This window comes from Manis pentadactyla, chromosome 9, assembly GCF_030020395.1.
Source record: "Manis pentadactyla isolate mManPen7 chromosome 9, mManPen7.hap1, whole genome shotgun sequence".
NCBI classification, from domain to species: domain Eukaryota; kingdom Metazoa; phylum Chordata; class Mammalia; order Pholidota; family Manidae; genus Manis; species Manis pentadactyla.
Genome location: NC_080027.1, coordinates 21143991 through 21216079, shown reverse-complemented (window position 1 = coordinate 21216079; position 72089 = coordinate 21143991). Strand labels below are relative to the sequence as shown.

The following is a 72089-nucleotide window of genomic DNA, read 5'->3' as shown; positions in this document are numbered from 1 at the left end:
ATGGGACAGCTACTCTGGAAAAGGAGCTGGTAGCTTATTATAAAGCCAGTTATACATTTATTTTATATATATATATATATATATATATATATATATATATATATATATATACCTAGCAGTCCCAATCCTGGATATTTATGATAGAGAAAGGACAACTTGTGTTTTGCACAACAATCTATAAACAAATATACAAATATTCAGGGCAGTTTTGTTTTAAACAGCCTCAAAGTGGAAACAACCCAAATATCCTTCATGTAGGGAATGGATGAACAAACTCCAGTGCATTATACATTGGAATACTACTCAGCAATATAAATAAACAATCTATATTAGTGGACATAACAATGAAGGGTAAATACCAAATTCTTTATGCCAAGTGAAAGAAGTCAGACTGAAGAGGCCTTGCTGTATGATTCTATTTATATAACATTCTGGAAGAGGCAAAACTATACAGGCAGAGGACATGTTTCCTGGTGATAAAGTTGCTGGGATATGCTAAATGCAAAAAGGAAATGGCTGAGAATTTTGGAAAGCCATGGAACTGTTCTGTATCTTGATGGTGTTTGTGATTACACAGCTCTATGGATTTCTCAAATCTCATAGAGCCTGCATTAAAAGAGGGAATTTCACCCTGTAAGTTTAAAATGTACTGTATGTAGATTAGCAATACATTTTAAAACACCATCAATGAAGGCATCACTGTGATAATTCTCTATGGCCATTCCCAGGATCCAGTATAAAGAGTATGATTTATCCTCATTTAATAACCAATCTCCTGGCAACTCCATGTAAGAAACTCTTTTACAAAGGGCAGCCTGCATATTTAAAAATAATCTCAGTGAGACATTAGAAGGAGGTCTCTGTTGCTCTCCAGGACTGTCTGATTTGTCGTGGACATTCTCACAAAGTGGTCAGAGCCCATAGGAAGGGATGCACAGACAACGGTGGATGATGGAACAAAATACATGTGGTTTGTTATGTCACAAATGTGACCAAGATATTTGCACAATACTGTCAAAATTGTCTTATATTTCAGATACAACAAACTGAAGTCTGTCAAAGATGATTCATTCTTCTCTATGAGGCTGTTTATAAATGGTCAGCAGACTTTATTTTAATGGTGAAATATTGGTTATAAGAATGTATGACTGTATGAATGTTCAAGGAAAGCTAGATTGAAACATAACCATGAATCAGCATTGATAATGGAACTGTTAATCATAAGCTCTTGAAATAGTTTTCTGTACCTTGGGATACAATCTCAAATCATGGTGAAGGGGGTCAAATTCTTTAAAGCCAGCTTATAAAGAATATCTGAAAAGTCTGAAGATTTAACAATGCTTAATTCCAAAATCATACAAGGGTAACAACAAAGTTGATGACAAAGTGAAATATTTTTAAAATGGAGGATTTGTGAAGAAACTGCTTTCAAATCATCACATTTCTAGAGTACAATGTAATTATGAGGAATACACAACAGAACCATGCACATCTTGTCTTTGAATTATCAATGGGTCATTCTAAGACCTTACTTTCTATGTCCTCCTTGCTACCTGGAATGTATTAAATTCTTGCAAAGTGCTGATGAAATGCATTTGCATCCATAACTGTCCAGATCTGCAGTTCATACATCAGATAAAGTTGTGTTAAATTCATGAAAACCAAACCAGTCTTTGAACATCCAAAGTGTGTCTTCCTTGACAATCGATTTAATGTGGACCTCTTCCAGGGAAGCAGAGAGAAAGGAATCTAAAAAGAAATGTGAACAGATTTGTCACAACTTTAATTCTTATTACTAAAATTTACTGCACCTTTGGAAAGGAGTGATACTTTGAGACAGTCAGCTATGTATAGAAGGTGTTAGGAATTGCAATTCAGAAAACAAGACCACCTACTATTTTACAGCTTCAAGTCACTGTGTTAAAATGTTTTATGTATCTTCCAAGGAAAATATTTCTCAAATGTCATAAAATTCTTTGATTAAATAAGCTTTTGTGAATTATAATCACTACTGCATTCTTAAGGGTAATTATTGGTCTTTAATTCAAGAAATGAATGGACCCCTCAATGGCAGTCATGGATGAGTAAAATAATTATTAATCTCAGATGACCATTTTTGTAAACTATGTTGTAAATTTCTTGGCATCCATTGTATTAGCTGGTAATGAATATCACATAAATAATCATATGTCCAGAAATTGATTGCTCTGGATGTCTTACTGTCAATCAATAGGTTGGGAAGATAAGTGCAGAGACATAAAAGAAAAAAATGCAAAGGTCTCAAGGATTTAATAAAAGTATAAAGGAAGTCATAATCCTACACTTGTTAATTGGTCCTGAGTTCATAATAATATAAATGTCAATTAAAAATTTATTTAAATATTAAAGAAGATTAATTCTGTCTTATAGTCCCTGTTAGATGATGAAAGATTTGAATAGCATGGTTTTGAAAAACAAAACATGATACATTAGTGAAAGGAAAATAATTCTAATGTGTAAACAAGTATGTTTTTCTTCACTAGGTAATTGGTATTATGGATACAGCTTTCTTCAAAAATAGCACTATAATGATTATCTCCATAAATCTGAGTATAAAGTAAAACAGAGCTAGTGATTTCGTTAAGTATTATACCTAAATACAGCCAACACTTCAATTTTTGACATTTTAAGCTTTTCTAAATGCTTCTCCATGTTAGATGGATATCTGAGCCTTATAATAATCTTGAGAGTTCAAAGGAAAGGTGTGTTCTCACTATCTTACTAATTGTGAGCTGTTAAAGACAAGACAACAGGTCTAAAACAGAGTTGTTTGCACTAATTGCCTCCTCAATGAACTCAAGCTTAATTTACTTACAGTGTGGCCTTCTCAGATACGGAATCTTAAGCCAGTCAGGAATCATCTGACTAGCATCACTCAGGCAATCTGCCTGATTAACTCCTGCCATTCCCTATACAGGAACTTTGCAATCCAGCTCTTGCCTGGTATAAACTGCCCAAACCTTGGCTATTACAACTTCTTTGTTCCTCTCCCTTGTGTCTATAAAATCTCTTGCCTTGTACAGCTCTTTGGTGCTCCTGTCTTTGCATGTTATCCAATTCATGACTTGCTGAATCAAACCAGTAAGATCTTAAATATTCATGCCGCTGAATTTTTGTTCTTTAAGACAATATAGTGAAAAAAGCAGCTAAATGACTTGCTCAAGATGCTAGTAAGAGAAGAGTAAGATCAATTACCTGAACTCTGGGGACAGCACCGTTCCCATGACACTGTGATTCCTACTTTACTAAATTTCAGAAACAAAAACTACCACCACTTTTATCTCCACCAAATCATCTTTATCATCACTGTCATTTCACCATGATCTTCACTATAGACCATGTATAAAATTCTTATAACATATAAACATTAAATGAGAAGGGATATCTTTATAGATAGATGTAAACATTTATTATTTTATTTATAAATTATTTAGTCTAATTTAATCCATGGAAAATATGCATATTTAAGTAAATAAATAATATTTATATATAGATATAAATATATAAGCAATATTTATATCTAATGTAATATTTATATAAAATATATAACTAATAAAAGTTATGAAATGTGTATTATATAAAAAAGAAATGTTTTTATATTTATGAATATGAAATATGACTTTAAAAATAAAAATCATAAAATAATATTTGTATATATTTATGTCTATCAATATACAAATACGCATGTTCCATACATTTAAATAAATGTTTATAAACATGTATGTATGCATTTTTTCCATGAATTAAATACATAAATAAATAAATGTAGTATGTAATGTTGGATGATTGAGGATATAAATAATTGATGAAGTAAAATATAGCCATCTATAGAATAGGAGGTAACATTGTCTTACATGCATGTGTATTAATTCTGAGTAAAATTAGAGATGGCAGAACTCAACTGCTGGCAGAAGTACTCAGAGATGGATGCACTAAATAATCTCTTACTGTGGGTGGCAGACTTGAGAATCTGGTACCGGGAGGGTAGGCATTAATGGTTCTGTTGATGCTGCTCACTTTCCTTGATAAAATCAGTTCAAAAGTCTAATAATTCCAAACACTAGGAAGGCTTCCAGGCATGAGAGAGCAGGCACACTAATGCAATGCAGCTGTGTGGACTTTGGGTGGTCCTGAAAACAGCCCCTAACACCTTTCTTCACTGTTAATATCATGGACATTTTCTTTTAAAATTAATTAATTGGCATAGGAGTAGCTGTTTGGAGTGCAGTTATAAAAAGAAGAAATAACTCAAAGCAAGCTACTCTGGGGCCGCAGTTGCCAAGTGGAATATAGAAATATGTGCCAAGTAAACTGGCTGAGACAGGTAAGCGTGTCCTGTTATATCATGTGCTCTGGCAGGAAGCTATTAGGAAGAGAACTAAGTGCATGAGAACTTTACTTTGGTATTATGATCATAATCCACATGGGTTCACCTTGAGTTAAATAAATATGCTCCCAATGTTTCTTGAAGCTCAAAAATCTCTGGGTTTTGCTAGGAGTCTGACATCATACATAGGAATATTTGGCTGCTCATTAATTTTAGTCAGCCACCCAATGAGGTTTTGTTATTTGATTGCTATTGGCTAGTCTCCATGCTATAGAATCAAAGGATCCTAATAAATACAAGTGTGCAAAGTTAGCAAACTATTTAGGGAAATATACTTAACCCTTAAACGACTCTGGTTTGAACTTCATGGATAATATGTGAATTTTTTTCAATAAATATATTGGAAAAATTTTGGAGATTTGTGACAATTTGAGCAAACTCCCAGATGAACTGTTCTTTAGAAATATCAAAAACAATCACGAAATGATTATGTGCAATACCATATTATGAATAACTACCATGTTATATGCCACAAAATTTTTTAAATGATTTTATCATTAGTCAATACTCTACCATAGAGTAATCATATTGCTGCTTCTCTTTTACCAGTGCATGAATCATTATACCTGTAAATAAATATGTGCTTCTTTTTCACATTACCTTCTCATTTTTGATGTCTAGTGTTACTGATACATATAACATCTTCAGTGTTTTGTATCACATAAGACAATACTGAAGTAAGTACTGTCTATTCATCTTGTAAACAGAAGATGTAAATTTACGTTATTGATAAATGCAGTCTAGTACTGAAAATGCATTTTTTCTTCCTTATGTTTTTCTTAATAATATTTTCTTTTCTCTAGCTTATGTTGTTGTAAGAATACAGTTTCTAATGCATATAATACACTAGTTTGTGTGAGTCAATTGCTTATGTTTATCATCAGTAAGGCTTCCCATCAAGAGTAGACTATTAGAGGTTAAGTTTTGAGGAATCAAACTTATACATAGACTTTCAACTGCTTGGGGGTCAGGGCCTCTAATTCCCCTGTTGTTCAAGAGCTAATGGAGTCTTGTATACTTTCCAGTATATTTAAACTGAAAGTCTTCACACCCTGGATTCTATTTTTAGTTTTTATATGGAATATGGGAGGCATACTACTATTTCATTCATGAGGCATACTACTATTTTATTTTTTAGACACGGAGCACTGAAGATAGATTAATTTGCCTAGGACATATCCAATCACAGTACTAGCAGGTAGGTATTTAAAAGTATCTACAAGTATATCATAAGCAATAAGTGGGTAACTTCTTCAAGGAGAATGTAGAGATTTGAAAAGTTTCTCTGATAAACTTGTTACAAGCAGTTAAAACATTTACAATGAAAGTCATCGCACTATTTTTTAAGTATTAATTTTCTCAGTGCAGCAATCACATCCTTGTTCCTAAGGGTGTATATCACGGGGCTAAATATTGGAGTCACTATGGTGTAGAAAAGAGAGAGCTGTTTGTCAATTCCTGCAGAATGATTGGTTTGGGGCCTTATATAGGTAATAATGGCAGATCCAAAGAACAAAAGCACAACCAGCAGGTGGGAAGAACACGTGGAGAAAGCCTTGGCCCGTCCTCGGGCTGTGGGCAACTGCAGAATGGTGGAAATGATTTTGCTGTAAGAGGCGAGTATCAACACGAAAGGGGCTGCGACAAACAGTATGGCTACTGCATAGACCGAAATCTCATGTACTGAAGTGTCTCCACACGCTAGCTTGAGAATGGGACGGACGTCACAGAAGAAGTGGTTAATCTGGTTAGAATTACAGAAACGCAGAGAGAAAATCTGGCAGGTCTGTCCTATCTGCACTGGGATTCCACCGATCCAGGAGCCAACAGCCATTCGGACACAGACGTTGCGGCTCATGACTAGGGGATAGTTCAGAGGGCGACAGATGGCCACGTAGCGGTCATAGGCCATCACGGTCAGCAGGAAACACTCCGTGGCTGCCAGCAGCAGGAAGAAGCACATTTGGGCCGCACAGGCCAGCACAGAAATGCTTCTATCCTGGGTCCAGAGATTCAGCAGGATCTTAGGGAGAGTGACGGACACATAACCGATTTCCAAGAAGGAAAGATTTGCCAGGAAAAAATACATGGGTTTCTGTAGTGCAGGGTCAAGTCTGGTTATTATTATTATAAGGCTATTTCCAATTAGGATAATAATATAAATGATGGAGAACAGCCCAAATAGTAGGCCTTGGAGGTTTGGAAGGTCAGAAAATCCCAGGAGTACAAATTGCATCACTGTAGAAACATTGTCCCCATCTTTCATCCCTGCAGAGCTCATCTGTGGGAATGACGCGATCAGAAGCACAAGTTCATTCACCTTCTGTGGTTTTGGTTTTCTGATGCACAAGCAGGATGCCTTGCCATTCTTCCAACTATCTATGAAAACAAAACTTATAACTTCCAGGTGTTCTAAAGTATAGTGAAATGTTTTTTTTATTACTATTAAAGGTATCTAAATGGAAACAATGTTCATAGCATTTTTTTTTTCTGCTGTGGATTATCATATTTCTTTGCTTCTGAAGATAAGATAGATGATTGTAATTTTGCTACTCATCTGGACACTCAAAAATGCAAAATCTGAATTTATGTTCAATTATAACAATGATTCCATTCTTTCAGCTGCCATGTTTTTCTCTTCACCTCTCAATTCTGTGTTCTATTATTACCAATTCAAAATTAACTTCATTGCACAAGTAAATATTTTGTAAGCCACCTCAAATTGCTTTAGGGGTGGATGTTTTTCTGTTGTATTCCCAAAGTATTATTTAACTTTCACCTTCTGCATACTTAGGCTATCTCACTATAAAACAAAATTGATGAGCTGACTACTATGTATTATGGGATGTTATTTAATGTTTAAAATCGTGTATTACAATGTAAGATCTATGGAATCAGCAGACATAATTTATCAAATTTTGTATTGGAGAGAAAAGAAACTCTAAGATGGACTTCCAGTCCAGAAAAGTTCGAGGCTAGGGGCAGGCTCATCTAGCATTCATGATCAGGGAAGCAATTCTAACTCGACTGTGCCCCTGTCACTCACTAATCATATGCAAGAGACATCAACCCAAGTCATCTCTGAGAGGTTAAATCACCCACATCCTCACTAATTGCTATAAGTCTACTGACCCAGTCAATCCATTCAGACTTTCCCTTGTATACATGGGTGTGTGTGCTTACTCTCATGAGTGTGTTGGGGTATGATGCTCATGATTCTTATATTCTTTTCTTATTGCTGTAACTAGATTATAAGCTTCTTCTGATATTCTGTACATCTTTCCATGAAATGCATAGTGTATTTGTTCCTCAAAGTGCAATTTTCTAACTTCTTGAAAAAACAAGTTAATCAAATTGGTTGTTTCTCTGGAATAGTCCCCAAGGTGTAGGTACGTGTTCCTACCAAAATGCAGGCCTCCCCCACAACCTGGTGTAGATTAAGCATGTCTTCTCAGGGCATGTGTGTGTGTGTGTGTGTGTGTGTGTGTGTGTGTGTGTGTGTGTAGGAATTATGCTCTTTACATTCACTCTTGGAGAAGTAGCAATGAGTTCATTATCTCAGTATGTTGCAGATAACTTTCCTATTATATGTTAACTCATTTGAAAGCTAGTAGAGACTAACTCACTGTAAAGAAGAGACACATCAAAACCATATCCTAAGGGTGTTAAGTGTGGCCAGTGGTCAAAAGTTCAGCTACAAAATTGCAGTCACAAATGGGGCAGGAGAAGGTGTCCATGCAAAAGTTGGACATTCAGAGGATTTTAGGTGACTGAGAAAAGGAAAGTTACATAATATCTTATTTTACCATTGGCAGTATTCCAGGCTACATGGTAAAGTACTCGTTTTCATTATTATGCAATTCTCCCAATGAAAATTTAACTATCGGGAATGTAAAAATTCTTTAGCTGAGACTCTAAGATGGTCCAAAAATAGAAACTGGTAGGTGACATAACTAAGATGTCATTTCATGTGTATATGACTACACAACCCTGCCTTTTTTCAATATACCATCCTACACACTTTTTAAATACATTTTATTCACTTATTTTATTCAATGTAGGGTCTAATGATTGGACAATTACTAAAATTGTGTGTTGAGCGAATCACCACATCTTTCCAGACTAGCAAGCATCATGCAGCCACATCTGGTGCGCTAACCATTGCCCTCAGAACTGCTATCCTTTCTCTTCTCTTTATTGCATCTGCCCTTTGTTAAGCTCGTCTATCATCCTCTGATACACTCTCTGCTCTGCTTATTCCTTAAAGGGCAAGTGGGGTAGCACACTCGAAAAGAAAACTGAAATCAAGCTGTCACAAAGTTAAGAAGAATAAAAAGCAAGAACAACAGAATTTGCAATCATGAATACAATGTTCAAAAGAAACTGAAGTCTTTTTCTTTGGATGTAACATTTTTTTTTTCAAATGGAGCAACACATTTTTTACTATTAAGTAGAATTATCAATATAAAACCATTTGTAAAGAAATATTATAATTATTCAAATTCGATCCAAACTGTACTTCCATACATCTCATCAAAAAAAAAAAAAAAAAAAACTTCAAATTCCGCCGCCTGGCTGCTGCTCTCAATGATGCCTGGAAAGCTTGAAGTGCTTCCGCTTCTACCACATAGGAAGAAAACCGTTATATAACTCAGCTAAGTGCAGCCATCATTGTTTTCATTCAAATATTTCGTGTTTCTTTTTCCGGTCTTCCCACTGAAACAATGATTTTCTTTATATGGAGTTTGGGATACCACTTCCACCATCTATTTTCCGGGTGTATACAGTGCTGTGTTCAAAGGGAGTTTATAAAATCAAATCGAAGACAGGACGTCATAATCAGAAATCTGTGATGCATTCAGAAGCCTTTAGAAGTCTTTTTTTCTTCAGAAGTCTCTAAAGATATAAACGGACACCTGCCAATATATCTAGAATTTTCAGATTCATTTACCATGGGACTTTCTCTTAAGAAACAAGGAATCCCTTTGGTATCAGTGGTATGCAAACCCATTTCAGTGAAGCCGCCTCGCTACGTTGCTCCTTAGTTATACATAAATTACTGAGATATGGTCCCTAGAATGAACACATGCAAACTACTTAAACTTATGCTTAACACATAGTAATAACTTAGGAAATATTAGCACTTAAGAGGATGATAATGTTGGCAGTGGTGATGATGATGATGTCAGCAGTCTGTGGTGCATTGTTCCCTTATATTACAAAGTGCTCTACACTTTGATACACTTTGATGTTATAGTGGGAGTCAGAAGAGTAAAAAGGCTGTCTGCATCAGTCAACCCCTTGAAATTAAACAATGGCAATAATAACAACAAAGGATTCCTTTTTAAATTTTCTGTGAATGAGTATTCCTTGTTGCTAAATAAATGCACAATATACATGTAAAACTAAATTTTGTGTTGGACAAAATAATTCATGCTTACCTGTTTGGATTAAGGTCAAATATACTGCCAACCTGTATTGATTGAGTTAAAAGACAGAAAAAAATGACAACTTCTTTTCTTTTTTGGTGGTTATGTACTTTACCTTTATTTGAAACAGAGGTCATTCACCTTGTAAGACATGTTCTCTTGTCATCACAAACAGTGCTGTTTAAATAGAAAACATGCTTTACCTTCGGGAGTCACTCCTTTCCCCTGTCCCTTTCCAATGGAACTAAACCATTCTTCCTGCCACTCAAGGTGTTTGGTACAATGAAAAATATTCTGGCCACTCCATTCCTCTAAATTCCCTACCTGTCTTACTTTTTGTGATTATTAAAAAATATAAGGATTGTGAAACCAGAAACTTATAACTACATATTACTGAAGATTAAGTAAGATGTTCTCATAAAGATGCAATTGAACAGTGTCTTAAAGAGAAGTTTCTTTCTCAGTCAGTAAAAAGTCTGAAGGAGAGTTTAGGGCTTTGGGGGCAGTTACGTCATCTCTGATAGATAACTTCCACCTTCACGTCCATGTTTACCAGGCAGAATTCAGCATCTCCTGGGCTATAGAAAGGGGAAGAGGAAGGAGCGGAGCACTCACTGATTCCTTTTTAGAAGCACAAACTGGAAACTTCATGCATAACCCCTCATGTCAAATTCAGTCACCAGCCCGCCCCAAGCTGGAAGAGAAGCTAGGAAATGTATCTAGTGGTTCAGCCATGTGACCAGCTACAACGCCCTGTATCTGTCATTATCTCCCCTCAACTGTCAAAACCTAGAATCCAAGTAGCTCCTGTGTTGTTTTCCAGCCAAGGATGTCCTCAGGGTCACTGTGGCTCCTTTCAGGGTTATGAGTGTGATTTAATAGAATAAGTTTCTGTGACAGTCCCTACAAACAAACAAACATAAACGCACCTTCACACAATTTAACAGATGAGAATATTAGGTCTAACTACAGGAAGCAGGAATACGTTTACACTTGTATAAAAATTGATGAGTTGGGAGACCAAAAAACAGATACTGGAAACATCATGGCCCATGCATTGCAAGGTCTCACTATTCAAGGTTTATATATTTATTCACCATATTTGTATTATATTATATTGTGATTTATTTTATTTTAATTCTGGTCATTAAACCATAATAGCATAATCTCCTTTTGCTTTAGTTTGCATTTTAATAATGGTTAATGACAGCAAGCATCTTTCATGATTATTTGACTTTTATATAACTCTATTGAAAAATATTCATGCAGGTTTTCCTACATATGTTGATTAAGTTGTTTCTCACCTTTCAACTGAGTTTGGGGATTTCTTTGTATTTTATATAAATTTTCATTTTTGGATATGTGATACCAAACTCTTTCACCAGTTCACTTGTATTTTAATTATCTGAGCAATGCCAATCTTGGAGCAAAATAATTTCATTTTGATGAAATCCTACTTATAAATATTTTCTTTTAAAGATTGTGGTTTGGTAACACATTTAAGGTCTCTAGCTTAATGCCAGGTCACAAAGATTTTCTTTTATGATTTCTTCTAATAATTCTATGATTTAGGATTTTACCTTTAAATCAATGACACTTTTGAGTTACATTTTGTATAAGGGATGACTTTTAGATTTAGATATTTTAGATGGCTGGTCATTTGTTACAGTGCCATTTGTTAAAAAGAACACCTTTTCTCCAAAAAAAGCATCTGCACCTTTGTTAAAACTCAATTGCCCAGGCTTCTATATAGTAACTCAAATTCACAAAAATCAAAAGAGAGCATTGGTAAAAGTAATTACATAGATAATTATGCTGCAGTACAAATATGTGCTTTTCTATTTTCCTACTTAAAAGTTTTAAAGCAGTAGGCAAACATTTAAAATAGTAGCTTAAAATAATGATTAAAAACTGCATTTATTGTATGTCATGAATGTTCTTAAAGAAAAAAATGTTTCTAAGGGACGGCACGAACAACTTTTGCCAACCAATTCGGCAACTTAGACAACTGGAGACACTTCTAGAAAGGCACAACACCATAAACCATACACAAACACAAGTATATCTCCAAAAACAATAATAATTAAAATCATTGGATTAGTAATTAAAAAATCTCTATACATTAGATAGCTACTCTTGCACATTTTATCAAATATATAAAAATATGATAATAATAATAACAATCCTTCACAAACTCTTCCAAAATAAGGAAAAGGAAGTAACAAATGTCAAATCATTTTATGGGCAAATCTTATCTACTAGCAAAACCAGACAAAAACTAATAAGAATAGAAAACTCCTATGCCTCAACACCAAACAGACAAATAACTCAATTAAAAAATGGATGGAGGACCCAGACAAACATTTCTCCAAATGAGGCATACAGATGGCCAACAGATACATGAAAAGATACTCAGCATCATTAATCATCATGAAAATAAAAACCAAAACCACAATGAGATATCATGCCACACCAGTTAGAATGGCTACTATCCAAAAGACAAGAAATAACAAGTGTTGGCAAGGATATGGAGAAACGGGAACCCTCCTACATTGTATTATTTACAGTAGGCATAATTAGAAACACCTCAAATGCCAATTAACTGATGGATAGAAATACAAAATGTTGTATATGTATATGGACATATTACAATGTAACGTTTAAAATATTATGATATGATTAGAGTCACTGCTGAGTGTCCAAATGCCAGCAGCAGAGACAAACACTGACACTCATGATACACGAATAAATGCACACACACACACACACACACACACACACACACACACACTCACACACTGAAAGATTTCCTTTTAAAAATTGGCTATGAGATTGTAGTGGCTGGTAAATTTAAGGTCTGTGGAAATGGTCAGACTTTAAAAACTGTCAGGAATAAGCTGTCTTGAGGCAGAATTTCTTCCTAGGGAATCCTTATTTTGCTCACAAGGTCTTCTAACAGATTGGATGAAACCCACATTATCAAGGATGAGCTTCCTTACTTAAGTTGATTGACTTTAAATGTTAACCACATCTTCAAAATACCTTCAGAACAATGCCTAGCCTGTTGCTTGGCTGAAATCTGGACACTAGATCCCGGGCATGCTGGCATAAGATACCACTGTCAGAGTCCATCTCCTGTCAAGTTGACAATGATATAAATCTCCACAACCCAGATTTACTTTCCAAATGCAGACAATAACAGAGACTTCATAAAACAAAGACTTAAATTTTAAAAAGTGGAATTATTTCCACTTAACATGATACAGGTGTTCTACATGTAACTGAAAACATGTTTACTCTGTTGCCAGAGAAAGAAAAACCATGTGTTCACTGTAGTTCTTGGTGTTTTGATCTGTTCATGAATAAATGAAGAACTACTCATAACTATTATGGTTCTTGTATCTGCAACTAGTCATCCCAGGCTTCTGGTGAGCCTTTGGACTCAGGATAGAAGCATTTCTTTTTTGGGCCGCACCACTTCAATGTGCTTCTTCCTTGTTCAGGGAACACAGGTGTTTCTTCTGGCTTTGATGGCCTGTGACCACCACGTGTCCGCCGGCACCTCTGCAAAATCCCCTAGTCAGGAACCACAAGGTGTGAGTCCATTTAGCTGCTGGTGCCTGGCTCAGGGGACTTCCTGTCCAGACAGGGCAGACTCATCAGGCGATTTTGCTGCCCTTTGGTGCTTCCAACCAAATCAACCACTTCTCCTGTGACAGCCCCAGTGATCAAGCTGGCCCGTGTTTGTGTAGGTGCTGTATTCTCTGTCATGTTTCCTTTCCTACTGATACTGTCCTTATGTCAAGATCCTTTCCATCATCCTGAAGTTGCCCTTAGCCATAGGTCTGTCCAAAGCCTTCACCACCTGTTCTTCCCATCTCATTATTCTTTGTCTCTGTTATGATCACGTATTTAAGGCCCAAGTCTATCCATTCTGCAGGAACTGACAAAATGACCTCTCTTTTCTAAGCTGTAAGGACTCTAATGTTTAAACTCATGACATACAGCCTTAGAGACAAGGATATGATTGTGGTACTAAGAAAATTATTAGTAAAACAGTGTCAAGATCTTAAAGGTCACTTTTAACACATCTGTGTCATAACCACCTGTAACTTTGAGGGAAATACATTTTCCCAACCTGGGGCAAAATATCTTTGAAACCAAAATTAGTCAAAGGGAGAAATAAAGTGGGAGAAAGCCCTTTCTTGCTTACTAGCAGTCCTCTGCTTCAGCTCGCCCTTGTGTCTCATGACAAGGCATCAGAAAAGGGACCCCACCCAACCTCTGTGGTCCACATATGCCCTCACTCCTCCTTGGAATTACCTACAGATATGCAGATGGACTTCTTCTCTCTACCCCTTGGAAACTCCTATTGGTACAGGGATGCACTAAGGCCAGGCAAGACATTCTGGAAGTATTGCAATTTTACCCACATCACCACAAAAATATACTGCATTCCTTTCTTACCCATGATGGGCTGTGTAATCATTCATGTTTATTATGTAAATGTTTTCAAGGATAGTGCATTTTGGTTATTGGTCTGAAGTCACTCAGTGATTGCTTCTTTAACAAGAAAATCAATTTTTTTTTTTAGATAGCTAATATTTATTGAAAACTGATTTTTTTTTTGTAGATAATTATTTTTTATTGAAGGGTAGTTGACACACAGTATTACATTGGTTTAAGGTGTACAACACAGTGATTCAACATTTTTATGCATGGTAATTCTAGCTACCAGCTATCACCATACAAAGTTGTTACAATATTTTGACTATATTCCTTATGCTATACATTACATCCTGGTTACTTACTTATTTTACAATTGGAAGTCTGTATTTTTGTTTTGAGAGGGCATCTCTCATATTTATTGATCAAATGGTTGTTAACAACAATAAATTCTGTATAGGGAAGTCAATGCTCAATGCACAATCATTAATCCACCCCAAGCCTAATTTTCGTCAGTCTCCAATCTTCTGAAGAATAACGAACAAATTCTTACATGTAGAACAAATTCTTACATAGTGAATAAGTTACATGGTGAACAGTACAAGGGCAGTCATCACAGAAACTTTCGGTTTTGCTCATGCATTATGAGCTATAAACAATCAGTTCAAATATGAATATTCATTTGATTTTTTATACTTGATTTATATGTGGATACCACATTTCTCTATTATTATTATTTTTAAGAAAATGCTGAAGTGGTAGGTAGATACAAGATAAAGGTACAAAACATAGTTTAGTGTTGTAAGAGAGCAAATGTAGATGATCAGGTGTGTGCCTGTAGACTATGTGTTAATCCAAGCTAGACAAGGGCAATAAAACATCGACGGATGCAGAAGATTTCTCTCAGAACAGGGGGGGTGAGGTTCTAAGCCTCACCTCTGTTGATCCCTAATTTCTCACCTGATGGCCCCCCTGCGACTGTGCCTGTCTTAGGTTGTTCCTCCTTTGAGGGATCTAACCCGTCTCTGGCTAACCAGTCATCTTCCGGGGCCATACAGGGAAATGTAAAGTTGGTAAGTGAGAGAGAAGCCTTATTGCTTGAAAAGGTTAGTTTTTTATTTCTTTGCATATTTATGCCCTGTGGCTTCTATGCCCAGCATTTGTCTTGAGGTATCTTTACTACTTGGAAGAATTATGATACTCGGTAAATTCGATATGAGGCACGAATTCGATTTAAGGGTTGTAATTAGGAAGGAAGAAGAAAAGCTATAGAAGTAGAAGGTGGAAGAAAACATGGGAAGATTGATTATTTCTTTGACATATCTTCTTGTAGAGTAACTTAAGCATGTATAGGTTTTAAGCTACTACTCAAATTGCACCCACACATTACCTAATAGGAGTATAGTTACATAACCAAAGCATATCTGTAATTACCAGCCATCTCCAGCGAAACCAAGAAAACCAGTTAGGCACCTTAGGCATTTGTGAAAACTTATCTATGATATGGTGGATATTGTCCAACTGAACTTGAAGAGTCTGAGAGAAATCAGACAAATTAAAACAACAACCCATTCCTGGGGACTGTTCACATCCCATATGTTCTTTTAACAGTAGATAGTCTGTAGTTGTAAGATTTTGGAGCGCTACAATTTGCACTTCTCCTAATTCTTGGTTGAGTTCCAACAGCATAGATCCAGTCAAACTTTTTGTTTTACTGTATTCATAGGCCAGCTTAGATATCGCCTTCTTCATTTCCATGGCAAGTCCAGGATCTGGTGGGATGAGTGCATCAACAGCTGTAGCAGTGCGTGGATCTTTGTTGGGGTTTTTTGATGATCATCTTCTGGTATGAGTCTTCCAGAGAGTGCTGATGTTGGAAGTTCTTCTTCATATCGTATCTTAGTTCATTTTCTGGGTAGCCAAATTAGGATCTGATCCTCTGTATAAATACAAACAGACACTTTGCCCGCACTTTGTTATGCCCTTTATACCATCGTGTAGAACTCATTGGAGGTTACCACACAGGAACGGCTTTTTTTTTCTTTTTTTCTTTTTTTTGTTATCATTAATCTACACATACATGATGAATATTATGTTTATTGGCTTTCCCCTATACCAGGTCCCCGATATAAACACCTTTACAGTCACTGCCCATCAACATAGCAAAATGTTGTAGAATCACTACTTGTCTTCTCTGTGTTGTACAGCCCTCCCATTTCTCCCACCACCCCCATGCATGCTAATCTTAATACCCCCCTTCTTCTTACCCATCTTTATCCCTCCCTACCCACCAATCCTCCCCAGTCCCTTTACCTTTGGTACCTGTTAGTCCATTCTTGAGTTCTGTGATTCTGTTGCTGTTTGTTCCTTCAGATTTTCCTTTGTTCTTATATTCCACAGATGAGTGAAATCATTTGGTATTTCTCTTTCTCCACTTGGCTTATTTCACTGAGCATAATACCCTCCAGCTCGATCCATGTTGCTGCAAATGGTAGGATTTGCCCTTTTCTTATGGCTGAGTAGTATTCCATTGTGTATATGTCCTACATCTTCTTTATCCATTCATCTATCGATGGACATTTAGGTTGCTACCAATTCTTGGCAATTGTAAATAGTGCTGCGATAAACATAGGGGTTCACTGATCTTTCTCAAACTTGATTGCTGCATTCTTAGGGTAAATTCCTAGGAGTGCAATTCCTGGGTCAAATGGTAAGTCTGTTTTGAGCATTTTGATGTACCTCCATACTGCTTTCCACAATGGTTGAACAAGTTTACATTCCCACCAGCAGTGTAGGAGGGTTCCCCTTTCTCCACAGCCTCGCCAACATTTGTTGTTGTTTGTCTTTTGGATGGCTGCCATCCTTACTGGTGTGAGGTGATACCTCATTGTAGTTTTAATTTGCATTTCTCTGATAATTAGCGATGTGGAGCATCTTTTCATGTGTCTGTTGGCCATCTGTATTTCTTTTTTGGAGAACTGTCTGTTCAGTTCCTCTGCCCATTTTTTGATTGGGTTATTTGGTTTTTGTTTGTTGAGGCGTGTGAGCTCTTTATATATTCTGGGCGCCAAGCCTTTATCGGATGTGTCATTTTCAAATTTATTCTCCCATACTGTAGGGTTCCTTTTGGTTCTATTGATGGTGTCTTTTGCTGTACAGAAGCTTTTCAGCTTAATATAGTCCCACTTACTCATTTTTGCTGTTGTTTTCCTTGCCCGGGGAGATATGTTCAAGAAGAGGTCACTCATGTTTATGTCTAAGAGGTTTGTGCCTATGTTTTCTTCCAAGAGTTTAATGGTTTCATGACTTACATTCAGGTCTTTGATCCATTTTGTGTTTACTTTTGTATATGGGGTTAGACAATGGTCCAGTTTCAATCTCCTACATGTAGCTGTCCAGTTTTGCCAGCACCATCTGTTGAAGAGACTGTCATTTCGCCATTGTATGTCCATGGCTCCTTTATCAAATATTAATTGACCATATATGTCTGGGTTAATGTCTGGATTCTCTAGTCTGTTCCATTGGTCTGTGGCTCTGTTCTTGTGCCAGTACCAAATTGTCTTGACTACTCTGGCTTTATAGTAGAGCTTGAAGTTGGGGAGTGAGATCCCCCCAACTTTATTCTTCTTTCTCAGGATTGCTGTGGCTATTCGGGGTCTTTGGTGTTTCCATATGAATTTTTGAATTATTTGTTCCAGTTCATTGAAGAATGTTGCTGGTAGTTTCATAGGGATTGCATCAAATCTGTATATTGCTTTGGGCAGGATGGCCATTTTGACGATATAAATTCTTCCTACCATGAGCATGGGACGAGTTTCCATCTGTTAGTGTCCCCTATAATTTCTCTTAAGAGTGACTTGTAGTTTTCAGAGTATAAGTCTTTCACTTCTTTGGTTAGGTTTATTCCTAGGTATTTTATTTTTTTTGATGCAATTGTGAATGGAGTTGTTTTCCTGATTTCTCTTTCTGTTGGTTCATTGTTAGTGTATAGGAAAGCCACAGATTTCTGTGTGTTGATTTTGTATCCTGCAACTTTGCTGTATTCCGATATCAGTTCTAGTAGTTTTGGTTTGGAGTCTTTAGGGTTTTTTATGTACAGTATCATGTCATCTGCAAATAGTGACAGTTTAACTTCTTCTTTACCAATCTGGATTCCTTGTATTTTTTTGTTTTGTCTGATTGCCATGGCTAGGACCTCCAGTACTATGTTAAATAACAGTGGGGAGAGTGGGCATCCCTGTCTAGTTCCCGATCTCAGAGGAAAAGCTTTCAGATTCTCGCTGTTCATTATAATGTTGGCTGTGGGTTTATCATAAATGGCCTTTATTATGTTGAGGTACTTGCCCTCTATTCCCATTTTGCTGAGAGTTTTTATCATGAATGGATGTTGAACTTTGTAAAATGCTTTTTCAGCATCTATGGAGATGATCATGTGGTTTTTGTCTTTCTTTTTGTTGATGTGGTGGATGATGTTGATGGACTTTTGAATGTATTACCATCCTTGCATCCCTGGGATGAATCCCACCTGGTCATGGTGTACGATCCTTTTGATGTATTTTTTAATTTGGTTTGCTAATATTTTGTTGAATATTTTTGCATCTATGTTCAGCAGGGATATTTGTCTGTAGTTTTCTTTTTTGGTGGGGTCTTTGCCTGGTTTTGGTATTAGGGTGATATTAACTTCATAGAATGAGTTTGGGAGTATCCCCTCCTCTTCTATTTTTTGGAAAACTTTAAGGAGAATGGGTATTATGTCTTCCCTGTATGTCTGATAAAATTCCAAGGTAAATCCATCTGGTCCGGGGGTTTTGTTCCTTGGTAGTTTTTTGATTACTCCTTCAATTTCGTTGCTGGTAATTGGTCTGTTTGGATTTTCTGTTTCTTTCTGGGTTAGTCTTGGAAGGTTTTATTTTTCTAGGAAGTTGTCCATTTCTCCTAGGTTTCCCAGCTTGTTAGCATATAGGTTTTCATAGTACTCTCTAATAATTCTTTGTATTTCTATGGGGTCCTTTGTGATTTTTCCTTTCTCGTTTCTGATACTGTTGATTTGTGTTGACTCTCTTTTCTTCTTAATAAGTCTGGCTAGAGGCTTATCTATTTTGTTTATTTTCTCGAAGAAACTGCTCTTGGTTTCATTGATTTTTGCTATTGTTTTATTCTTCTCAATTTTATTTATTTCTTCTCTTATCTTTATTATGTCCCTCCTTCTGCTGACCTTAGGCCCCATTTGTTCTTCTTTTTCCAATTTCGATAATTGTGACATTAGACCATTCATTTGGGATTGTTCTTCCTTTTTTAAATATGCTTGCATTGCTATATACTTTCCTCTTAAGACTGCTTTTGCTGTGTCCCACAGAAGTTGGGGGTTAGTGTTGTTGTCGTTTGTTTTCATATATTGCTGGATCTCCATTTTGATTTGGTCATTCATCCATTGATTATTTAGGAGCATGTTGTTAAGCCTCCATGTGTCTGTGTGCCTTTTTGCTTTCTTTGTGCAGTTTATTTCTAGTTTTATGCCTTTGTGTTCTGAAAAGTTGTTTGGTAGAATTTCAATCTTTTGGAATTTACTGAGGCTCTTTTTGTGGCCTAGTATGTGGTCTATTCTGGAGAATGTTCTATGTGCACTTGGGAAGAATGTGTATCCTGCTGCTTTTGGATTTAGAGTTCTGTAGATGTCTATTAGATCCATCTGTTCTAGTGTGTTGTTCAGTGCCTCTGTGTCCTTACTTATTTTCTGTCTGGTGGATCTGTCCTTTGGAGTGAGTGGTGTGTTGAAGTCTCCTAGAATCACTTCATTGCATTCTATTTCCTCCTTTAGTTCTGTTAGTATTTGTTTCAGGTATGTTGGTGCTCCTGTATTGGGTGCATATATATTTATAATGGTTTTATCCTCTTGTTGGACTGAGCCCTTTATCATTATATAATGTCCTTCTTTGTCTTTTGTTACTTTCTTTATTTTGAAGTCTGTTTTGTCTGATACCAGAATTCGAACACCTGCTTTCTTCTCTCTGTTATTTGCAAGAAATATCTTTTTCCATCCCTTGACTTTAATTCTGTGCATGTCTTTTGGTTTGAGGTATGTCTCTTGTAGGCAGCATATGGATGGATCTTCCTTTTTTATCCATTCTATTACTCTGTGTCTTTTGATTGGTGCATTCCGTCCATTTACATTTAGGGTGATTATTGAAAGGTATGTACTTATTGCCATTGCAGGTTTTAAGTTTGTGGTTACCAAAGGTTCACAGTTAGCTTCTTTACTATCTTACTGTCTATCTTAACTCACTTGTTGAGCTATTATAAATGCGGTCTGATGATTCTTTATTTCTCTCCCTTCTTATTCCTCCTCCTCCCTTCTTCATATGTTGAGTGTTTTGTTCTGTGCTCTTTTTGGGAGTGCTCCCATCTAGAGCAGTCCCTGTAAGATGCCCTGTAGAGGTGGTTTGTGGGAGGCAAATTCCCTCTACTTTTCCTTGTCTGGGAATTGTTTAATCCCTCCTTCATATTTAAATGATATTCGTGCTGGATACAGTAGTCTTAGTTCGAGGCCCTTCTGGTTCATTGCATTAAGTATATCATGCCATTCTCTTCTGGCCTGTAGGGTTTCTTTTGAGAAGTCTGATGATAGCCTGATGGGTTTTCCTTTGTAGGTGACCTTTTTTTTTCTCTCTGGCTGCCTTTAATACTTTGTCCTTGTCTTTGATCTTTGCCATTTTAATTATTATGTGTCTTGGTGTTGCCCTCCTTGGATCCCTTGTCATGGGCGTTCTGTATACCTCTGTGGTTTGAGAGGCCATTTCTTCCCCTAGTTTGGGGAAGTTTTCAGCAATTATTTCTTCAAAGATACTTTCTATCCCTTTTTCTCTCTCTTCTTCTTCTGGTACCTTTATAATGCGGATATTGTTCCGTTTTGAATGGTCACTCAGCTCTCTTAGAATTCTTTCATTCCTGGAGATACTTTTATCTCTCTCTGCATCAGCTTCTCTGCATTCCTGTTCTCTGTTTTCTAGTCCATTAATGGTCTCTTGCATCTCGTCCATTCTGTTTTGAAGTCCTTCCATGGCTTGTTTTATTTCTGTATTCTCCCTCCTTAGTTCTTGCATATTTCTCTGCAAATCCATCAGCATGGTTGTGACTTTTGTTTTGAATTCTTTTTCAGGAAGACTGGTTAAATCTATCTCCCCAGGTTCGTTCTCAGGGGAAGATGTAGCAGATGCCAAAGCTGTCTGGGTTAGTCTTTTCTGGATCATATTTTTTTGTCCTTTTCATGTTGACAGGTTCTATTGACTGTCAGCTGGGAGGGCCAAACTTTTTACTTACTACTGGCCTTTCTTTACTGGGACAACTGCGACCCCTAGTGGCTTGTGTTGTGTAATTGCATGTAGACTGGGTCTTTGTGTCTTGCCTGGGCGATATGGAGGAATCTCCCTTCATGTTGGCGTGGTCTGCCTTACGCTGCTTCTCTGCTTTTGCAGCGCCCGGAGGGGTAATGACGGGGGGGCTGTTTGGCTGTTTACCTCCATGAGGGGTCTCAGAGCTGTTGTCCAGGGGGTTAGTGTGCCCGGTTTTCCCTGTAATTTCCAGCCACTGGGCTGTGACCTGTGTTGTTTCCGTCCAGCTGTTATGTCCCTGTCCCTTTAAGACTTTCAAAAAGCACTCACTTTTCTTTGTCACGGGGGCATCAGCCTCGGATCCACTCAGAGGTCTTGCTTCCCTGTTTCCCTAGTTTCCAGCCCTCCACTCATGCACTGTGTCTGTGCTCTGGTGTGGGTGGCTGGGGCCGGGTGTTTAGCAGTCCTGTGCTCCCTGTCCCTCCCCCCGGGAGCAGGGGGGAGGTGTGCTTGGGTCCCGCCGGGCTGGGGGTTGTATCTTACCCCTTTCACCAGGCATTGAGCTCTCAACGTGTGGATGAAGTCTGGCTGTTGTCCTGTGTCTTCTGGTCTCTCTTTTAGGATTAGTTGTATTTGTTGTATTTTCAAAAATATATATGTTTTTGGGAGGAGATTCCCACTGTCCTACTCATGTCGCCATGTTGGCTCTGCCTCCTCAAGCCAATCAATTTTTAAATGCTCTGTTTTTTACCATAAATTCTCTTTTTCACTATGTATTACAAATTAACACACCTTTAATATTTTCAGATCAGTTAACTCTTAAAATTGTGTTTGAAATGTGTAGAATAAATAGTGCTATCCTTTACAATGTGTCAAATATTTACAAATATTATGGTGGTATTCCCATTTATATTTATGACACTTTCATTTTCTCCTAGTTTGTTTACATTAAATATGTGTTGAGGAAATGGAGACAAGTCCAAATTATAAATCATATTTGAGAGCAAAATATAAAAACAAAATGAAGACTTTATTGCCTCTACTTTCTCAGTATGTATGAAGAGAATGTTGCTATGTGTATCCAGAAAGAATTGAACATTGGGATCTTTCCTTCCCACTTCTTCCCAGAGTGTGTGGGAAATGAGTATCAAACAAGAGACCTGGCTCTGTCTTCCTGCTTTAAATTTATTTCATCATTATGTTTCCCACCAGTTTCTGAAATGCATTTCCAACTTCTCAGAAACCTTTGCCATAGCTCACTTGATTATCAAAGTTGCACTGAAAAATTTATGACATTTTTCTCATTCAATTTAGAATACATTTGAAAATTAGAAAGAAAACCTAAAACAAAGATTCACACACAATTACTTAATATCACAAATAGTGATATATGCACATTTAAGGTGTCTCACCATCTGCCTCCAAGTTATATTTAAATGAGTGTAACTATAACCAATCTTGCCCATTTTTTTCTTGTTTCATTTATATGAAATAAGATTTTCTTTGCCAAAGAGTATAGATAAAATCAAGAGCTAATCAATCATAAACATCCTAACAGGTAAGAAAATTTGGGGGATTTATCACCACTGCACTTAACACACACTTTTCTGTTTAGAATGTGCAAGTCACTGCAGACTCAGTCTGTATTTCTAAAAATGTCAGTTCCTGTGAACGGTATCATTTATCTAACAATTACATCACTGTGTCAGTTGATTTTTTATAGATATTTGCTCCTTCAGATAGTTTCTTTTCATAAGAGCTTCCATTTACATTGTAACATTGTTTTTATATGTATGTATGACTAAATATCTTCATCTACCTCATGTGTTTGCTCGCATGCATCAAGAATTAAAGACGTTCTCCGTGATGACAGTGATGAGGGTGTGGAATGTAATTTCACTGTTTAGGGGAATGCTATTTTCTCCTGTCTTTGAAAAGCACATGGCATGGTATGAGGAAAACAGCATTAGTCCAAGAATCAGAATAATGGATCTTTATTAAAAAAAAAAAAACTGTAAACTGCATTCTTGAGTAACTCAAATGTTCTTTGTATCAATTACTCTATTAATAAAACAGTAATAATGCCTAAATCACTATCTCACAGCAGTATTATGAACAAATAATCATGATGTTGGATCCAAAGGGTCTTGCTGGATAAATTCAAGAATGTGAGAGGAGATGTTGACAAAATCTAGTTTTCCAGATGATTAAGTCTACACATTTAAACATGGAAATCATTTTAACTTAAACAGTGTTAATGAAAACCTTTCTGCAATACTTTCCAAAGTTTCCTGCCTTCTAAACCTTGGGAAGTCTATTCTGTTTTGACTTCTTCAGACATGCATGACAATTAGTGGGCTTCCCGGGCTTTTTGTTTTTAGACAGGAGGCATTATTTAGCTTTACATTAATTAGCATAGCAGATACTAATTATCTAGCTTCTTGGTGAAATACTCTTTTCTTGAATGTTTTAATGTCTCAGCTAAAGGAACATTATATCAACATAAAAGTTATATATGTATATGTATACACACACACACTCTTTTAAAAGTATGGAAGAGAGATTAGATTGTCTACCATTACCCCTGCACATTCTTTTACAACCAAGAATCCATAGCAAATTCCATTTGTAGATATGCTCAGTATTTTTCCTTCCCCAAATCAAACTATGTAAAGATGCCACACATACTGCTGACCTCCCCTTATTCTCTCATTAACTGAGTTTCATCTAGGAAAGCAATCCTCTTTTCCTGAAGTGCACACTTACACATACACAAAAACACACACAAGCATGAATTCTTATGCAAATAAACAACACTGTTGGTGTTTATAAAGAAGAAAAGTCAGTTTTTTAGCACTGTAAATGAATTGTTTAGGAATAATGCAATTCAAATAAGAAATAAAAATGTATCCTGACATTACAGATATTTTATAATTTATAAAGCATGAGTATTAGCTGTACATATTCATAATGTTTAAAAATTAGTGATACAAATAAATTTTTGTCATATTATTACCACTGAATGTAGCAATTACTTTAGATTTTTGTTTGTACCTTGTCTAGATAAGTGAGAAAATAATTTTTGATCCTGTTGAAAGATTGTTGGAGAGTATGAACTTCATGATCTAGCAAAAAAAAGAAAACCAGCATACTCCAAGAACATAGCTCTTAGCTGTCCTATAAAAAGAGATTAGTTCATATCTATTGACATTATTAATACTTTTTAAATGTTTTCCCCCTGTTAGTTATCACTTCTATCTCACTGTTTTTTTGTTTTGTTTTCTTTCCTAGTTAGGCAGCAGGGACAGTAAAAAGGAGTCTTGTCAATATCTATGTCATTCCATTCCACCTCTAACCAGTTCAGGGGTTATCTGAATTCTGCTTGAAAATGTTTCTGGAACTTTTATTGTTGTTATTATGTTTCCCTTTGTTTAATTCTTTCCCTATATCCAATCATTTCCACTATAATTTCACAGTTTCTTATAGGCATGATCATACGTGTGAGTAGAACTGACTTTCACTTATGGGTTAATACTTTAAAACAGGTGCGAGCCTAACCACATTCTACTTAACGTGGAGAATTAATGACAGGTCCTGGTTCCTTAGAGATCTGCTATTTGCATATACAAATAATTCATTAGATTAACATAAATATTGAAAATAAAATTAATTGTAATAATAGAGAGAACACAAACAACTAATCATATCTTTTTTGACACACAATGAACACAGATTTATACTTTGCTTCTCATGATTACATGAATAACACAGGCTTCTTGCAATCAACATAAATATCAGTACATGAAAGGCAAAATAACTGAATATTTTACTGTCATATATTCACAGTTAACATGGAATAACATTTTCATTAATCATTTTCAATGTGCATATAAATGTGGTGTACAAGTTATATGTGATATTTGTATCTTTATACCCTATGTGTTTTATAAAACTTTATTTTCTGTTCTCTAATTTTTCAATCACTACTATCCTCTCAGGAAAATATATGAAAAATATGCTCATGACTTTCTTCTCTCTTTTTATTACATGCAAATATTTAAATACTATTCATTTTTATCAAAACACAAGATTCTATGATTAATAGAAATATTTAATCTCATATTAATATAAATCATGCTATATATTCACTGATACTGGCATATCAAAATCATTTATGTAACTACATTACCAAAAAAGGTGCTTTTTCTCTAAGAAATTATTTCTTAGAGAGTCACTGTTAAATAAAAAATTACATATGTATTTTAAACATATATACTATAATTTAAAATATTTATATTTAAATTTCATTGCTAATTGTTTCCTAAATTAACTGTTAAAATTATATAAAAATAGAGTGACATACTTTACAACAAGTGATATAATAGAGTGTTTACTGCAATTAAGTTTATTACGTCAACCCTTATCAAAAGTTCTTTCTCACCGAGAGAAAACATCACACACTAAAATTACAGAATTACCAATGAAATGACTTGTTATTGATGACATGCACACAAATGTAAAAATAAAGACATTACAACATTATAGGTAATATACAATTTGGAAAAACTACAAGTGTATAGGCAGAAAAAGAGTATAAAATAAATATTTGTTGACATTTCAGTATCAACAGGAAGGAATCAATTCCTGCAAGTGACTCATTTTGTAAAGAAGTAAATTATTTCTGTAACAATTTTCTCAGGGCCATGGTGACATCCTTGTTCCTTAGACTGTATATCATGGGGTTAAACATGGGAGTCACGATGGTATAGAAGAGAGAAAGCACTTTACCAGTTCCTGCTGAATGGCTGGTCTTGGGTCGTAAATAGATAATAGTGGCTGATCCATAGAACAACGCTACAACCATGAGATGAGATGAGCAGGTGGAGAAGGCTTTGGCCCGACTTGTGGCTGATGGCAATTTAAGGATTGTGGAGATGATTTTGGTATAGGAGATAACGATCAACAGAAATGGAACCATAACAAATAATACAGCAACTATGTACACCATCATTTCATTCAAAAAAGTGTCCCCACAGGCCAGGCTGAGTACTGGGGGGATGTCACAGAAGAAGTGGTTGATTAAATGAGACCCACAAAAGGGCAGAGAGAAAATCTGGCATGTCTGCCCTATCTGGGCTGGAATTCCACTGATCCAGGAGCCAACCACCAACTGGACACACACTTTGTGGTTCATGACTAGAGGATAGTGCAAAGGGTTACAAATGGCCATGTAGCGGTCATAGGCCATCACGGCCAGAAGGAAACACTCTGTGGCTCCCAGCATAAGAATGAAGTAAGTTTGGGTAGCACAGGCAACTAAAGAAATTGTTCTTCTCTGGGTCCAAAGATTCATGAGCATTCTGGGGAGAGTAACTGATACATAGCAGATTTCCAAAAAGGAAAAATTTCCCAGGAAAAAGTACATGGGGGTGTGGAGAGTGGGGTCTAGTTTTGTTACTAGGAGTATGATGCCATTGCTCACCAAGATAATGATGTACATGACTAAAAACAAGCCAAATAGAAATGACTGGAGAAGGGGAACATCCGCAAAGCCCAAAAGAACAAATCCCATCAGTTCAGTTACATTTTCCTCTGCTGGTTTTTCTTGGTGTTTCATCTGTGGAAAGGGGAAATTTAACATGTGCTTTTCACTTGAACCTGCATGGATCAGTGCTATTCCCTAAATTGTATCAGGATATCAGGACTGGTTTTCATAAGCACTGCAATTGTTTCTAATTTAGTAATGTCACTACTCGTGTGTTTCCTACCCTCTTGGGTTACACCCTAAGGATTATCAGTGTTCACACTGTACTGACTGCCGTGCCCCTGTGTGCTGCGTGCACCTCCACCTGATTTGTTGTTCCTTGAAAACAACACTTCAGGTAAGTTACTAAAGTCACTTTTCTGAAAGATTATGATATTGAGATTTAACAAGTGATGGATAATTTGATCATGTGTACATAGATTTTGTGATTGCGTGTTGGCATCTAATTTTTTATTTGGAATTCAGTTAGAATCTTAACTTTAATATCTGTGCGATATTAAACAATTGTTTTGATTTTCTAAGTTTGTCTTCTGTATGTTTATAATTAAATGAGATAATATTTGTAAAATCAATTAATTTTGATTAAATATGATAAAAATATATTACATTCTTAAATATTTAATCCTTAAGGTTGTGACATATTTTTTAACAGAACTTTTTTAAATAGAATGATTGACAGACTTCTTGGTAATCATTTCTTTCCATTCTCTCCTTTTACCAGGGCCAGAATTGGTGAAGGTGAGTGAGACCCCATAGGTACCAAACTTCAGGGCTGATTCTGCATTGCACAATCCTGAAAGTCAGTGTCCCCTCAGGCACCTGGACAAAATCTGTCTCAGCCCTGCCTTTCATTTCTCCATTCTGTGGGTTTACAATTTGTCCACAAAGCATAACATAAATATAGTGTCATGCAGAAGGAATACAGTTCTACCAAGATGGACTGGGTTCGAATTATGACTCCACCACCTCTTAGCTGTGTGAACTCCTCCAAGTTCTTAATCTTCCTGTGCCAAGGCTCACTTGACTATAAAACTGGCCAACAGTTGTACTGACCCTGAGGATTTTTATAAGAGTAAATCCATTTGATATATGCAAAACAACTTGAAGAAGTCCCGGCATTTATAAAACTTTCTGTAAAGATAGCTGTTATTGTTGCTATTAAACAGTAAATTTTATTACTCTAAATTTTACTCTCCATTCCAAGTAGTAGGAAAAAAATACATACTAATTTACTTTTCTTTGTATCACATGGTTGATGTAGAAATGGTGAGATCTTAAAGCAGTCATCAGTGTTATAAAAATACCAGACCCTTAAGCTGAGAGTTCTCCATGAATTCTCTGCCAATATTTTTGTTTATATTTATATTTACTCTGCAATCCAAGAGCACACAGCATTTTACTTCAGTGTGGCCAATTCCGTTTGTATGTCTTTCCTTTCACTCACATTAAGGGATCTGGGAGGTAAGGACTGTGAACATCTTCCTACTTGGGATCAATATAGATCTTAGAAACTGCTTGTACACCTAATATGGTGCTGAATAATTGATTTTAAGAGTACTTAAAACAAAAGACATATTTCAAATGAAATCATCATTCTTAAAAGGGAGAAAAGGATTAATATACCAGAAGATAAAAATCTTATCATTATGTATCACTTTTATCAATGGCATATTTAATATAAATGATTTCACTCTTATTACTTGAATAAAATTACTTCCAGCACTAAAGAAAATTTCAATGCACAAATTTACCTTTTTGGTGATGAAATCTCAATGTGTAATGTGATAGATGTAAGATTTGTGTATTTCTCAAGAGCAGATTAGACAGAGCAGAGATGTACTCTCATAAAATCACGTCTTTCTTGTAAATGCTTAGGTTCTCCTCTATCAATTAAAGTAAAACTTAGTTTGTAACAGTTTTATTTAATTTCAAGCCTCCACTCTCAGAAAAACCCAAATAATGAAGGAAATGTTTAACAATATTCTAACTCAGTTTGATGTTGCAAGCTATGCAACCCTCAGCTATATTTTTATATCTGATATAAATCAGAAACTTAAGCCTTAAAACGATATTGAATTTACCATTCTTCTCATTATTTTAGAAATCCTTAATTCTATTATTTTTTTTCTTTAAAATCAATATTCTTTGGATTCCCCAGTGTTGTAATCTATTTAATGGATCATTTTATTTTAAATCTCCCATTATAATATCAAGCTGGACACATAAATATAACACTTATGTTATATTATGTTGGCTCAAAATGAAGTTTCCTCTAATCTCTACACCTAGATAAAATATTTCAGTTATTAGTTTTCACATATCACTACTTATTATTTCATTGTAAATTTCGTTTAATAGCATCAGAAGTAATAGGAGTTGCTTAAAGAAGGTGTCACATTTGCTACTGTATGTTAAATGCTTATTTTAAATTTAACAATATGATCTACTGCTTACTGTCTGTTTAAAGAGGTTCATATTTACCTTCCTTTTTTGGGATGTTGCTGATGTTTTTCACATAGTGGGTTTGATACTTAAATCTCCGTATGTGAAATCACTACTTTCATCAAACTTATTCAAGCTGGCTTTAAAATATTTTGTTCCTTCTAAACATAAACTGCTCTTTAAATAAAATTAGTTATTTCTACCCCAGGGATCTCCTCCACATGACACATGTAAGTTTTTAATTAAAAGCCTATTTTTGGCACTCTCCTTTTTTTTCTTTAGTAAAGTTTTCAGTACCTGGAATATTTTCTCTTCAATACTTCTCAACCTCTCCATGGAGTAGAGCACACAATGCACCTCATTTCTTTAGTCATGGATAAGGTGCAGAGCAACATCATTTCAGACCATCAAAAATTGACCCACACCCAAATCTCACCTTATCTATCATGAACTCTTCATAGGATCCTCTGTTCTTATTGGACTGTAATCTTGGACTTGTTTTTCTGAGACTCTTCTCTCTCCTAGCAGGTTCCTTGATGACTAGTTAGAGGCTGTCTTGTGTAACAGTTGAATAAATATTCTGATGACAAAGGTTTTATTTTTATGTACAACAGTAATATGTTGGTTTTTTCATGACCATCTTAACAATATTATATTTGGCTGTTGAATGTATTAAAATAGTTTTCTAAATTAAAATTTTCATACAAATTAAAAATAACATCTTAATAAGGAGAACATTTTCCTGCCCTTTTCAGCATATCATCATATTTTCCTATTTTACATCTTTAAGATTTGAATATTTTCAGGCTTTATTTATGATAAAATGAGAATCTGAGAAAAGTCCAGCAGAGATAATGGGGAAGGACACGAAGCAAATCATGTGTGGATTCCAGGATTCAATTCTGGGAAAGACAATTTTTTCCTACACTAGATTGTTTAAGAATTTTGGCTTCAAATCAGTTTTTCAGGATAAAAATAGGGTGTTGATCCCTGTTATTAAGCAAATAATGATTTCTAAAGGTTTATGAATATGAAGATAAAAATATTTACGAGAGAGGGAGCTCCTGTGGCCATATGGTGACAGAGTGACTGGGGAAGTTACCTGCACAGGAGCAGGAGCCCTGCGTCGGAGATCGGGGACGCCAGGGAGGAGCGCGTGGTGACAGAGGCCTCCCGGGACCCAGGGGTGACAGAGCACAGCAGGGGGCTGAGCGGCCAGCCGGGCCTGAGCTGCTGGGGACGCACATCCCAGAAACAGCTGTGCTGGAAGGGGCTCTGGCCCCTGGTGACGAGCCCCGTGCGGTGCTGGGAGTAAACAGGCATTTCCCGGGCCTCCTCGCAGTAGGAATAGAGTATATGTACGTATACACACATATAGAGAGAGAGTAGAAAAATGAGTAGAAATTTGTACTTAAGCCAAAAAAAGTCCAATACCAATGAGAATTTATCTTGTAATAAAAATAGCCTACCAAATTGGTAAAATATAGACACATAAAATAAATGTTTTGGAGACAATTGGACAGCCTTAAAGTGAAAAATAGTTTTCTTAATACCTTATATTCCAGCAGGAAAACCCAAATGAGACAGAGATTTAAGTATTTTAGAGAGTGAAATGATGAAAGTATTTTAAGAAAAAGTATTTTCCAATTTTGGAGGAAGTAAGGTTTAATTATGACTCAAAATACAGAATGTGGGACACAAAAATTGAAAAAAAAATGTGTAAAAATTAATAATTCTGCATGATAAAAAGAAACAAGTCCCAACAGTAAAGTCAAATAAAATTGATATAATGGGAGAAATCATTACAAATGATACCTCATATAAGGTTCTCTTGGCTTGTTCTTAAATATTGAAGAAAAGTCTAAGATATATTTAGAAAAATGGACTCTACAGATGTGGCATTTCACAGAAAAGAGACAAAAATGATCCTGCAAACAGAGACAGATTTTCAACCTCATTTATAAAACAAAAATTAAATTTCAATCTGAAAAATGATTTAGTTCAGAAAAAATTCTGAGACATTATCCTATGCACTATTGACCGGTACCACAATTGTGATGCTTTTTGGATCAATCACTAAAACATGCACAGGTATGAGTTATGTATTAACATGATATTGGAGCAAGTTTGCACTTGCAACAGATTGTGAACCAGCTAAGGGCGAATAATCATGTGGGCTAACTCTCTCTGATGTAATGAGTCTTAATTTGGACATTGTCATCCAATCTTTTAACTCCACAGCAATATGATGCCTCTAAAGTATGAATTTTATTATTTATCCAATTATAAAGCATTTATACAAGGAAGAATGATTTGGTGTCACCATGTGCTTTCTAAATAAATGGAAGTTTTTATTTATTTGTTTAAAGTGTTGAAAATAATATTGTTTTTAAGTATGTCCATTTATAGATGGTTTCATTCATTTATCCAAAATGATTCAGATTTTTGTTGTTAATGATTATTTTTTTGAGGTAAAAGGCAATTCATTTCTATGAATTAGATTCAGGAAGAAATAGAAGCATGGTGTAAAAATAATAAAGAATATTGGAATTTTCATCATATACATATATTCATTAAAAAATGTAGGATACACATATTACATCCTAAAGGTTATTTATCCTATATATTATATGATATGTATATAACATATACATATAAAATTAATGGGCATCCAAATACTATCTTTTAAACTTAACTAAGAGGATATATATGCATCATTAATTTGGCTTGTTTTGCTAACAATATGCTTCATCCCTGTTGTATTCAATTGTGTTTTATTCATTGTTATCATTCCTTAGTCTTCCTTTGTGGCAGATTATCACTATCATTTTCCATTCTAATTTGAGAAGGATTTGCTATTATGAATGATGCAAGCATGAACCTTCTTGGTCATGTGCCCTGACACACGTATGCATGCATGTCTGCCAGTACATGCCTAGGGGTAAGATTCTCTTGATAAGACTGTTAAAATGGTCCTTTCTGGCATGGAATGAGAGCTCCCATTGTGCCACATTCTTTACACAAGTGGTATGGTTAGTCTTGTTCGTTTGTGTTTTTTCTGATGAATCATAGATCTCTTACAGTTTTAATTTCCATTTTACTGATTGCTAATGTGTTACTTTCTTTTGTTTTCTGACCATTCACATCTTCTTTTGTGAAACAACTTTCTAGTTTCTTCTCAATTTTTCCCCCAAGATTTATTTGTTTTTGATTTGGAAGATGTCTTTATATATGATGCATTTAAAGTATTCTGTCAAAAACATTCACTCCAAATACAACTGACCTTTCAATATTGAATTTTCTAATCCATGAACATGTCATAGCAATCCGTTTATTTACTATTCTTCAATTTCCTCAATCATCTAGAGTTTACTGGGTGGACTTCCTGAATATTTCTTATTAGAATTACCTTAAGCCTTTGATATATTTGATCCTATTTACATGGCATATATTTTTAGTGTTAATTTATGTTTGCTTATTTTATAAGGAAATAGGCTGATTTTTGTTTACTGACTGAATTCAGCAAACATGGAAAAGTCATTTATAAAGTCTAGTAATTTCCTTGTACATTCTGAAATAGTGTCTCTGTATACACATATTTATATCTTCTAACAATAGTGGTAAGTGGAAGAATTTTCATTCTCTTCCTTCCCCTCTTTGTAGTCTAATTATCTTTTTTTCTTTTTATGTTTCATTCTTCCTTTTCTTTTAATTTAGTCATATATAAATTTCTATTCTCTGGGTGAGAGCCTTACTGGTGAGATAAATGAGGTGCATATAGTGCAGTTATGATAGGAAAATATCTTTAATCCCTGATTACCCAAACTAAATTAAACACCACCCAAATTTGCAAATACAATCTCATTCACTTGGTTCTATTTGATTTATTCTTTATTTTATATTAAATTATTTTAGTAATGTATTTTTCTAATTTTAATCATTTTCCTCAATAGAATAAAAGTTACACAAAACTGGGGTTTTCTCTTTTTAACACATCATTGTTACCACATCATATAGAAATGTGAGGTTATTTTATACATTCCAGATTAGACTAGTCACCATCTGAATACCCAAGAGTGACCACAGTCAAAAGCACGTGACAGAGGATAATCACACAGCTATTCCTTTCCTGAATTCCTGACCTGTATTTTTATGAGACACAGTAAAGTGATGTTATTCTAAGCTGAAAAGTTTTGGTACAATTCTTAATGCCAAATTGGAGAACTGGGACAGAGGCATTCCATAATGGTTACAAAACCAACATTCTTCATAACTTTTCTTCCATATTCCTCTAGGTCAGCACCATATATAGTCATTTGATTGTCAGTTACTCCCATTTAACATTTTATCTTGTGAAATTATTGTCTTAATTCATTTATAAATTTGTTTTTTAAATGATCTTACTAATGGCATGGATTCTACTTAGATAAAATAGCTGGATAAATTAAGGCTATATCAGAATTAAATAGTTGTTAACAAGTGTGACGTTAAAGGAAAGAGATTTTTAAAAAATAATAATAATACAGTATCACTCATCAATTATCAATCTAGTTTAATAGAAAATGTATCCAAATGAGTTGGCAGTATTTTAATGAGAAAGATTTAAAGCAAAAAAAAACTTTGATTTTCTTTTTGGTAACTTCTTGCTATTTGCTTCTTTAGGCACTATAATGATTTCTTCTTTTCAGATGTTAACTCCCTCAACCAGGAATTCTGGGAAAAATAATACAACCAATATCTGTAGCACTTTGATTTTAATTTCTATTAACATTCTTTATCAAAATAACTAATAGATAAGTCAAGAAACTGTGGAGAATAGGTGATTCCATATTTGGTCAATATAGTTATATCCACATACTATTTCTTTGAAATAGGATGCATTCATATTTTTTACATTAGTAAAGAATAAGGTATAAAAAACTGGGGATGTCACTATTATGATTCTGCCATTCAGTCAAAGGATTTCTGCAAACATAGAATTAGACTAACAGGTAGAAAAGAACAAAGAAATGAAAAAAATCCTCAACTTGTTCAAATAACTGATTTCAATTTCTCCTAAGTGCTATCTCCATCTCTGGTAGTTTTGAATTTCAGGGGGTGGAAATGAAAGATTCAATACCACTCCCAAAACCCTCCACAAAATCTTTTTGAGAAGGTTCTATTGTTAATCTGTCCCTAGATGAATCGCAGTTTCATTTTTAAATCAGAATGAGGCAACATCAGTGTATTGAATGGGTAAACTTCTAAAAATATAAGCTAGAATCATTCAGAAGTTATTTTCCAATGCCTTATCATACAGTCCTCTTAATTAGCTGTCTTCTGGAAAAGAAAAAAGGACAAAATAGCTAAATAAATGGGGAAAAGAACAAGGATATTCACAATAATTTTTATGGAAATACTCTGGGGTATCAATTATTAAATGAGAGATTTCATTTTTCAGTAAAACAGTCCTTAATCACCAGTGAACTGGTTGGGGGTGGTAGACTAGTTTGCTGCATACGAGATCTGAAGAAAAATGAATTTCTTATTGGCAACACAAGCATTGCGGTTATATCTGAAAGTCCAGCATAAAGCAAGCTCAGGGATGAGTAAAGATAATGTACTCATGTACAGTTTATCCATTCACTGATGGCTGCTGAGGTTATTTCCAGTATTGAAATACAGTAAGTAAAGATGCTGTAAATATTGGCATCAGGATTTGTATTTATAGGTTTTCTGTTGTCTTGAGGTTTTCTGTTGTCTTGAGCTTAAATATATTTCCCACAGCACTTAGAAGTGTATCACTTTAACAGCCTTTATTAAATGATAAAGAAGTCTGTCATAGATTATGTTATCATATCAGTTCCTTGTGTATAAGTTAACAGTATTCTGTGAAAAGTGAACAGGTTATATTCCCAGGATGAGGAATCTGGATTTCATAGAAGTTAAGTCATCAACTCAATGGCACACAGCTATTTAGTATCAGAGCTGGACTCTGTCTGTCCTGTGTCATTAGATTTCTTTTCCAGTCCTGTGCACATTCTTTTTCCTTGGAGGGATCAATTTATACCAGAAGCCAAAATGCATTCATGTTATTATTTTTTATCATGTAATTCATTGCTCCAGAACTGTTCACCTGTTCATGATGGGGAAAAATGAAATCATTTAGTTACTTTTGTGTCCCAGAAGAGAATTAATGAGTTTTGTCCTTGGAACATCCCTGTGGACATTAAGAAGAGCTTGAGAACTGGTTTAAGAGCCCAAACACTTAATATTCATAGCACACCTTAATGAGTAAGAAGTTCATTTCCACAGGTAAGAGAAAAGATTTTCCATCACTTACAAAATATTTTAGAAGCTATCACTTTCAATCTCAAACTAGATTTTGCTTTAATATTTAAATTTGATATAGAAATTTCTAGTGAACTCACAGTTGCATTACAATTTTAATGAGGGAATTCCATGGAATATAATAAAGATAATAGGAAAGACTGCACATATTTAATTCAATAGAGTTTTAAATGAGAAAAGTGCTTTAATTTTTGTAGTGGAAGAAAACAGAATAATGGCAGAAGAAACAAATGACTATTTAAAATTTTGGAAAATTATTAAATAGAGAGAGAATTAATTATCAACAAGCCATTGGGTATATAGTATTTTGGGATCATACTTGCTTTTTCTCATGGAGGAATATAGATTACTTTTAAAATGATTTTACTACCTATATAATTGATCTAGAAACAATTTCTTTTTGTTCTATGTGTTTTGTTTTAATATAATAGTCTACTTAAGCTTGTGGCTTTAAAACAATTCCAGTGCAAGAGGATGTTATTTTGTATTGATTCTAGGGGATCACAGTTGCAGGATTACAACATGTCACAAGGAGTCTACAATATAGGCAAGTGGAAAGAGCTTAAGGGGTGTGACAGAGACGCCTGGACTTTAATCCTGGCTCTGCCTACAATCTGCTGTGTCAGTTTAGTCAGTATGTAGGTCTAGCTGGTCCTCAGTAGTCCCATCTATGAAAGGATGCTGAATTCGTTAGCTTTTAGGTTGCTACATAGATTACACAACATAAAGTACGCAAAGCTCCTCCCTCTGTAGCCACTTTATGGTTTGTGGTAGCTGCTGTCCCTGCGTCCGTTCTTCTCAAGCTTAGTGCTTGTAAACTGTTCCCGTGGGTGTCTAGCCTGGACGCTTCCTGACTGTATGGGGGCTGGGGAACTGATGGTTGTAGTTTTCCAGAACCATTGTGGTTTGTTAAAAATTTGGGATCTATACTTTTGTCATTCTAGCCTTTTTTTCAAAGTTTAGATGTAAACACAATCATATTTAATTTCCTTGAATATCTATTGACAGAAATGCCTCTTTAAAGGGCTTCTTGGGTGAAGTACTTGAACTCCAGACTTTTGTATTTAATTCTCTTACTAAATATTTTTGGAATTAATACATGGATTCTGACAGACAGAAAATGAAAGCAAGCAATTTTTAAAACATAAATGTATATTTTGATTCTCAATACATTAATACATTTTAATGTTGTTAATTGATGGTTCTATAAGTTATTTAATATAACCATTCAAATTAAACTAGAACTTTTTATAACACCTTTGTATGTGTGTATTCTCATGAAAAATGCATGAGTTGTATGAATTAACACAGAAATAAATCAATATGTACCTTAATTATATTTTTTTACTGTATAATTCTCTAAGGACTAAATAAACATTTGTTTTTGCTTGGTAACCCCACATTGAAAAAGCTATTCTATGCATTAAGACAATTTTCCACATGAATCTGGGAGGAACTTTCTGGGAAAATAAGGACACTTGACTGTCTTTTCTTTCTAATGATAGCTTTAAACTGGTTTGCTCATTCTCTCCCTGATGTATGGCTGTTTCAATATAATAAAAATATGGTGTGGTTCACGTTAGGAAACCAAATCATTTTTAGGTCATTGAATTCAGCCCAGTCCTATGCATGGCAGGTTTTTCACTCCTTAAAATGACATGATGAGAAAAAAGCAAGGGTCATCATGCTGAAATCTTGCTTCTAAATATGGTAAATGCAATATTTAATTACGTATCGGTGACTGAGGCTTTCTGTCCAGATACTGGTGACTCTTTAACATTCTGGTTGGTTGTTACGCACTTTCCTTTCTTCATATTCTGCTGAATGAGAAACAGTCTGACAGCCCAAGAAAATAGAGCAGGAATAAAATACTTCATTGTGGCTTATATAGTGATTACATTCTTTCAGCACTCACTTTGATAAATAATTTTATCTATTATCAGTTAATATTCAGAATATCTTCATCAGCATCTGTAGTATATCAAAAAATTTACATTTGATTTTGCAGGGGTAATGACTACAAGTGTGGAAAAAAATCTTGAATTGGTATTAAAATTTGAAAAACAGTAGTAAACTATAGGGGCCAAAAATAGGATGACTTACTGTTGTGTGTTTCAGGAAACAAAACTGTAAAACAAAAAATAAAGGTCTGTTTTTGTTTGCATATAAGGTGCTTCTACCTCCAAAATAACATCTATTCACTAGTTCCAGAAGCACCAATGAAATGAAGTAGCCAGAACAGAAGACACGAAAATAATTTGGTTGGGAAAGTCTGCCTTGTATGACTGGTTGAAAGGTAAGTTTAACTTACGCCATTTCTGAGTAATTTGGGAATATTTAAAAATTAAATAGTTTTCACATTGATTTTTATCATTTGCATGCAACCCAGTCATAAGACATAAGTGTATTTGCTCCCACGTTACCAAATGTGAACATTAAGGAAAGACGTTTCATGCACACTATAGGAAATCTAGGGTTAGTACTCTAGGCATGTACCTTTTCGTATCATATTTAGGGACTTAAAAATTCCTATACTCATTTGTCTTTCTGAACCTTAAAATGATGTAATATAAAAACAAGAAGCAGTAAATTTAACAGAAAATAAATTGGCAATTAAGCCACATAACTTGGCACTGTTTTCACATGACAAATTTAGCCAACAAATGAATGAAATAATTTCTTATCTATTTATGCAGGATAACGCATCCACTTGGACCCAACTCATCATTGTCTTTTCCTTCACTGCCAAGGATTTTAATATGTTCTTCTAAGAAAAAAACATAATGATGTGATTGGGTGGATTGTATTTTTATTCTGTTTTTAAAACCTATAAATAAAAACTGAAATGTCAGGGTCAACATCAGATTTAGACTCACCCGGGACTCAGTTGAAAAATGTGACCAAAGTCACCACATTTATACTGATGGGCTTCACAGATGACTTTGAGGTGCAAGTCTTCTTATTTTTACTATTTCTAGCAATCTATCTTTTTACTCTGATAGGAAATATGGGAATGGTTATTTTAGTCATTGGGGATTCCCGCCTTCACAACCCGATGTACTATTTTTTAAGTGTGTTATCATTCCTGGATGCCTGCTATTCTTCAGTTATCACTCCAAAAATGTTGGTCAATTTCTTATCAGAGAATAAATCCATTTCATTCCTTGGATGTGCAGCACAAATGTTCCTCTTTATTACTTTTGGAACCACGGAATGCTTTATCTTGGCAGCAATGGCATATGATCGCTATGTGGCAATCTACAACCCTCTCTTGTATTCAGTGAGCATGTCACCCAGAGTCTATGTGCCACTCATCATTTTCTGCTATGTTGGTGGCATTCTGCATGGTATTTTGCACACAGTGGCCACATTTAGCCTCTCCTTCTGTGCATCCAATGAAATCAGACATGTCTTCTGTGACATCCCTCCTCTCCTTGCTCTTTCTTGCTCTGACACTCACATAAACCAGCTTTTAGTCTTCTACTTTGCAGGCTCTATTGAGATATCCACTATCCTGATAGTCCTGATCTCTTATGGTTTCATTCTGGTAGCCATTCTGAGGATGCATTCTGCTGAAGGGAGGCGAAAAGTCTTTTCTACGTGTGGCTCTCACTTAACTGGAGTGTCCATTTTTCATGAAACAGTTCTCTTCATGTATGTGAGACCAAATTCCAGCTACGCTTTGGACCAGGACATGGTAGTGTCCGTTTTTTACACCATTGTGATTCCGATGCTGAATCCCATCATCTATAGTTTGAGGAACAAAGATGTAAAAGAGGCAATGAAAAGAGTGTTTGGGAAAAATTGGTTTGTTGATAAAGTGCACTTTTCACAATAAACATTAAGTTATCCTATCAAAAAGTTGATTCAAGTGCTTTGTTTTAATGTGTTTGCATCTTTCTATTCCTCTTGGGTATTTTAAAATAAAGATCATAGTAAACCCACTACATATACAGTTTCTACACATGCAGTTTCTACACATGCATAAACCATGTCATCTGTTTGCTTCTTACTAAGATATGTTTATCTCCACAAATACAGATGTAATTGCACATACACACCATCTATGCATACACACACACACACATATATATATATATATGTGTGTGTGTGTGTGTATGTGTATATATATATATATGATGTTACTGGTTGTATTAGTTTACTGGGACTGCCATTACAAAATACCATAGATTGGTTGCTTTAATAACAGAAATTTATTTTCTCACTGTTCTAGAATCTAGAAGTCTGAGATCAAGGTGATGGCAGGTCTGATTTCCTCCGAGACTTCTCTCCTTCACTTGTAGATGGCGATATTCACACTCTGACTTTAACTGAACTTTTTATTCAGTTTCAGTGTCCTGATGTCTTCTTCTTATAAAGTCAATAGCCATACTGGATAAGACCCACTCTGAAGACCACATTTTAAGTTAATTATTTTCTAAAAGACGTTATCTCCAAATACAGCTACATTCTGGGGTTTGGAGAGTTAAGACTTCAACATACAATTTTGGGGTTATTTGTACACACAAACTCACAGAGGCATATATACATGTAATCTTTACATTGAAATGTATAGTTTTATCTTTCATCTCCATATATCTAAAATTGGATAAGCTCCCAGAGTTGGGATTGTAACTTTATACTTATATCTGACGAGCTTGAGCAAACAGCACCTCATCCACAGCAAAACCACAGTTCGCACCATCCCAACCCACTCTCCATGGAATCAGTAGCAACTGACGCAGGCCGAAGCTCTTTGCTCCTGGATCTCTGCATCTGCAGAAACCTCATTCCAGCCTGTGATCCAGAGACCAGAGATAAAATGCTCCTGGTGTCATCGCCCTGCTGTTTGTGAGGCTGCCTTTCTCCCCCCTTATTATTTCACCTGAGCACAGACATTAAACATATTTTATTTTCTCACAGAATACAGAGACTAGCCATTAAAATTTATCAAGTTATACTTAAACTCAAGGATGACAAAAAACAAGCACAATTGAGAGAGTGACAGATGGTGGCTGGAAGGTTGGGCCCTTCCCACAATAAGCCCCAGCCCAGCTTTCTGGGTGTCCCTACAGGCCTGGTCCTGACCCAGCTTTGCCTCTACTTTCCTTTGAACCCCACCCCTCTGTGATGCCCTTGCAGATGATGCCACCTCTCATGCCCAGGCCAAGATCAAAGGATCAGAAGAGAGTCTCATGGGGGTGGAAATATTTCCATTGTAAGAGAAGACAGGTCCTAATGTCCAAGTGCTATTCACGTTTACTAATATCCCAGTGGCCAAAGGTGATCACATGGCTAAATCAAGAGTCAATGTGGGAAGGTATGACAAAAAAATGGACCCAAATAGGAATGCTTTATTGGGGGCCATTATCATAGGTGTAACATGGCCTTTCTAATGACTCCATAATTTTCCATTATATTTGTGGACTGTAGTTATTGAACTATTCCTCAATATGAGTATTAATTTTTATAATTCTTTTGCTTAGAAAAATAGTGCTGCAATAAACATTATATTACAGATCCATGATTTTTTTCATCATTCTTATACATATATCCATATGGATTTAGGCTTTTGTTTCTATGAGGGAATCATTTAGCAATGACTGCAGCATTGAAGAATGCTAAGGTAATGTCTGGAAGGGCTTCAAAAAAAGAACGGAAAAATGGTATGTTTTCAATTGAGGAATATACTATATATCTGCATACTACATATATATGTTCATATACTCTAAATATAATCTTGCTTAGTTACACATTCTATTTACTAGTTTACATGGGGAGGAAACTGATCTTTAAAAGTAGTACATTATTAAGTAGGTGTTCACAATTGATATAACTTTGAGAACATAACGTTCTACTAAAGGAAATTACACTATTAGCTTGTTAAAAACTTTAGGACAATATTGAAAAAAGTAGATTTCAAATATAGCTACATATATATTAAATATATAAAACTATAATTTCTGATAGTTCAAATGTCTGACAATGCTGGTAATTTGGGAAGAAATTTTCTTAGAGCCCCTCTATCAACTTTGTGCTTCAGACTTTATATCATAGGATTGAACATTGGGGTCAGAATGGCATAGAAATGAGAGAGGTCTGTCTGTCCTTCATACTGATAAAATTCTGGTTTTACATAGGAGACAGTAGCTGATCCATAGAATAAAACCGCAACTATGAGGTGGGAAAAGTGGGTGTAAAAGGCTTTGGTCCATCTTGGGTTTGGTGCCAACTTCAGGATGGTAGAAATAATTCTGCTATAGGACCTGAGTATCAACAGAAACAGAACAGTGACAAACAATACAGTAAATAGACCACCATTCACAAAGATGCCTCCACAAGTCAGCTTGAATAATAGGGAGATGTCACAGAAGAAGTGGTTGGTTTAATTAGAACCACAAAAGGGCAGAGAGAAAATCTGGCATGTCTGCCTTATCTGGACCGGGATTCCATTGGTCTAGGAGCCAACCACCAGCTGGACACACATTCTGTCATTCCTGACTAGAGGACAGTGCAGAGGGTTACATGTGGCCACATAACAGTCACAGGCCATCACGGCCAAGAGGAGACACTCTGTGGTTCCCAGCACAAGGAAAAACCACATTTTTGTAGCACAGGCAAAAAAGAATAGTTCCTTTCTGGTTCCAAAGATCCATGAGCATTCTGGGAAAAGTGACAGATACATAACAGATTTCTAGGAAGGAAAAACTGCTGAGGAAAAAGCACACAGGGGTCTGAAGAGTGGGATCTACTCTTGTTATTGTAATTATGATGCCCTTCTCCAATAGGATAAACATATAGATAACTGAGAATACCTCAAAAAAAAAGCCAGTGAAATTAGGGGATATTAGAAAAGCCCAAGAGAACAAATTCCATTGTTATGGTGAGATTTCTTTCTGTAATTTTCAAATTATTTTCTCTCTGTGGATTTACAGTTCTTGACTGCATTGTCCTTTTTTATAATTGGATGGGGACATGAGCTCTGGTCTGTATAATTTCTCAAGTACTACACTTGTATTCTGTGCCTCCAGAAGATTTGTTGTAAAACCAGGAGCTATGAAACCGATCTGCAAAAAAAATCAGTTCAATAAATAACAGTTAAATGCTTTATAATATAAGATTTCTATTCTGGTTAGACAAATAAATCCATACAGCTAGATATTTTTATTTAACTTACGGTGTAAAAAGAGAGAATGCTATTTCTTCCAGTCAAAGCACCAACTCAATTAATTATCAGTTAACTGACCAACTGCATTTTTTTTCCCCAGTAAATCTAGTCCAAAATACAATATCTGGCCTATGAAACCAATGACTATTCATGTCCTTTCAATACTTGACATTACATCTTGTGATTCCTTCTATAAAGAATATAGCTCAGATTGCTGCCTAATGTGTTGCTCCACATAAGACTTTGAGTAAATTAAAGTAGAAATTACCATTAGAATTGGTTATTTTCCATGAGGTTAGAGAGGGTGATTAAAAATACAATGAGAATATAAGGGCCAAATGTTTTATTTTCCAAGTCATACGGTGCCAGTAAATCTCATTCTAACGTATTGAATTAAAATTGATCTTATTGCTTAAAAAACAAAACTGCTTAGCATACAACTATTTTTAATTATAATAATATTTGTTCATAGTGCTTTCTTTTAATCCCAAATTAAACATTGCTAGGAAAAATAGTTTAATAAATATGTGTCCAAGTCCTGCTTCTTGTATAGTCTGATTTCCCTGGGTAACATAAACAATAATGGGACATGGGCAAAAAAATTGAACCAAGTATTCTTTTTTTTTTTTTTTTTTTTTTAATAATTATTTTTTATTGAAGGGTAGTTGACACACAGTATTACATTACATGAGTTTCAAGTGTACAACACAGTGGTAGAACATTTATATACATAATTCTAGGTTCCAGCTATCACCCTACCAGGCTGTTACAATATCTTGACTATATTCCTTATGCTATACATTACATCCCGGTTACTAATTTATTTTACCATTGGAAGTCTGTCCTTTTTTTTTTTTTTTTTTTTTGTTTTTTTTTTGTTTTTTTTTTGTTTTTTTTTTGTTTTTGTGAGGGCATCTCTCATATTTATTGATCAAATGGTTGTTAACGACAATAAAATTCTGTATGGGGGAGTCAATGCTCAATGCACAATCATTATTCCACCCCAAGCCTAATTTTTGTCAGTCTCCAATCTTCTGAAGCATAACAAACAAGTTTTTACATGTAGAACAAATTCTTACATAATGAATAAGTTACATAGTGAACAGTACAAGGGCAGTCATCACATAAACTTTCGGTTTTGCTCATGCATTATGAACTATAAACAGTCAGTTCAAATATGAATACTCATTTGGTTTTTATACTTGATTTATATGTGGATACCACATTTCTCTCTTTATTATTATTATTTTTAATAAAATGCTGAAGTGGTAGGTAGATACAAGATAAAGGTAGAAAACATAGTTTAGTGTTGTAAGAGAGCACATGTAGATGATCAGGTGTGTGCCTGTAGACTATGTGTTAATCCAAGCTAGACCAGGGCAATAAAACATCCACGTATGCAGAAGATTTCTCTCAGAACGGGGGGGTGAGGTTCTAAGCCTCACCTCTGTTGATCCCCAATTTCTCACCTGATGGCCCCCCTGCGACTGTGCCTGTCTTAGGTTGTTCCTCCCTTGAGGAATCTTACCCGTCTCTGGCTAACCAGTCATCTTCCGGGGCCATACAGGGAAATGTGAAGTTGGTAAGTGAGAGAGAAGCCTTATTGTTTGAAAAGGTTAGCTTTTTACTTCTTTGCATATTAATGCCCTGTGGCTTCTATGCCCAGCATTTGTCTTGAGGTATCTTTACCACTTGGAAGAATTATGATACTCGGTAAATTTGATATGAGGCACGAATTCTATTTAAGGGTTGTAATTAGGAAGGAAGAAGAAAAGCTATAGAAGTAGCAGGCGGAAGAAAACATGGGAAGATTGATTATTTCTTTGATATATCTTCTTGTAGAGTAACTTCAGCATGTATAGGTTTTAAGCTACTACTTAAATTGCACACACACATTAACATAATAGGAGTATAGTTACATAACCAAAGCATATCTGTAATTACCAGCCATCTGCAGTGAAACCAAGAAAACCAGTTAGGCACCTTAGGCATTTGTGAAAACTTATCTATGATATGGTGGATATTGTCCAAATGAACTTGAACAGTCTGAGAGAAATCAGACAAATTAAAACAACCCATTCCTGGGGACTGTTCACATGCCATATGTTCTTTTAACAATAAATAGTTTGTAGTTGTAAGACTTTGGAGCGCTACAATTTGCACTTCTCCAAATTCTTGGTTGAGTTCCAACAGTATAGATCCAGTCCAATTTTGTTGTTTTACTGTATGCACAGGCCAGCTTAGATATCTCCTTCCTCATTCCCATGGCAGGTCCAGGAACTGGTGGGATGAGTGCATCTACAGCTGTAGCAGTGCGTGGATCTTTGTTGGGGTTTTTTGATGATCATCTTCTGGCATGAGTCTTCCAGAGGGTGCAGATGTTGGAAGTTCTTTTTCATATCGTATCTTAGTTCATTTTCGGGGTAGCCCAATTAGGCTTTGATCCTCTGTATAAACACAAACAGACCCTTTGCCTACACTTTTATATGCCCTTTATACCCTTGTGTAGAACTCGTTGGAGGTTACCACACAGGAACTGCCCTTTTTTTTTTTTTTTTTTTTTTTGCTATCACTAATCTACACTTACATGACGAATATTATGTTTACTAGGCTCTCCTCTATACCAGGTCTCCCCTATAAACCCCTTTACAGTCACTGTCCATCAGCATAGCAAAAAGTTGTAGAATCACTACTTGCCTTCTCTGTGTTGTACAGCCCTCCCTTTTCTCCTACCCCCCCATGCATGTTAATCTTAATAACCCCCTACTTCTCCCACCCTTATCCCTCCCTACCCACCCATCCTCCCCAGTCCCTTTCCCTTTGGTACCTGTTAGTCCATTCTTGAGTTCTGTGATTCTGCTGCTGTTTTGTTCCTTCAGTTTTTCCTTTGTTCTTATATTCCACAGATAAGTGAAATCATTTGGTATTTCTCTTTCTCCGCTTGGCTTGTTTCACTGAGCATAATACCCTCCAGCTCCATCCATGTTGCTGCAAATGATTGGATTTGCCCTTTTCTTATAGCTGAGTAGTATTCCATTGTGTATATGTACCACATCTTCTTTATCCATTCATCTATTGATGGACATTTAGGTTGCTTCCAATTCTTGGCTATTGTAAATAGTGCTGCAATAAACATAGGGGTGCATCTGTCTTTCTCAAACTTGATTGCTGCATTCTTAGGGTAAATTCCTAGGAGTGGAATTCCTGGGTCAAATGGTAAGTCTGTTTTGAGCATTTTGATGTACCTCCATACTGCTTTCCACAATGGTTGAACTAACTTACATTCCCACCAGCAGTGTAGGAGGGTTCCCCTTTCTCCACAGCCTCGCCAACATTTGTTGTTGTTTGTCTTTTGGATGGCAGCCATCCTTACTGGTGTGAGGTGATACCTCATTGTAGTTTTAATTTGCATTTCTCTGATAATTAGCGATGTGGAGCATCTTTTCATGTGTCTGTTGGCCATCTGTATTTCTTTTTTGGAGAACTGTCTGTTCAGTTCCTCTGCCCATTTTTTAATTGGGTTATTTGTTTTTTGTTTGTTGAGGCGTGAGAGCTCCTTATATATTCTGGACGTCAAGCCTTTATCGGATGTGTCATTTTCAAATATATTCTCCCATACTGTAGGGATCCTTCTTGTTCTATTGATGGTGTCTTTTGCTGTACAGAAGCTTTTCAGCTTAATATAGTCCCACTTACTCATTTTTGCTGTTGTTTTCCTTGCCCGGGGAGATATGTTCAAGAAGAGGTCACTCATGTTTATGTCTAAGAGGTTTTCGCCTATGTTTTCTTCCAAGAGTTTAATGGTTTCATGGCTTACATTCAGGTCTTTGATCCATTTTGAGTTTACTTTTGTATATGGGGTTAGACAATGGTCCAGTTTCATTCTCCTACATGTAGCTGTCCAGTTTTGCCAGCACCACCTGTTGAAGAGACTGTCATTTCGCCATTGTATGTCCATGGCTCCTTTATCAAATATTAATTGACCATATATGTCTGGGTTAATGTCTGGATTCTCTAGTCTGTTCCATTGGTCTGTGGCTCTGCTCTTGTGCCAGTACCAAATTGTCTTGATTACTATGGCTTTATAGTAGAGCTTGAAGTTGGGGAGTGAGATCCCCCCTACTTTATTCTTCTTTCTCAGGATTGCTTTGGCTATTCGGGGTCTTTGGTGTTTCCATATGAATTTTTGAATTATTTGTTCCAGTTCATTGAAGAATGTTGCTGGTAGTTTCATAGGGATTGCATCAAATCTGTATATTGCTTTGGGCAGGATGGCCATTTTAACGATATTAATTCTTCCTAGCCACGAGCATGGGATGAGTTTCCATCTGTTAGTGTCCCCTTTAATTTCTCTTAAGAGTGACTTGTAGTTTTCAGAGTATAAGTCTTTCACTTCTTTGGTTAGGTTTATTCCTAGGTATTTTATTTTTTTTGATGCAATTGTGAATGGAGTTGTTTTCCTGATTTCTCTCTCTGTTGGTTCATTGTTAGTATATAGGAAAGCCACAGATTTCTGTGTGTTGATTTTGTATCCTGCAACTTTGCTGTATTCCGATATCAGTTCTAGTAGTTTTGGGGTGGAGTCTTTAGGGTTTTTTATGTACAGTATCATGTCATCTGCAAATAGTGACAGTTTAACTTCTTCTTTACCAATCTGGATTCCTTGTATTTCTTTATTTTGTCTGATTGCCGTGGCTAGGACCTCCAGTACTATGTTAAATAACAGTGGAGAGAGTGGGCATCCCTGTCTAGTTCCCGATCTCAGAGGAAATGCTTTCAGCTTCTCGCTGTTCAATATAATGTTGGCTGTGGGTTTATCATAGATGGCCTTTATTATGTTGAGGTACTTGCCCTCTATTCCCATTTTGCTGAGAGTTTTTAACATGAATGGATGTTGAACTTTATCAAATGCTTTTTCAGCATCTATTGAGATGATCATGTGGTTTTTGTCTTTCTTTTTGTTGATGTGGTGGATGATGTTGATGGACTTTCGAATGTTGTACCATCCTTGCATCCCTGGGATGAATCCCACTTGGTCATGGTGTATGATCCTTTTGATGTATTTTTGAATTCGGTTTGCTAATATTTTGTTGAGTATTTTTGCATCTACGTTCATCAGGGATATTGGTCTGTAGTTTTCTTTTTTGGTGGGGTCTTTGCCTGGTTTTGGTATTAGGGTGATGTTAGCTTCATAGAATGAGTTTGGGAGTATCCCCTCCTCCTCTATTTTTTGGAAGACTTTAAGGAGAATGGGTATTATGTCTTCCCTGTATGTCTGATAAAATTCCGAGGTAAATCCATCTGGCCCGGGGGTTTTGTTCTTTGGTAGTTTTTTGATTACCTCTTCAATTTCGTTGCTGGTAATTGGTCTGTTTAGATTTTCTGTTTCTTCCTGGGTCAATCTTGGAAGGTTATATTTTTCTAGGAAGTTGTCCATTTCTCCTAGGTTTCCCAGCTTGTTAGCATATAGGTTTTCATAGTATTCTCCAATAATTCTTTGCATTTCCGTGGGGTCCGTCGTGATTTTTCCTTTCTCGTTTCTGATACTGTTGATTTGTGTTGACTCTCTTTTCTTCTTAATAAGTCTGGCTAGAGGCTTATCTATTTTGTTTATTTTCTCGAAGAACCAGCTCTTGGTTTCATTGATTTTTGCAATTGTTTTATTCTTCTCAATTTTATTTATTTCTTCTCTGATCTTTATTATGTCCCTCCTTCTGCTGACCTTAGGCCTCATCTGTTCTTCTTTTTCCAATTTTGATAATTGTGACATTAGACCATTCATTTGGGATTGCTCTTCCTTTTTTAAATATGCTTGGATTGCTATATACTTTCCTCTTAAGACTGCTTTTGCTGTGTCCCACAGAAGTTGGGGCTTAGTGTTGTTGTTGTCATTTGTTTCCATATATTGCTGGATCTCCATTTTGATTTGGTCATTGATCCATTGATTATTTAGGAGCGTGTTGTTAAGCCTCCATGTGTTCGTGAGCCTCTTTGCTTTCTTTGTACAGTTTATTTCTAGTTTTATGCCTTTGTGGTCTGAAAAGTTGGTTGGTAGGATTTCAATCTTTTGGAATTTTCTGAGGCTCTTTTTGTGGCCTAGTATGTGGTCTATTCTGGAGAATGTTCCATGTGCACTTGAGAAGAATGTATATCCCGCTGCTTTTGGATGTAGAGTTCTATAGATGTCTATTAGGTCCATCTGCTCTACTGTGTTGTTCAGTGCTTCCGTGTCCTTACTTATTTTCTGCCCAGTGGATCTATCCTTTGGGGTGAGTGGTGTGTTGAAGTCTCCTAGAATGAATGCATTGCAGTCTATATCCCCCTTTAGTTCTGTTAGTATTTGTTTCACATATGCTGGTGCTCCTGTGTTGGGTGCATATATATTTAGAATGGTTATATCCTCTTGTTTGACTGAGCCCTTTATCATTATGTAGTGTCCTTCTTTATCTCTTGTTACTTTCTTTGTTTTGAAGTCTATTTTGTCTGATATTAGTACTGCAACCCCTGCTTTCTTCTCACTGTTGTTTGCTTGAAGTATGTTTTTCCATCCCTTGACTTTTAGTCTGTACATGTCTTTGGGTTTGAGGTGAGTTTCTTGTAAGCAGCATATAGATGGGTCTTGCTTTTTTATCCATTCTGTTACTCTGTGTCTTTTGATTGGTGCATTCAACCCATTAACATTTAGGGTGACTATTGAAAGATATGTACTTATTGCCATTGCAGGCTTTAAATTCGTGGTTACCAAAGGTTCAAGGTTAGCCTCTTTAGTATCTTACTGCCTAACTTAGCTCGCTTATTGAGCTGTTATATACACTGTCTGGAGATTCTTTTCTTCTCTCCCTTCTTGTTCCTCCTCCTCGATTCTTCATATGTTGGGTGTTTTGTGCTATGCTCTTTCTAGGAGTGCTCCCATCTAGAGCAGTCCCTGTAAGATGTTCTGTAGAGGTGGTTTGTGGAAAGCAAATTCCCTCAGCTTTTGTTTGTCTGGGAATTGTTTAATCCCACCGTCATATTTGAATGATAGTCGTGCTGGATACAGTATCCTTGGTTCAAGGCCCTTCTGTTTCATTGTATTAAATATATCATGCCATTCTCTTCTGGCCTGTAGGGTTTCTGTTGAGAAATCTGACGTTAGCCTGATGGGTTTCCCTTTATAGGTGACCTTTTTCTCTCTAGCTGCCTTTAACACTCTTTCCTTGTCCTTGATCTTTGCCATTTTAATTATTATGTGTCTTGGTGTTGCCCTTCTTGGATCCTTTCTGTTGGGGGTTCTGTGTATTTCCGTGGTCTGTTTGATTACTTCCTCCCCCAGTGTGGGGAAGTTTTCAGCAATTATTTCTTCTAAGATACTTTCCATCTCTTTGCCTCTCTCTTCTTCTTCTGGGACCCCTATAATACGGATATTGCTCCTTTTAGATTGGTCACACAGTTCTCTTAATATTGTTTCATTCCTGGAGATCCTTTTGTCTCTCTCTATGTCAGCTTCCATGCGTTCCTGTTCTCTGATTTCAATTCCATCAATGGCCTCTTGCATTCTATCCATTCTGCTTATAAACCCTTCCAGAGTTTGTTTCATTTCTGCGATCTCCTTTCTGGCATCTGTGATCTCTTTCCGGACTTCATCCCATTTTTCTTGCGTATTTCTCTGCATCTCTGTCAGCATGTTTATGATTCTTATTTTGAATTCTTTGTCAGGAAGACTGGTTAGGTCTGTCTCCTTCTCTGGTGTTGTCTCTGTGATCTTTGTCTGCCTGTAGCTTTGCCTTTTCATGGTGATAGGAATAGTCTGCAGAACTGGGACGAGTGACGGCTGGAAGGACTTCCTTTCTTGTTGGTTTGTAGCCCTCCTCTCCTGGGAGAACAGCGGCCTCTAGTGGCTTGTGCTGCGCAGCTGCGCGCAGACAGGGTTTCTGCTTCCTGCCCGGCTGCTATGGAGTTAATCTCCGCTGTTGCTGTGGGCGTGGCCTGGCTCGGGCAGCTACTCCAAAATGGTGGAGTCGCGTTGGAGCAGGAGCTGCTGGGAGGCTATTTATCTCCGTAAGGGGCCTCCCTGCTCCCTGCAGCCCAGGGGTTAGGGTGCCCAGAGGTCCCGGATTCCCTACCTCTGGATTAAGTGGCCTGCCCTGCCCCTTTAAGACTTCCAAAAAGCACCCGCCAAAACAAAACAACGACCACAGAAAAAAAAACAAGAAAAAAAAAAATTTTTTTTAATTAAAAAAAAAAAAAAAAATTTTTATTTAAAAAAAAAAAAAGGTGGTCGTTCGTTTTTCTTTATTCTCCGGTGCCAGCCTCAGGCCTCTGCTCACCGGTCTTTCTGCCCTGTTTCCCTAATATTGGGGTCCCTGTCCCTTTAAGGCTTCCAAACAGCGCTCGCCAAAACAAAGCAACAAAAAAGCCAAAAAAAAAAAATTGGTCGCGCGCTTTTCTTATGTCCTCTGTCTCCCAGCCTCCAGTGCCTGCTCACTGTTCTTACTGCCCTGTTTTCCCAGTATCGAGGGCCCTACACTCTGGCCCGGATGGCTGGGGCTGGGTGTTCGGCAGCCCTGGGCTCCGTCTCCCTCCCGCTCTGCCTGCTCTTCTCCCGCCGGGAGCTGGGGGGAGGGGCGCTCGGCTCCCGCGGGGCCGGGGCTTGTATCTTACCCCCTTCGCGAGGCGCTGGGTTCTCTCAGGTGTGGATGTGGTCTGGATATTGTCCTGTGTCCTCTGGTCTTTATTCTAGGAAGGGTTGTCTTTGTTATATTTTCATAGATATATGTTGTTTTGGGAGGAGATTTCCGCTGCTCTACTCACGCCGCCATCTTCCGCCCCCGTCCCCAAGTATTCTTTTCAGGAAATTATAATTTGGAAGAAATAAATGCTTCATATTTTTCCCAGCAGGAGATTCCCTAATGAAAGTGATTCTTTTTCTTTATGACAACATTTATTATTAGTGTAGCAAAATGTGCTGAATTAATTTGAATGCAATATACCATTTTTTGCTTATAGTTTTCTTATATTCATTTCTTAAAATGAATGAAATTTAAAAGTATTGTTAATGACTGAAAAATTTGGAATTTATTTATTTCAAATGCTTCAAACACATTGTTTAAATTTTTACCTCACAAAGTCAGATAACTACATGTGCTGTCTTAAATAATGAATGCATTTTTGACCAACATATACTAATAATTTCTGTTGTTTGATCTTATTTATTCCGTCTTGGTCCTGAAATGAAAAATCATCTTGAATTGAAATAAAATATCAATGCATCAATAGTTATATATACAGTTGACCTGGACATTTGAGGAAGGATAAAGATAGCCCAAAGCAAGTTATCATATGCATAGTGTTAAGGGCACATCCAGAGAGAAACACTTACTTAAAAATGGGGTTTTGGAGATTATGTAAGTGATCAGTACCAGACAATCATATTTTGGAAATTGCTCTGCGTATTGTTTAAAGAAATCTCAGGAAGAGTAATCTTGCACCCAGATGAAAAATGACCATTGCTGGAAAATATCTTTGGCATTGACCAACGTAATGGCTTTTCTTCTATAAAGCAAAAGATATTCTCTTCATGTAGGCAGTATGTACTGGTATGAATATTATACTCAGAATGCAACATCTGAGGATGACCTACCAGTGCAAATGTTGGAATTTCCAGATTCTACCGTCCTTAATTGTTAGAAATCTGGGGTGTGGGCAGGAGCAGCACACATTCTCTTTGTTGTCGTTCTCACTGCTTTCTATCAATACAGGTAAAATTCTTTCTAAATTACTTGATGATAATACAGCTGTACCTCTTCTCATCACTGTGGTCAAACCTATCTTGATAGTTTAGAGTTACATCATCTCCCAACAGTATCGAGTCCCATCACTATCCAAGACCTGTTTCAAATGTTGCCTTCATGAGAAGTGTTCAAAAAGGAAATAATCACAACTTCCTGACTTGCCTTGACCTGTTCAGCTGGAAGATTTGGAAAGCCTTCCTGAATTCAAATGCAACAAATTATTATTGCTTCTTCCCATTGCTCTGTGGAGTCAGCAGAGGTAAAACTGCCAGCAAATTAACATTTTATGTCTCTAAAAGCTATCAGTATTTTGAAGCTCGTGCACTCACCTTCATAGGGGACTCACCTGTACCATGCCTGCTTTCCTCACTCAAGGAGTCAAGCAGAACCTAAGAAGTCCATCTTTCTTGATTGTATAACTTGATGAGGCCCGTCCCCTGGGCCACACAACGGTTTCAGCACTTTCCATAGCCTTTCTATGACTATTCCTATGTGTCTTCATCAAATAAGATTTCCCATAAGGGATGTCAAATACAAAATTCTAAATTTATACATTTTAAAAAGAAATAAAATTTTTGTGATGTTCCATCTCTCTCTCTCTGTCTCTGTCTCTCTCTGTCTCTTTTAGGGGGTTGTTTATTTGGCTCTATGTGTTTCTTGAGTATTTTTTCTTTAATTTCTCCCAACTTGTTTGTTGTTTGTCCAACTTTGTGACAATCATAGGTTTTGTAAATTAGTCTCTCTTTGTCTTTACCCAATTACTGATGAAAATATGGACCAAAACAAAGCTTAAAGGCACAAAATTACAACTTCTTGTATTAATTTTAATAAATAAATTACTCAAAACTATTGGTAAAGCAAAACATTGGTTGATATCTGTATATTTGAGGAACATTAAACATACAAGGGAATTAAAAGACTGGGAAAATTGGAAAAACAGAAAGCAATAGAGATGATATAAAAAGAGGAAAAGAACATTACACTCATAATGGAAGATTTAATAAATATTCAGGTTCTAAAGGAAGAAAAAAATTATAAAATTACGCTCAATAAAGTACAATCAAAATTCACATAAGAAGCATATATTCAATGACTAAAAAAGCACCATTAGTGATAAAAGACTCCCCAGTTTAGAAATATTTGTAGACTTTATAAATGAGATTAATTAAATGTAGAAAAGCTGAATTAGAGAGAAGAGATCATGGCTTAATATATGATATATCTAAAAATCAAAATCTCAGAATAACTGGATTTCATCTGCCAAACATTATTCTTATTCCTAAATTTTACCAGATATTATATCATTTAATGACAGGAATGTATCTGTGAAATATCTTGGTCCCATATATGACCCCATCAAACACAGGTGACAGGGAAGGCAGAAGAGTCCAACCAAAGCACCTCCAGCTGAGAACAGCCTGATCCTCTGCTGCAGGGCCTCCTGGGCCAGGCCCCAGTGTGGATTGTGGGGGGAGAACAAGGCCCACAGGTGCACGTGCACCACGGCCTTCATGAACATCCTTCAGGCCGAGGTCAGCCATGTGGATCTTCGAGAGGCACTGGATAGTCCAGCTGGATGACCTCTTTGTGACAGGCCAAGGTCGGCTGTGCCACATCCCAGATGCCTGGGACAGCACAGCATCCATCAGGTGCAACCCCAATAGTACCGGCAAGGAAGGGCAGCCCCGGGGAGCTTCACTCCAGAACCGCAAGAGTGACCGCCTCCTCAATAAGCCCGGGCTCCCACCTATTGTCCTCGAGTTTTACAAACCCACTGCCTGTCTACCTCCACATTAATAATGCTTAGTTTTAATAATGAGATTAATTTTAATTGATTTTCATTGGAAATTGATATAAGATTTCTACAGACTGGGAATCTGCGAGCTTATTGTAATGAATATGTGTCAGATTCACCCACTGAACAATGATAAAGCTCCTTTGGAACTATAGGCTGATTAAACTCTTGGCAGCAACTGGAAGTACGTGCCTATGGTTTTGTGTGTATGTGTCCACCTGGGAGAGAGAGGTTGGGAAAGCATTGGAGAAGGATAGAAGGAGAGCTGTTGTAATTGGCCCATTGTAATCAAGAGCAGTTTTGTTGATAACATGCTTACACAAAGTCACACATATGTTTGGAGGATAGAGGAAATAAGTTTGGGATTTTACAGTTATAATTAAAACAATAGTCCTGAAACTTAATTTATGCATCTCCCAGCACAAATTTTATTTCAATAAATTAAAATGGAAATAAATGTAAATTTAAGGAGTTTTGACATAGGTGATCTATAACGATCTCTGACTAATCATAAATGGTGAAAAAGAATTTGTAAGGAAAAAATAATGGGAAGATTACAAATATTGCATATATGGCTAGTTTTATGTGATATTATGATTTTTGTCTCTAGAATTGAATTGCTTTCTTTCCCTAACCAACATTTCATTACAAATCAGCCACATATTTGAAGACACAGTGAATATAGACAATGATTAGATGAAAGTTCAATGACCTTATATAAACTCGATTTTTTAAGTGTACCTTACACCTTATTGGATATATATGCTTAAGTGTTAACACGATGTGATTAATGAGAAAATTCTCCAATGAAAACGTTAAGCTTAAACCAACCTTTGAAAGTTCATTAAATACTCTGTTTAGTTCAGAAAATTAACCAAACAAGTCACAAAAGTGAAGGGATCCGTTTCTTGGTAATTACATTCCATAAAGCCTTCTTTACCTCCTTATTCCTGAGGCTGTAGATGAAAGGATTCAACGTGGGAATCACCACCGTGTAGAACACGGAGGCCACTTTGTCCTGATCCAGGGCGTAGCTGGAACTAGGTCTCAGGTAAGTGTAGATGGAGGTGGCATAGAACAGAATCACAGCGGTCAGGTGGGAGGCACAGGTTGACAGTGCTTTGCGCCTGCCCTCCCCTGAACGCAGACGGAAGATGGAGGAGAGAATGTAGGAGTAGGAGGCGAGGATGACCAGCAGAGCCCCGACCATATTCACACCAGCAAATGCGGAAAAGATGCTCTCATTCAGGTGTGTGTCAGAACACGAGAGCTTAAAAAGTGGAGGGCTGTCACAGAAGAAGTGATGGATGACATTGGAACCGCAGAACGGCAATCTGCTGATGTAGCTCGTGTTCACCATGGAGTTCAATAGTCCTGCTGCGAAAGCCCCTGCTGCCATCTGAAGACAGACTGTTCTGGACATGATCAGGGAGTAAAGGAGTGGGTTGCAAATGGCCACGTAACGGTCATAGGCCATTAGCCCAAAGAGGATGCATTCAGTAGTGCCCAATGCGATAAAGAAGTACATCTGCACAAAGCAGCCAGCAAAGGAGATGGTTTTCTGCTCTGATAATAAACCTACCAGCATCTTTGGGGTGATGGTTGATGAATAGCAAACATCCACAAAGGACAGGTTAGCCAGGAAGAAATACATGGGAGTGTGAAGTCGGGCATCGGTCCTGATTAAGAGGATCATCCCCACATTCCCCCAAACTGTAAGCATGTAAATCACCAAGAAGAGCAGGAAGAGGACAATCTGCAGCTGCATTGTGTCTGCTAATCCCAACAGGATGAACTCAGTCAGCGAAGTGTAATTTTCTCTGGTCATTTGTGACAAATGCAGTTTTTTAAACTTGCAAATATATTCCTCTCCCGTGTTTATAAGAAATAATAGAATCGTTAATGAAGGAATAATAAATCGTTATTCAGACATGGGGAAAGAAACCAGTTTAGGATATTATAACACCAAATACAGTACATAGTAAGAGGAAAATCAGTGGACAAGCGGAAAGAAACTTAAGTTGATTAATCAATTCTCTGTATTGACTCTGGATTGCAGGTTTTCAAATCACTGGTATAAGTCTACAGATTCCACTTCTGTTTCTTCAAATGCACCATATTTTGTTCTATTCTTTCTCTACTGGCCCACATCCAAATTGCAAAGGATACAAATATCCTGGCTGAAGCCTCTCCCATTCTCTGAACAGTACGTGAGTTTAACTCAACTGAACTTCGTTTTCTTCCCAACAACCATTCTGTATATCCTTCAGCTCCAAAATTCATACACTGCCTCCTAGTAATCACTCTTGTACACCCCAAGCAGCAATAGTGACCAAAATTTTGACATCACATTTTTAAGAATGATTTTACAGTGTTTTGAAAGTGAACAAAACAATTGTTCTCCTTCCAAAGTACACTATCAAATTAATGTCATGTAGTAGCAGAGACATCATCTTTCCACCTCAGAGAAGAACAGCTCAAAATCCTTATAATGTCCTTCCCAGTGTCTTACCTGTCTCTATTCTTTTCTTTGGTTTGTCTTAGGGTTTCTAAGTTGGAGCTTAAAAATAAGGAAAAAAATTCATTTTTTAGATGAATGTAAATACAATGGGAACCTGAACTACTTAATGGTAAATATCTGAGACACCTTCTGACTACATGCATGTTACTGCTCTTTTATTTTGTCTTTCTTAAAGAAGATGGGGTAACCATAGTGACTAGATAAAGGTTTTAATTGGTAGTCAATCCTCCAAAGGCGGAAACTCCAGTCTCAAAAGAAAACAAAATGTGATCACATGCAGAAATATGGAATCAAACAATATGGAGGCTTGCATCATACAGTCGTTCCTAGCCTCTATGTCACTACAAAGTCTTCAAAGTGAAAAAAATTAAGTGGCTATTTTATTGCCTGTCTGTATTTTTAGCTTATTCCAACTTGGTTTATAGCCCAATACCAAATTATTATTTTTCCCATTGGTAATGTGCCTGTGTGTATGTGGGTGGGGAGTCTTCTAGTAACCCCAATGATCCTATTATTGAGCAGGTAGATTATTTCTGCATCTAAAGAATAATCTGTAGCATCGTGCAAGATACCACTTAGAAACTTGACCCATACAGATCCCATCATCATGCAATGAAAAACTACCCCCATCTGACACCTACCAAATATACATTTAGTTACTAATGTATGAGACTCAATTAATATTTTAAGAAATGGAAAAACTTAAAATAATTCATAGCTAAGCGACCAGAAATGTGAAGAAAGACATGAGGAGATCAGCACAAAGAGTTATCAAATAAGCAAGAGAAGAAATGTTATGAAGAAAAAAGCTATCAATACTTGAAACATAAAGAATACAAGAATAGGAGGCAGAGCCAAGATTGCGGCGTGAGTAGAGCAGTGGAAATCTCCTCCAAAACCACATATATTTTTGAAAATACAACAAAGACAACTCTTCCTAAAAGAGAGACCAAAAGACACAGGACAACATCCAGATCACATCCACACCTGCGAGAACCCAGAGCCTCGTGAAGGGGGTAAGATACAAGCCCTGGCCTGGAGGGACCCGAGCGCCCCACACCCCAGGGAGAGGGAAACCAGGACGGCTAAATAGCCAGACTTAGCCATCCACACCAGAGTGCAGACACAGTGCATGCATGGGGTCCTGGATACTGGGGAACAAGGATAGTAAGACCTGTGAGTGGGTTCCTGCAGCTGGCGCATTGGGGGCAAAGAAAAGCAAGAGCTTTTTGGAAGTCTTAAAGGGACAGGGACCTCACAACCGGATGGAAGTGTCCTGGGACACTTAGTCCAGCAGCAGGGAATCTGGGAGTCTCTGGGCACTCTAACCTCCTGGGCAGCAGGGAGCACAGAGGCCCCTCATGGAGATAAATAGCCTCCTGGCCATTCGCCCTCCAACGCGGCTCCACCACTTTGGAGCAGCAACCTGAGCCAGGCCACGCCCACAGCAACAGCGGAGATAAACTCCATAGCAGCCGGGTAAGAATCAGAAGGCCCATCTGTGCCAAGCTGCCCAGCACAAGTCACTAGAAGTGGCTGTTCTCCCAGGAGAGGAAGGCCACAAACCAACAAGAAGGGAAGTTCTTCCAGCCGTCACTCATCCCAGCTCTGCAAACTATCTCTATCACCATGAAAAGGCAAAATTTCAGGCAGACCAAGATAACAGAGACAATACCTGAGAAGGAGACAGACCTAACAAGTCTTCCTGAAAAATAATTCAAAATAAAAATCATAAACATACTGATGGAGATGCAGAGAAATATACAAGAGCTAAGGGATGAAGCCGGAGGGAAAATACAGACATCGGGAGGGAGATTACAGATGTCTAGAAGGAGATTACAGAAGTGAAACAAACTGGAAGGATTTATAAGCAGAATGGAAAAGATGCAAGAGGCCATTGATGGAATAGAAACCAGAGAACAGGAACGCATAAAAGGTGACACAGAGAGAGATAAAAGGATCTCCAGAAATGAAACAATATTAAGAGAACTGTGTGACCAATCCAAAAGGAACAATATATGTATTATAGAGATACCGGAAGAATAAGAGAGAGAAAAAGGGATAGAAAGTGTCTTTGAAGAAATAATTGCTGAAAACTTCCCCAAACTGGGAGAGGAAATAATCGAACAGACCACGGAAATACACAGAACCCCCAACAGAAAGGATCCAAGGAGGACAACACCAAGACACATAATAATTAAAATGGCAAAGATCAAGGACAAGGAAAGAGTGTTAAAGGCAGCTAGAGAGAAAAAGGTCACCTATAAAGGAAAACCCATCAGGCTAACATCAGACTTCTCAACAGAAACCCTACAGGCCAGAAGACAATGGCATGATATATTTAATGCAATGAAACAGAAGGGCCTTGAACCAAGGATACTGTATCCAGCACGACTATCATTTAAATATGATAGTGGGATTAAACAATTCCCAGACAAACAAAAGTTGAGGGAATTTGGTTCCCACAAACCAGCTCTACAGGACATCTTACAGGGACTGCTCTAGATGGGAGCACTCCTAGGAAGAACACAGACCAAAACACCCAACATATGAAGAATGGAGGAGGAGGAATAAGAAGGGAGAGAAGAAAAGAATCTCCAAACAGTGTATATAACAGCTCAATAAGTGAGCTAAGTTGGGCTGTAGGATACTAAAGAGGATAACCTTGAACCTTTGGTAACCATGAATTTAAAGCCTGCAATGGCAATAAGTACATACCTTTCAATAGTCACCCTAAATGTTAATGGACTGAAGGCACCAATCAAAAGACACAGAGTAATAGAATGGATAAAAAAGCAAGACCCATCTATATGCTGCTTACAAGAAACTCACCTCAAACCCAAAGACATGTACAAACAAAAAGTCAAGGGATAAAAAAACATATTTCATGCAAACAACAGCGAGAGGAAAGCAGGGGTTGCAGTACTAATATCAGACAAAATAGACTTCAAAACAAAGAAAGTAACAAGAGTCACCGTTAAGAGAAATTAAAGGGGACATGAACAAATGGAAACTTAACCCATGCTTGTGGCTAGGAACAATTAATATCGTCAAAATGGCCATCCTGCCCAAAGCAATATTCAGATTTGATGCAATCCCTATGAAACTACCAGCAACATTCTTCAATGAGCTGGAAAAAATAATTCAAAAATTCATATGGAAACACCAAAGACCCCGAATAGCCAAAGCAATCCTGAGAAAGAAGAATAAAGTGGTGGGGATCTCACTCCCCCACTTCAAGCTCTACTATAAAGCCATAGTAATCAAGACAATTTGGTACTGGCACAAGAGAAGAGCCACAGACCAATGGAACAGACTAGAGAATCCAGACATTAACCCAGACATATATGGTCAATTAATATTTGATAAAGGAGCCATGGACATACAATGGCGAAATGACAGTCTCTTCAACAGATGGTGCTGGCAAAACCGGACAGCTACATGTAGGAGAATGAAACTGGAACATTGTCTAACCCCATATACAAAAGTAAACTCAAAATGGATCAAAGACCTGAATGTAAGTCATGAAACCATTAAACTCTTGGAAGAAAACATAGGCAAAAACCTCTTACACATAAACATGAGTGACCTCTTCTTGAACATATCTCCCGGGCAAGGAAAACAACAGCAAAAATGAGTAAGTGGGACTATATTAAGCTGAAAAGCTTTGTACAGCAAAAGACACCATCAATAGAACAAAAAAGATCCCTACAGTATGGGAGAATATATTTGAAAATGACACATCCGATAAAGGCTTGACGTCCAGAATATATAAAGAGCTCACACGCCTCAACAAACAAAAAACAAATAACCCAATTAAAAAATGGGCAGAGGAACTGAACAGACAGTTCTCCGAAAAAGAAATACAGATGGCCAACAGACACATGAAAAAATGCTCCACATCGCTAATTATCAGAGAAATGCAAATTAAAACTACAATGAGGTATCACCTCAAAACAGTAAGGATGGCTGCCATCCAAAAGACAAACAACAACAAATGTTGGCGAGGCTGTGGAGAAAGGGGAACCCTCCTACACTGCTGGAGGGAATGTAAGTTAGTTCAACCATTGTGGAAAGCAGTATGGAGGTACATCAAAATGCTCAAAACAGACTTACCATTTGACCCAGGAATTGCACTCCTAGGAATTTACCCTAAGAATGCAGCAATCAAGTATGAGAAAGATAAGTGCACTCTTATGTTTATCGCAGCACTATTTACAATAGCCAAGAATTGGAAGCAACCTAAATGTCCATCGATAGATGAATGGATAAAGAAGATGTGGTACATATACACAATGGAATATTATTCAGCCATAAGAAGAAAACAAATCCTACCATTCGCAACAACATGGATGGTGCTAGAAGGTATTATGCTCAGTGAAATAAGGCACGTGGGAAAGAGAAATACCAAATGATTTCACTCATCTCTGGAGTATAAGAATAAAGGAAAAACTGAAGGAACAAAACAGCAGCAGAATCACAGAACCCAAGAATGGACTAACAGGTACCAAAGGGAAAGGGACTGGGGAGGATGGGTGGGTAGGGAGGGATAAGGGGGCTAAGAAGAAAGGGGGTATTATGATTAGCATGCATAATGTGGGGTGTGGGAGAAAGGGGAGAGCTAATGCAACACAGAGAGAACAAGTAGTGATTCTACAACATTTTTCTATGGTGATGGACAGTGATTGTAATGGGATTTGTGGGGGGGACTTGATATAGGGGAGAGAATAGTAAATATAATATTCTTCATGTAATTGTAGATAAATTAAAACCAAAAGAAAGAGTAAGAAAAGGGGGATTACTCCCTGATAGGATAAAACTAACTGCAATGCAACGATTAATGCATACTTTACATATCCTTAATTTTGATCTTTTAAAGGGTGTCAGATTATCAGCTATGGAAGAACATTTTTCTGATGATATTCCTTTCTCTTAAAAAAAAAAGCAGTTCCTGTGTGGTGATCTCCAATGGGTTCTTCACAATGGTATAACGGTCATATCAAAGTGTGGGCAAAGGGTTTGTTTGTGTTTGTACAGAGGACCAAAGCCTAATTTGGTACCCAGAAAACGAATTAAGATACGATATGAAGAAGAATTTCCAACATCAACATCCTCTGGAAGAGTCATTCCAGAAGATGATCATCAAAAAATTTCAACAAAGATCCTGGTGCTGTTGCAGTTGTAGCTGCATTCATCCCACCGGTTCCTGGACTTGCCATTGGAATGAGGAAGGATATATCTAAGCTGGCCTGTGCATACAGTAAAACAACAAATTTGACTGGATCTATACTCTCGGAATTCAACCAAGAATTAGGAGAAGTGCAAGTTGCAGTGCTCCAAAATCTTACAACTACAGACTATTTACTGTTAAAAGAACATATGGGATGTGAACAGTTCCCAGGAATGTGTTGTTTTAATTTGTCTGATTTTTCTCAAACTATTCAAATTCAGTTAGACAATATCCATCATATCATTGATAAGTTTTCACAAATGCCTAGGGTGCCTAATTGGTTTTCTTGGTTTCAGTGGAGATGGCTGGTAATTGTAGGTCTGCTTTAGTTATGTAGCTGTATTCCTATTATGTTAATGTGTGTATGCAATTTAATTAGTAGTTTAAAACCTATACATGGTTATGTTACTCTGCAAGAATATATGTCAAAAAAATGATCAATCTTCCCATGTTTTCTTCCATCTGCTACTTCTATAGCTTTTCTTCTTCCTTCCTAATTACAACCCTTTAGTAGAATTCGTGCCTCATATCAAAAATTACTGAGTATCCTAATTCTTCCAAGTGGTAAAGATACCTCAAGGCAAATGCTGGGCATAGAAGCCACAGGGCATAAATCTGCAAAGAAGTAAAAAGCTAACCTTTTCAAAGAATATTACTTCTCTCTCACTAAGCAACTTTACATTTCCCTGTATGGCCCCGGAAGATGACTGGTTAGCCAGAGACGGTTAAGATTCCTCAAGGGAGGAACAACCTAAGACAGGCACAGTCGCAGGGGGGTCATCAGGTGAGAAATTGGGGATCAACAGAGGTGAGGCTGAGAACCTCATGCCCCGTGTTTTGAGAGAAATCTTCCGCATTCGTGGATGTTTTGTCACCCTTATCTAGCTTGGATTAATACTTAATCTCTAGGCACAAACCTGATCATCTACATTTGCCCTCTTAAAGCACTAAATTATGTTTTCTACCTTTATCTTGCATGTACTTACCACTTCAGCATTTTATTTTAAAAATAATAATAATAATAATAATAAGGGAGAAATGTGGGATTCACATATAAATCAAGTATAAAAATCAAATGAATAATCATATCTGACTTGATTGTTTATAGTTCATAATGCGTGATCAAAGCCAAAAGTTTGTGATATGTCTGCCCTTGCACTGTTCACCATGTAAGAACTTGTTCACCATGTAAGAACTTGTTCATTATGCTTCAGAAGATTGGAGACTGTTGAGAATTAGGCTTGGGGTTGATTAATGAATGTGCATTGAGTCCCCTATACAAAATTTTATTGTTGTTAACAACCATTTGATCAATAAATATGAGAGATGCCCTCTCAGAAAAATATCTATATATAAGAATAAAAAGGGACATCGAATTTATTGAACAGAAGATTGTAATTGAAAATCTTAGAAGAAGTTTCATTCAGGAAGAAGCAGGATGAACTTCATACTTGTCATTGGTTAGATCCTTGGAGTGAACTCTAGGCTCAAGCTCTCCACTGAGGAGGATGAAGGAGCCGTGTTGTCCTTTTTGGGAGCAGTCGTGCCCACTGCTGAATTTCACTGTCCCATTGATTTAATCCATTTGCACATTAGGCTACATGAGCACATTCATTTATTACTTCTCCCCTTGTTTGCATTTTCTCTGCCTGAAACTGGGTGGGAAAGTCAGGTCACCCCAGTTCCAAAGGGTAGTTCTACAAGGAGATTTGACTTAGATTCATGCAAGAAAATGGTTCAGCAATGGAATGGGCAATTCTACTGGGCTTCCATTCATGGCACGTGTTCTATCATGGTTTTCTGGAAATACTTAGGATGATTAAATTTTCAAAACTCAGTTCCTATTGTTTAACAAATTGTGTCTTTGTTTCTTTAGTTTACTAGAGTGTAAATGAGGACCATTTAATATGTTTTGGAAGGGTAAAGGCTTCAATAAATCGAATCAAAAAACTTAAAACATTTTCGTATTAACCAAACATATACCTGGTCAAACATGTATCTTGGAATTGAGTCCTATTAATTTCATGTGACTGCCTTTCACTTAGGAAATACTTAAAGGATGCACAAACATGAAGCTTTTGTATCTCTTTTCCCCTTATTTATGAGGACATCCAAGAAAATCAAGATTAGGCACCACAAACTTATTTTTTTTAATATTGAATTATTTTTGTGAGGTGTTTCCCTTTACAGCATTCTCTTTATGGAGAAGATTTTTTCTCCTGTTTGTTTACTCAGAAAAGTCATATACTGTTCTTTCACTTGCTAATTAAGAATCTGTCTAAGTTATGACAAAAATAGGGATCAGTTACCAGACTATAAGATGGATAACAGTTGACTGAGATAAGATTGATATCATGTATTTACTCAAGGATAAAATATTCTTAGGTGATGATCAACTAACATGTAGCTGGTATATTTACCTCTTGCATATGTGTGATACAGTCCAAAAGTCGGGAATCCCAATTGTTTCTTCTAATCCAGATCCTTAGCATTTGGCTTTCTTGTCTACAAGTACTCCAGATGTTTCAAAGGGAGAAATAAAGTTAATAAATCATTTATTTCTCACAAGCAGTCATCCCATCTCTCTCTTGACAGGCCTGCAGCAGAAGAGGACTCCACCCAAACTCTCTGGTCCAGATAAGCCCTCCACGCCCTTGTAATTACCTGTTGATTTGGAGATGGACACTTCTCTCCATACCTTGGAAATACCTATTGATATGGAGGTGCACTAAAGCCAGGCAAGAGATTCTGGAAATACTGTAATTTTACCCACAGGCCACCCCTTCAGTAATCTTGCCTCACAATCTACACATTCCCCATGTTCCACAATGGCCCCTGGGTTAGAAAACTGGGGCATGAAATCATGATAATCCTTAAATCAGAGGCTTCAGCTTAATTTCCTATGCATATTAAGTCCATAGCTCACCCATTCCACAGGCAGTCAGTAGCTGAACAGGTCAGAGTTCAGAGCAATCATCACACAGCAGCCTCAACACCAGGCGGCTGGTCCAGGCCATAAAATCTGTAAAAGAAAATAACCTTAAGGGCAATAAATACATGTTTTAATGACACCAGCATAGGCAAATCTTGTCCATCAGATAGGATACATGCCAGAGAGTGGTCCTGTGCTAGAACAGTGGCAGGAATGGGGTTTCATCCTGGTCTACTATACCAGACATTCAGCCCTCTCCCTGTGGGAGTTACAGATGGGTCAATATATAGGTCCCAATATATAGGCAAGTACATGCACTGGACATAAAGATAAAACAAACCTTCCCCATAAGATGCTCTTACCTCCCAGATGTCTTGGGCATACGACTGTAATCTTTGGGGGACCCTCTACGGTTACTCCAAGAATACACACAAGGCCCGCTTCCAGGCCTTTTCCCCTGGTGCCAGAAGGGCCAGCCATCACTGGTCCATGTGTTGAAATGTCGAGGGCCACATCCACTCAACAGTGTCTCCAGGGTTTAAAGCAGTTGGGGCTGGCAGCACGATGTTGCTTTGCTGGCCATATCCTGCCTTCAGTAACTCCTCTTTGATTTGCACAAACAGTTGTATAGGAGAGGCAGCAATGTATGTGAGCATATTCACAGGGCTCAAGGCTCCTTTCTGAATGGGCTTCTCATTCAAACTCCACAGCACTGTCCATAAGTGAACTGACCAAACCCATAAACTACTGGTGTCCTACTTCAGGCCAGATTTCAACAAACCATTGTACCTCTCTATCATGCCTGCCCCGGTAGGGTTACCCAATAAGATGCTCTTACCTCCCAGAGATGCTCAGTACATGAAACTTCCACTTCATTCCTAGTTGCTGCACCCATTCTTGTAATGCATGTCCACTAAAGATGTTGCCTTGATTACTCTCAATCACCAGTGGCCAGCCAGAGATTGCAAAGAGATTCTCTAGGCCCCTCTTGGTGTTTTGCTGATCTGCACAAAGTGCAGAAAAAGAAACCAACAGGCCAGTAGCTGTGTCCACACAAGTCATGGCATACCAATATCCTTCCAATATGGACAGAGGCCCAATATAGTCTATCTGCCACCTGAGGAAGGGTATTGGCCCCTTTACTATTGTCCCTTGTTACCACTAAGGTCACTAGAGCATGTATGAATGTCCCTTTTTACAGGAAAGAAGGCAATCTCAGTTTTTCATCACTTGAACATTGGATCACTTGTCTGAGTAGTATGTATGTGATTGGAACTCATGTCTTCAGTTCCTGCAATTGCATTTATTATTTGTGTTGTTACTTTCTCCCAGGATTTTTGAATTTTGGAGAACATATCTGTTTTGAAAATTGTTTTACTTATAAAAGGAAGTATGTTTTATCAGAGTGAAAGCAGAGGCATCTCCTGAACAATGCTTGAGAGGACCTGCAGTTGGATGATTATTTCCAATCTCAAGAGACCAGAAAGGATGCTAATGATCCAGCCTGTGGAAATCTGAGGATCACATCGACACAATGAGCTACAGTTCCCAGAGGAAAGAAACCACACATTGAAGAATCTCTACCTTCAGCAGTAAATCCTCTATGAGAGAAAACCTGGTCTTCTTCACTAGATATTCTGCCTGCTCTGGACTTTGCTTAGTTGTAAGTATGTTTAGGAAATGGGAAGTAGGTTTATTTTCAACTTTCAATAATTCCTAGCTCCCCACACTAAAATAATCTGTTATCAGCTGTATGATTTCAGTATTGGCCAAATGGCCAGAAAACAATTTCCCAACCTGTGGTTTATATTTCCTATAAAGGATTTTTCTCATTTTATGGGAAAAAGGTAATATCTACATAGTACCTATATTCAATATTTGTGTGTGTGTGTGTGTGTGTTGAGTGTGCTTGTCTGTATATTCATGGTGTTATATATTTGGTTTATGTAGTAACTTAAGTTTACTTGAACACTTATGGAAAATTCTTTGAAATAGAATATCTGAGAATTGTATTTTTGAAATATCACAAGGAAAATCCTTTTTTTCTAATCTTGTCTACTAATAGTCTCTTGAAATATATACTAGGTCTGATTTTATCTTTTGATTCCAATAACAATATTTAGAGAATTATTTTCTATTTTACTTGAGTCAGTCACTACATCCTTTCTGTGACAAAATGAGAGCATACACACAGACACTCGATCTCAGAGCTCAAGACTGGCTGTTTTTGGTGTAAGCTGCTAGCTACATCTTCCCATTACAGCTCTAATGAAAATGAATTAAACAGTCTTCAAATCACTGCCTATTATTTTTAAATTAGAATATTTAAGCTATAGTTTTTGGTCTTTCTGTGTGTTGCGGTTGTTGATTTTGTTTTTGAACTTTTTACTTATGATTAATACTTTGTTAAGTTTTACTTTTTGTCTTTGATTTCTTGCTTCTTTTGTTATATAAACCATTTTTAATCCATGCACACTTTAAACTATTAAATTTGTATCATTTTAACTTATAAATCAATGTATATATTTATGAAGTGATAGGATTATGAATTTATAAATGTGATCTATAATATTTCATGTAACATTTATGCATATATTTGCAAATAATATTCTATAATATGAATAATAAATGACATATATTTACATAAAATGTTTTATGATAAATTTATTTATAAATAGTATATCTACATGAGTATATTTTGTCTGTAAAACTTCATGAAAGCATATGGTGATATATTTCACTTTGGATAAACAACTATGTACCTATACTATGGAGAGTCTATTATTTTCAAAACCATGAAACCTTCTGACAGGTATTTGGTTGGATTCCCTGTTTTACCGTAATGAAAAAATGCTTTTAATTTTTTCCCAATATCCTTCAAACCAGCTGTGTCATTGATCACTGATGAGTATAAATCAGATGACTGTGATGGAGTTTCATATTTTTTTAACACCCTAACATTTCAAGCTATTGATCTGAAAGCTGGAAAAAATGAATTTGAGGATGTCATTATGTTATAAAAATGTTATTTTCAATATTTATTTTCCTAAGAAATCACTCACACTGTTAGTGTTCTAAGCAGCCTCTTATTTTATCAGGAAGACAACACTGAATGGTCCCAGAAGCCCTGCTTTTGGAGACAGAATGAATCTGTGTCCCAGTTGTAATTCTGACAGCACGAGAGGAAATGATACCTTGACCCTTGGTGTTACTTTTCTCTATAGATTGTCCTCTGCTGCAAGTTCAATAGATAAAGAGGTTGCTAGAGGCTTGCTGGGACCTTACTGGGGTCCCATTTGGTTTCCTCCCTCCCTCCCTGCTCTCCCGCACACAGTTACTGTTCCTCTGCATCCTGGTGCTGAGACATGTCCACGGGTCTCATGTGTCAGTTCATCGTTACACCCACAGTGTGAGACCTTATGCTAGTTGAACTGGCGGAAACTCTATTTTTAAACTCTTTCTCTATGTGATAAATGGAAAAATCATACACACTCTGTCATATCAGTTCCTTTTCATGGTTTGTTGTAGACAGGCAAAATACATAGTAAAGCAAAGGCAGAGCTATATTGGAACTGAAGCCATGCCAGGTCTGATATACTCAGTAATGTGATGTTCTCTTTCCAGTAAAAAAGCCTTGCAGAAGAAAAAGGTTACCATCAATAAACATACAGAAATGGCCGTTCATCGCCAAAGACTTTTTGCCTTAGTTTCTGTTTGGGTTGAACTTATTTCTAGGTTATGAAATTCCAATTCTATATTATACAATCTAGTTGTATTAACACAAAACAAAAATCCTTTTTATTTTCAACAACTCATTTCTTTCCCTTGGAAACAGCTAGACTTAGATTCACACATACTTCACAAGGCCACTGATCTAAAATATAGACAGAATCTAATTTATAATCTCAGTTGATGAGGGATGAGGTTACACTCATAGAATGAACTTTTTGCTTTCATTTAGCAGTACCTTGAAGGCTGCATCCCAAACTTACCCAAATGCTGACCTTAGTAGACGTCAAGTCCCAAGAGAGCACAACTCATATACCCTTCTTGTGATCTCTGATGCCTAACACAGTGCCTGGCATAGAAGGAATGATTGTTGTGATAAGCCACCAATATGTGTAGCTTGTTACAGTAGCAAAAGGAAGCTAATCAGCCCACTATAGAGTGCCTACTGTCTCTTCCTATTTACTCTCCCCTTCTTTATTTACTTCATAACACTTGTCATGATTGTATATAGTCTCTTAATATGTGTTTGCTTATTTCCCTAATAAAATGTGAGCTTGTTGAAAGCAAGATAAATTTTCTTGTTCACTGTTTTTTCTCTGCCAAGTGTGGCATTTGGCACAGAGTTATAAGTAATATATATGTTAATTACGTATGAAAGTATACATGAATGAATTAGTATCAATATATAACCATGAATATTGTTGAGTTAATATAATAACATGTTCAAAAACAAGTGAAACCAAGGGGCAGCCTACATTTTTCAATGCAGAACATTTCTGATAGGTGTAGTTTTGGTACATCGTACTCACATCTTGCTTCTGTACATCAGGATTTGGGGTTTTAATGCTGACATAAAACAGAGATGCAAAGGTGAAGTTATAAAAAGATGTGAAAGGGAAGGGTTTTCAAGTGAAATTGCACTGTTGTTTTTTGATTTGCCTTAATATTAAATAGTAAACAAACACATTGCTCTACCTCCTTTTTGTAATTCAAGTGTCTTGGGGGACATAGTCATTGATTTCCAACTGGGGAATCAGAGCAGAAGGTGAGACAAAAAGTTCAGATGTTTGATTTGGAAAGGATGGGGGGTTCATATTATGAAAGCATCATGAGTTACCTGGGGGTGTAAAAGTAGGAACAGGTTGGCCATAGGATGAGGATACATTTTTATCACTGGGAGCTACAGTTCATAACTCACATAAACAGGGGGCTTGCATACATCAGAATGGTCAGACGTTTGGTGTAAGGCAAGTCTGGGTTGACTGTCAGTTTAACCAAGTAATTAATACTTTTTTTGATCTGAGGGAATTTTCTTATCCCAGTTATCATGATATACAAACTGAGAAGTGCGGGATAAAATAGTCTCCAGTTCCACAAATTCGAGTCACTATAGATGGATTGCCAAAACTCATATGACCCACTGCTAAAGTTCATTTCCTTTCTTCATCTAACTACAGGGTGAAATTAAATGCTCCATTCTATTACTGTACCAGATCGTGGAAGGAATCCTATTTCGCTTTTTCATCTGAGTGATATCATCCTGTTCTGCGATGAAAGATTGCTATAAGCCTGAATGCCTGGCAGGGTGGAATCATACAGTTGTGAAGGAATTCCTTCTGGTAGGTTTAACTGAAAATCCTAATTTGCAGATCCCTCTCTTTTTGCTCTTCACCCTTATTTATTCCATCACTCTGCTAGGCAATGGGGGGATGATTATCTTGATCAAGTTAAATTCTCAACTTCATACTCCAATGTACTTCTTCCTTAGCAACCTCTCTTTTTGTGATATCTGCTACTCAACTGTATATGCTCCTAAAATGTTGGTCAACTTTTTATCAGAGCAAAGGGTCATCACATTTGTTGGCTGTATTCTACAGAGTTTCCTTTTTGCAGTGTATGTAACCACGGAGTGCATCCTCCTGTCTGTGATGGCTTATGACCGCTATGTGGCGATAGCTAATCCCTTGTTGTATACAGTCATAATGACCCAGAGGATTTGTATTCAGATGATGCTGGCATCTTACTTGGCTGGGCTCATTAACTCTCTGATACACACAGTAGGTTTGCTCAAATTAGACTTCTGTGGTCCTAACATCGGAATCATTTTTTCTGTGATGTTCCCCCTCTTCTGAGGCTGTCTTGCTCTGATGCCCATAACAACGAGATGCTGCTTTTGATATTTTCCACTGTCATTGCAACATTCACTTTCACTGTCGTCATGGCCTCTTACATTCGCATCGCTGCTGCCGTCCAGACAATCCGCTCAGCCGCGGGGAGGTGCAAAGCTTTCTCCACTTGTGCCTCCCACCTGACTGCTGTGACCTTGTTCTACGGGTCTGTGACCTTTAGTTACATCCAGCCAAGTTCTAAGTATTCCCTGGAACAGGAGAAAGTCTCTGCTGTGTTCTATACATTGGTGATCCCCATGCTAAACCCACTGATTTATAGCCTGAGGAATAAGGATGTGAAAGATGCAGCAAAGAGATCACTAGGGTGGAAGACAACCTTTATTTGACTCAATCTTGCATAAGGCTTTGCTTACCTCATATTAACCAGCAAGTAGATAGACTTTCCTTATAACTGCATCACAGGTACAATCATAGAACTCTAATCAAGATACTCCCATGAAATTTGAGAAATGAGTGTTGAATTTGCCATGAAGACTGGAAATCACTCTATTTCACCATTTTTTTAAGGTTGAATAATAAACTTTTTATTTATTTATTTTAATTAAGGTATCATTAATATACAATCTTATGAAGGTTTCACATGAACAACATTGTGGTTTCAACATTAACCTGTATTATCAAGTCCCCCCCACACCCCATTGCAATCACCGTCCATCAGCATAGTAAGATTCACCATCCATTCTTCTCAGATTTAATACTTTCATACTCTCAAGGTGATATAAATTTTTTTTTCTAGCAAATTCTCATGCTAGACTCTGATAAAACTCACTGTGGATTTAAAAGAATCTGATATCATCTCAGCTCAGAAG

General features: G+C 36.8%; 4 protein-coding genes and 2 pseudogenes across 4 annotated transcripts; 2 read left to right on the top strand and 4 right to left on the bottom strand.

The window, feature by feature from the left end:
* Nucleotides 1–5762: 5762 nt before the first annotated feature.
* Nucleotides 5763–6692, bottom strand: LOC118908091 (olfactory receptor 10AG1-like). The gene has a single exon (XM_036877149.2). The coding sequence runs from the start codon at nucleotides 6690–6692 to the stop codon at nucleotides 5763–5765; it is 930 nt and encodes a 309-aa protein (XP_036733044.2).
* A 19612-nt stretch (nucleotides 6693–26304) lies between these two features.
* On the bottom strand, nucleotides 26305–27270 carry LOC130684693 (olfactory receptor 10AG1-like). The gene has a single exon (XM_057506578.1). The coding sequence runs from the start codon at nucleotides 27268–27270 to the stop codon at nucleotides 26305–26307; it is 966 nt and encodes a 321-aa protein (XP_057362561.1).
* An 11521-nt stretch (nucleotides 27271–38791) lies between these two features.
* Nucleotides 38792–39784, top strand: LOC130685006 (olfactory receptor 5T1-like). The gene has a single exon (XM_057508176.1). It carries the CDS (start codon nucleotides 38792–38794, stop codon nucleotides 39782–39784), a length of 993 nt encoding a protein of 330 aa, XP_057364159.1.
* A 2208-nt stretch (nucleotides 39785–41992) lies between these two features.
* On the bottom strand, nucleotides 41993–54425 carry LOC118908026 (olfactory receptor 10AG1-like; annotated as a pseudogene).
* Nucleotides 54426–55562: 1137 nt separating this feature from the next.
* On the bottom strand, nucleotides 55563–56507 carry LOC130684692 (olfactory receptor 5F1-like). The gene has a single exon (XM_057506576.1). It carries the CDS (start codon nucleotides 56505–56507, stop codon nucleotides 55563–55565), a length of 945 nt encoding a protein of 314 aa, XP_057362559.1.
* Nucleotides 56508–70674: 14167 nt separating this feature from the next.
* Nucleotides 70675–71606, top strand: LOC130685005 (olfactory receptor 1052-like; annotated as a pseudogene).
* Nucleotides 71607–72089: the final 483 nt, after the last annotated feature.

What these genes read in the sequence shown, in the direction of transcription:
- LOC118908091 (XM_036877149.2), bottom strand. Translation starts at nt 6,692, where the DNA reads ATGAAAGATGGGGACAATGTTTCTACAGTGATGCAATTTGTACTCCTG.
- LOC130684693 (XM_057506578.1), bottom strand. Translation starts at nt 27,270, where the DNA reads ATGTTAAATTTCCCCTTTCCACAGATGAAACACCAAGAAAAACCAGCA.
- LOC130685006 (XM_057508176.1), top strand. Translation starts at nt 38,792, where the DNA reads ATGTCAGGGTCAACATCAGATTTAGACTCACCCGGGACTCAGTTGAAA.
- LOC130684692 (XM_057506576.1), bottom strand. Translation starts at nt 56,507, where the DNA reads ATGACCAGAGAAAATTACACTTCGCTGACTGAGTTCATCCTGTTGGGA.